The following is a 72089-nucleotide window of genomic DNA, read 5'->3' as shown; positions in this document are numbered from 1 at the left end:
GTTAAGGGTTTGATGCAGAAGATTCTAATTTCTGTTCAGTATTTAGCCCTGGGACGTGTTTTCAGTCCTAAGACTCAGTCACAAAACATATGAAGCAGTAATGAAGAGGGTGCAATTGAACACGTGTGGAGTTGCTTGCCTGCTGCAAAACCACAGTCATTTCCTGCATATCTGGGATTAGGAAAAACAGCTCCCAGTGTCGTGGGTGTACGATTTCCAAACACATTTCAGCTCCAGCACCCTTCATTTTAGAAGTTAAGCATTATTGCTCAAACCCTCTATCATACGTGGTGTTTTCCCCAAGACTTAAACTCCTAGTGAGTTTTGCCCCTGGGTGCAAAAGACAAGTTCTAACCCACTTCTCTGGAACACGTGCTTGGATTCTATGAAGTAGACTTTGTAAAGTTTGAATGGAGATACTTTAATGGGGATACAAAAAACTTAGTCTATTTCCACAGTAGCAGTGTGATCGTGCACTTCTGTACATCTCTACTTAGAAGTTTGCCCCATTTATTATTATTATTATTATTATTATTATTATTATTATTATTATTGTTATATTACTGCTTCTACTACTATCATCATCATTATTAAATGTATATACAGCCATTCATCTGAGGATCACAGCATGGTCTACAATACAAAAACAAAAAAAATACATCCCATAGTAGCCATAATAACAAACAAAAACTATAACACCTCCCCCCAGTTCAGAAGACCATCGATTGTTTAATTAGCCAAAGGCTGGGGAGAAGAGGAGTGTTTTTGTCTGGCATCTAAAGATATGTAATGAAGGCACCAGGCAAAGCTCCCTGGGGAAAGCATTCCACAAGTGGTGAGCCACTGCAGAGGCTTGTTCTCATGTTGCCACTCTCTGAACCTCTTGTGAAAGGGGCACACAAAGAAGGCCTTAGAGAATGAACGGTCACAGGGTCCAGATTGGTACATATGGGACAATGAAATTTACTCCTGGATAACTGAGTATAGGATTGTAGGCTTCGAGGGGAAGCTGACAAGCCAAAATAGACACAGCTTTTCAGGAATTCACAAATGTGCCTCATTGCTTGTGGTTATAGCTTACACCCTGACTTACTCCTTTTTCACGAATTCCAGACATCCATGCACCTTCTTTGGGTGGTTAAGAGCAGAGCTGTGTTATTCTTTGGGCTTCTGGAGGCAACAAAGTATTATCCTGCATGCGTGAAAAGTATGTGGTAATGTTATACATGAATACTGATGTATTATTTGCTTAGCTTAAATTTAAACCCCACCGGTCTACTACCCTTAGTATCGCAAGATTGTCATGAGAGCGCTTGCACTAAAATTGTCAACCAAAAGCTTTACTTTTCTGGTTTATTACCACAACAGTTATTAGCACTGGGCTTCAGTGCCTATATGATACCAAGCGACAGAATAATTTGGCCATGATAAGGAAATTTTGTCCATGGTATGATTATTTCCCACCTATTTTGACACGTTGACACCTACTACTATCCATACTCAACCATTGCTACTGTGTCCTTTTTTCTAGCAGATCAAGATAATCAGGTGACAGCAAAAACTGCAATTTTTAAGCAAGGGCAATTAGAATAAGATCTGTTATTTGAGTATTGATTTAAACCTCCAGAATATATTTTGTATAGTTAAGTTTTTGCCTCTATCTTCAGTACATTTTATTTTATTGCTATCGCTAGTGGCTGATGCAAATAAAGATTCTTCTTCTTCTATGTGGTAATGTTATACATGAATCTATAAATATTATTCTATTTCAAGTACAGTTGAAAGGAAATATTCCTTTGCACATTTTGACTTGCATTTAGAAAGTGATTGTGTGTATCATTATTGCACAATGCAAAGAAGTGCAAGTCCCCGGCCTCAACCTTTGAATGACCAAACATAGCAATCCTGTTTAGTCTTGCTGCAATCAGTTGCCAAGTGTATATTTTTAACCTTTTCTTTTTGAGGTGTTATGATTCTGAGATCAGTGTTTGTGTGCATATGAAGGTATGCACCTAAGACCCATTTTCTACATAATGGCCGTATCTTCCTAATAGCATAGGAGTCAGCCGTTTCTCTACCAAAGAGCTATGATTTCTCCCCTAAAAAGTGAGGTTTATCTCCTTAACCTGGACCTGAAAGAAGAAGCTAAGGTACTACTCCAATACTTTACCACATATAGAGTGTAGTTGGTAGGCTCACCAATATGCCGCACATCTGTAGATACACATAGAACTGTTAGAGTAAACTGGTAATTAGCTGGCTCCTGTGTGGATCAGATTGTGGAAATATTCTTACCTTGGTAAAGCTAGCAGGAGTTCACTGAGTCCTTTATCTAATTTAATAATGGGTCACTTATGAGTCTAGGAGATAGAACACTAAACTTGGAATCCAATGTTTGTGTTCTCTTCTTCTATTATTTTTTCTGAATTTTTAGCCAAATGATCATGGCTGTGGTCACGTAATAATAATAATAATAATAATAATAATAATAATAATAATAATTTATTTATACCCCAGCCACTCTGGGCGGCTTCCAACAGAATATTAATATACAATAGTCTGTCAAACATTAAAAGCTTCCCTAAACAGGGCTGCCTTCAGATGTCTTCTAAAAGTCTGGCATTCCACAGGGCAGGTGCCACTACCGAGAAGGCCCTCTGCCTGGTTCCCTGTAACTTGGCTTCTCGCAGCAACAGAACCGCCAGAAGGCCCTCGGCACTGGACCTCAGCCAAATCATGTTATTCCAGAATAAATGGCTGGAGAATTTAGACTGAAGTTTCCACAGTCCTCACATGAGTTCAGCACCCTGTTCCACAACAGCTAGGTTGGCAATTTCCTTACATTTGCCCATAGGAAGATGTCAAATTTTAAGAGTCAGCCAGGCATGTGTTTGCAAGGATCCTAGCACTGGTCTCTCCTTGCTGTTTCTTTATTTAAAACACCACTGTTGAATACTGTCATGCAGAAGAATAGCCTTTCCCTCCTTCCTGCTGTCTCTCTATTTAAGAAAGCCCAAGTCACCGTTTGTAGATATTAATAGTTTAACATGTAACCAGATAACTGGACAAAAAACAAATAGCATGTGGGCTGGTCTTCGTACAGAAGATGCTTTGATGCATCAGTTGCAGCCCTTATGCTTCTGCATGTCTGTCTCTCTGTCTGAGTCACCCCCCACCTGCACCCCCAACTCCTCCCCATCAATATACTGCTTGTTCAGCCTCACACAGATTATTCATTTCTTGGCATTGAAGCTTCTACTCCAAAGAATTAACATTTGGATTTTATTTACCGGCTAGCAGAGTGCCAGGGCTACAGCTGGGCGTCATTGCACAAGCTATTTTGATGGGGAAATCAATGACAAATTGAGAAAAGAGGAGGATCAAACAAAGAGCCCTATGCGATCACTGTTGGAAAACATCACATCAGTGATTCATTGACTTTTGACAAAGAAGGAGGTGGAAAGGGAGGGAAAGGTGAATCCCCTCTCCCAGTCTCACACATAACTACCCAATCCTTCCTAAGGTTGAAAGTCCTAGCAAACTGTAGCTAAACCCAGCTTCATTCCCCTCAGCACCAGCACCTCTGCCAAATGGGGAGGGCGGACACGCAAATGTTTATTGTTATTCTGATGAGATTTCACTCTGAGCAGGATTTGAAAATAAAATACATTTCCTGTTGGAGACCACGGGCTGTGAGCTGCGAGGGAAAGCACAGCCCTTGGCTTGATTCAGCTCTAAATAATCACTTATGTTCCAGGGAGCTATTCTTATTGGCGAGGTCTCCCCAGCACCTGCGGTTAGAAGAGCCCTAGGCAAGTCCAAGCACTTCATTTAGATGTCCCTTATTACAATCACTCAGACCCCATTCCTTGTAGCCACAGAAAATTCAATGCTTAGCCCGCATGCTTTACAAAATTAAAAACCCAGAAAGACAGACAGATTAAAAAAGGGGGGGGGAGAGGAATTGAGGGATACACAGGAGTACGAATGGTGTTGTCTATTTACAACAGCTTTTGCTGTACAGTGGTACCTCAGGTTACATACGCTTCAGGTTACACATGCTTCAGGTTACAAACTCCGCTAACCCAGAAATAGTGCTTCAGGTTAAGAACTTTGCTTCAGGATGAGAACAGAAATCGCGCTCCGGCGGCACGGCAGCAGCAGGAGGCCCCATTAGCTAAAGTGGTGCTTCAGGTTAAGAACAGTTTCAGGTTAAGAACAGACCTCCGGAACGAATTAAGTACTTAACCAGAGGTACCACTGTAGTTTCAGCCACCCATGGGTAAATGACTCAGTGACACGCCTTACATTAGCAAAGTTTCTTTGTGAATTTTAGTCAGTTCTGACAAAGGTGTTCTTTCTGGGCACTGTTTTTATTTTGTTTCTAATGTACTGCCTGAAATTATTATTTTTTAAAACTTCTATTGGGATTTCAAATTTAGATACAATGCTATGTATGTCCAATCAGAAATTCCATTAAGTAAAATGGAACTTTCTTCCAAGTGTGCATAGCAAAGATGGATAATTTCAGGCGCAGGGGCCAAATGTGGTCCTCTAGGCCTATCTGACTCTTGAAACTTCCCCCAAGCCATACACCCCTACCCCTCAGACTGCATCCCTCACTGGCCTTATTTCACACCCCAATGCTTTTGTGTTGCCTCCCCCTGCATTAGAATTAATAATATAACTTTATAAACCCCAAATTATGTTGCACCCAGACAGGAAAGTGTAATGCACATATGCCATAACACTAAGGGTATTTGATTGTTGTTTCTGTGATGATCAGGCTTCTGTTGACTACTACGATATCTAATTACTAGTTTTACTACTAGTTCAGTGAACAAAAGAGGGTGTGCTCTATAAGCAATAGGCAAAGGAGGGTAAGTGAGCATCTATTATTAAATTCTTTTGACTTTTGAACTACGCCAAGAATTTATTACAACCCCTGAGTTTTCAGGATGTAGTGTGGTATAACATTAGATAAATATACTTAGGATTTATGATTTCTATCAGAGAACAGTAGAGTTGTTGTTTGGAGAAGGAATCTTCACATTCTTGGCTCTTCATTTCCCCCTCCCCACCCCAAACCACATGATCATTGGGCTCAGTGAAACAGAGCAAAAATCCCAGCAACACAGAGAAGGCCAGAGACATAGGAGAAATGATCAGTTAGTTCTCTGAAAAGAAAGATCATGTACAAAAACATCCCTAACCATGCTTAGCAAGAGCTCAGATATCTTTTAAAGGCCTTCTGGTGCAAAAAGGGTGAGTCTCCCTTGACAGGCTTGCATTCAATCTTTTTTTTTCTGAGGTGGACCAACGGTGATTGTTTTCGCTGCTGGAATTTGATTCTTGTGTGTCTGTTTGTGATTCTTCCCTGTTTAGAAGAGAAAAACAAAAAAACAAAACCCCAGGATATACACTGGAATGTGTACCTCCAGGTCTGGTCTTTTAAGGCTTTGTTTAGGAGCTCTAAACCCGCCTTGGCTTGGACAGGTGTTGGAGTGTCTCTGTCAAAGAGTTCGGTGAAACATCTTTTCTTCTTTCTGATAAAAGAGAATATGATAGTTTCCTTTTTAGCAGAATGATCTAAGATCTTGCTTTTTTATGTTACATGAACACAGGTGCTCTTCTAAATGAGAGGAAGGTGGTTTGTTTGTTTTCGCTCTTTCTCTTAAAGTGCAGGACTTAACCCTCAGCTATTTGGACACAAGTAATATTACAGCAGGCTGTATTGCAGTATGAGGATGCCAACTTTTGATGCCTCGATATCAGCATTCACATTAAAAACCAACCATAGCACTTACCTGCACTGAGTATGGTTCTCACTGTAGTAGGCTGCTTTGGGCCATAATTTTTGGTGGAAAGGCAGCTACAAATAAAGGCATGATTATGGTGAACTCCCTTCTCTTAAACTTAAAAAGCCTCACCAACAACATCTTGACTGTCAGAAAGAGGTAGGAAGATGATATTGTTGGACACCACACCAACCTCCCAGCGGTGTGAGATCACAAGGGTTCTGGGTTCTTGCCCAGGGTTCGTGTTTCCTGTGGAGTCTTTATGATACAGTGGTACTTCAGGTTATACACTTCAGGTTACATACGCTTCAGGTTACAGACGCCGCCAACCCAGAAATAGTGCTTCAGGTTAAGAACTTTGCTTCAGGATGAGAACAGAAATTGGGCTCTGGCAGCACGGCGGCAGCAGGAGGCCCCATTAGCTAAAGTGGTGCTTCAGATTAAGAACAGTTTCAGGTTAAGTACAGACCTCCGGAACGAATTAAGTACTTAAACTGAGGTACCACTGTATCTGGTTTATTCACACATATATACAACCTGAGCCTATGATGGAGATGTTCACAGTATCAATACCCCCAAGAGGTCATGTTTTCCCCACAGCCACAGTCTTGGATTCAAACAAAGATCAGACATTGTTCTTTCTGAAGCTTGCTGCTTTTTCTTCTGGCCCACATACTGCGGCTCAACTCTGGCTTTTCCTTCTTACTTACCACGATTTGGGGGAGGGTCCCCCACACATTTGCTGTCTCACTCAGAGGCCCATTCCTTTGTTTCCCTTAATAGCCCATCACCCAGGCTATTACCAAAACAACAGGAAGCTATTCTCTTATATTTTAACACTTGCTGGGTCCAGGATCCCGCATACAGCCTACGACCTCCCCCTGTCCCCACCCCCAAAAACCTCAGTGTGCATCAATGCAGAGAGGGGGAGAGAGAGCTACTGGTGCTCTGTTGTTTGTGCTGAATTAAAGACAAATTAAAACAATTTATGGTCCAAGGTTACAGTGACCTAAAGAGTTATTTCTGAAGAACTTAAGTCATCCTAAATGGCAAAAGGCTGTTGTCAAAAGACCAGGAAACACCAATGGATAAAACGGGTTTTAGGAGGAGAATTTGGAACATTACTTTCTCTTTCTTTCTTTCTTTCTTTCTTTTATAAATGCAGACCATTTATTCAAGTTCTAATAAGAATAAGGTCCTGATTTGCCACTCATAAAGGGTTTGCTACTAAGCTCTGGGTTGTGGCTTTGGTACTGCCATAGAGCTGGTAGGCCGCCACAACAATCTTCCTTGCCCTAGAGATTTCAGCCAGGTTTCCATGAAGATTCGTTTTGGGAATCTTCATGCCTGGAATAGCCTTAATGTTTTATAAGAGGAGTGGGAAACTGTGGTTCTTCAGATAACTCCCGTTATCCCTTACCACTGGCTGGAGCTGAAGGGACTTGGAGTTCACCTGAGGGAAGGCACAGGTTCATCATCCCTGGTTTAAAGTATTCAAAAGGGATAGACCATGATCCTCTTGCTAACCTTACAAAAGGAAGTAGTTGTACTGCTGAAGTGTTGGGATTTTATATGCTCAGTGTGAATAAATCTGAGCAAGAAATGAGATTGCATCGCTTGAGACCGGGGGGGGGGGGGCAAGTATAAGAGTGTTCAGGTTAATTTATAGGAAAGGATGTGTGCAGAGCATATACAGTAAGGAACAGCTATGTACACCTTGTGTGGGCAATTTCTCTCTCTCTCTGGACTCAGCTATACAGCTGCAAATAAAACGTTTTAAGTGTGTTTTATGTTCAGTAGACACTAGATGGTGATGATGAGCCTTATGGAAAATTCAATGTATTTTTTTTTAAACATTTTCAGGACATTCTTTCTCTCTCTATCTCCTCTCCCCTCTCTCTCTCTCAGCTTATACAGACTGGAAAACCGATGCTTTCAGAGGCTGCAAGAAAATAGGTGTGCCAAAATAGAGAAATGCACATTTTACAAGTAAAAGTGTGCTACACAGCAGCGCTCTCCCAACATGTGTGCGTCCCCTGGCAACTGGTATTTAGAAGCATACTGCCTCGGATACTGGAATTAGTTAAACCACAGAGCCTATAGGGCTTGCCGATCAGAAGGTCGGTGGTTTGAATCCCCGCGACGGGGTGAGCTCCTGTTGCTCTGCCCCAGCTCCTGCCAACCTAGCAGTTCGAAAGCACATCAAAGTGCAAGTAGATAAATAGGTACCGCTCCGGCGGGAAGGTAAACGGTGTTTCCGTGTGCTGCTCTGGTTCACCAGAAGCGGCTTAGTCATGCTGGCCACATGACCCGGAAGCTGTACGCCGGCTCCCTCGGCCAGTAAAGCGAGATGAGCGCCGCAACCCCAGAGTCGGTCATGACTGGACCTAATGGTCAGGGGTCCCTTTACCTTTAGTCACTGATTTCAGTCACTTTAGTAGTCACTGATTGTCAGGGACTGACAGGATGTGGACGAACGTGCACCAGGGTAAAGGGGGCTAAAGTCTGACACGGGAGAGGGAGTCAGGGATTTGGAGAAAACTGCACCAGCCAAGAGGCAGAGTCAGAGGCCGGGGAGGCTTCAGAGCTGGAAGGTGGAGCACAGGATGGGTCAGAAGCAGGAAGAGGCAGGTCAGGTAATTGAAGGGCCAGGTGCTTCTCCTGCACCACTGTCTCCCAGAACCAGCAGGGGATTGAAAATGAATGAGCAGAGGAAGTTGCCACACAACTGCTCCATGGAGCGTGGACCTGGGAATTGCTGCCCCGATGCTAGAAAGTTATTGTTGGCTGAAGTTAGAGTAGAGCTTTTGAAAATCTAGAATGGGAGTGAGAAAAGAGTCTTGTCACCCAACAAAGTCAAGGTTCCGGTATACAGTGAAGTGATTGGGGACTACTACAACAGACTAAAAGGCTAATAGCACACAGTCTGAGGCACTTCAGGATACACTGCAGTAAAATAGGAGAGCAATCATACAGAATGTCACAGGAGATGTCATGAGTATTTGTGACAAGGATGAGCAGCATTCTCAGTGGCAAATAAGTACATTTCCTTGCCCTTGACCACCCTATTTTCAAACGATTTCCCATTTTACTTAAGTGCTTGTTATTGTTAGTTCTGCGTTTGTAAATAGCAAGACATTTCTTACACTTCATAGCCAAGTTGCACATTACAGTTACTTAAAATGCTTTCTTGCTACGTGTGAAATGTTTCTCGGGGAGGAGACTGTACTTGAATGACTGAGAGGTTTAAAAAGAGTTTTAAAATATTTCGACAGAGTCCCTGGAGGAATAAACTACACAGTCACCAACTAAGGAATTGCCAAAGCCTTGCTCCCCCACCCCACCCCCAGTGCTTTCATTACAGTTACTATTATGTTCTCTGCTCATGGATTTAGGATATAACAATGATTTATTCTAAATTAGTTCCTAGTCTGCTAAACTGCTGAAGAACATTCTCTTTTCCAGATAATGCATTAGCCAGCAAACAGTGTAGCTATGCCATACACTTTGGCTCTTTTGCCTGCCTTCCCAGAACACCTGCGATCAGGAAAACAAGGAAATTTGAGAAGAGAAGACAAACTGGTTATTGCCAAAACTTGTGCCAAATAATGCTGCTTCTCAAAAGCTATGGGCAATTTAGCTAAACCTCTCATAAGCATCTGTACTTGTGAGTCTTTATCCAGATAAAGCAAAAAGAATTGTGAGCTGTTCCATTTACTTGACTTCATAACACCTTTCAAGATTGATTATTCTAACGTTATTGCTATTCATATTGCAATGGGATGTTGCTGTTGCTGTTGTGTTTTTATACTGCAGACTGCCTTGTGATCTTCGGATGAAAGGCAGTATATAAAATTAATTAATTAATAATAACGATGATGATGATGATAGGGAAATTTGTGTTGGATACATTTTAATTCCCCAGCTAGCTATAATTCAAAAGCTGCCTGAACATTGCCATGGGAGGGTCTGCATGACTCACATTCTCAGAAATAAGCTCCCAGTTAAGTACCATTAAAGGACATGACTATCCTAATTGCTAGCTATTCCTTTCCTGCCATTTTTGTGCTTGGTAACAAACAAAATAACCAGAAGGATCCACTTGAAGTTTCTAACAACTGGTCCCAAACCAGCAAAAAAATATTTAGCCTTAGCACCCTAGTCTGATTAACCAAGAGTCCCAAAGAAAAATTCCGCTTTCAAAAACATCCTTTTGGGTAAGATAGTTTTTTACCTAATGAAGGTTATATGTGCCAGAAATCGTCAATCCTGGGAAACCATTGTCTGAGTTTCCTGATTTTCTATCCTCCAGGTGGTGCTCCAGGTGGATCACATTTGGTCAAAACTCTCCACTATGACCTGTCCATCTTGGATGGCCCTGCATGGCATAGCTCATAGATTCTCTGAGTTATTCAGGCCCCTTCATCACGACAAGGCAGTGATCCATGATTCATTATTTACCAATAAAAATATCCTTTTTTTGTTCCAATAACTCTGAACTGGTACAGTTCCTCCAGTTAAATAATATACCCTTGTGCCTAGGCCAAGGCTGGGGAATCTTTCTTAGCCCAAGGACCATGTTCCTAGGCTCTGTACACCAGTCGTGGACATAGCTCTCAACGTTTCCCTTTTTTTTAAGGGAAATTCCCTTATTCCGAATAGGATTCCTCGCAAGAAAAGGGAAAAGTTGACAGCTATGGTCGTGGGTGTGGCAAAATTGGGCGTAGAGAAGTGTCAGCAGCATTGCACTTACCCTGATAATGAATTGGGGTTCTTTGAGTAAGAAGAATTCCCTTTGCCCTTGCTCTCATTACTCACCTGGGTACTTAGGAGTACTCATTCTTAAGCATGTTTTTTAAGGCACAAAAACTATGGCTGCAATCCTGTGTATGCTTAACCTGGAATTGTTCTGCACATGAGCAGGCCGTATTTTTTCAAGAGGTTTCCAGCATTTTCTCTTGCAGATAAAATAAGTGAAATTAGCACTAGATGCACCATTTATGAAGATGCAGGAAACTGTCTGTGCTGGCCAGAAGAACTGCGCTGTGTGGTATAAAGCCATTGGCTACATGGCTAGATCTTTCCTGACTTCCCCACTGAGCTCTCTAAAAGAGACAACATATCCTGCAACAGCACTTTACTGCAACAACATGTTACAAAAGCTAATATTGCCTTTAGCGGCACATGCATTAGAAATATGATTGTTGATATGCTAAGTGATTTTTTAATAGACCTTGTTAAACACATTTGCTTCAGAGACCTCAAGCTATCTATCACCAGAGTGATTTTCTTTCTTTTCTCTTTTTTTAGGCTTAGTGAGGTGAAATACCTTTCCCCTGTAGACTTCCCCTACAAATTGCTTTTCAATAATCCAAGCATAGCCATGAGGATAACCTGCTCACAGCCCTCTTCTGCATGACAATGGGAATTCACAAATGTGTCACCTGCAATTATAACTTCAGCCTTGACATGAGATGGAACTAAAGATATGGTAGCTCAGCCTAATTAGAGACAGAGCTGAACTGGAGCAGGGACAGGCCATTCTCCAGCAGGATGAAATGAGAGATGCACAACTGAGAAAGAATAGAGAACTAGCTATTATTTGGGAAGAAACAGAAGATGCTAAGAAAATGCCAACCCAATTTACAATTTCATTGCAAACCAGAGGGGGGGGGAATCAGACAGGCCTCTCCCCTTCATGTTTACTGCAAGGAATGCCCCCTCCTATCATGAACTGCAGCTGCAAATTTCTGTGTAACTACATATTGCTGAGGTCATGTCTTAACGAAGACCAAACTTTATTGCAGTATGAAGTTTCACAAGCCTAAAATGCGTAACAGGACATCCTCTAATTCATTGTCAGTAAATGAAGCTGAGCTTAGATTTTATGTGAAAAAACACAAAAAGCAACCATTTACATCATGCGGCCAGTCTCTCTGTTCCCATCTAGTTTGCTACAGTCTATCTCGAGGAGGTTGTCCAAGTATATAATAGATACACAAAATATTGTTATGAGTTTGGGTGGGGAAAATGTATGCTATATGCTGGATCCTTCTAACCCCTGGATCCAGCAAGTGTTAAAATGTAAACCAGGCTAGCTTCCTGTGTTGAGGGGATTGCCTAGGTGATGGGCCATTAGAGAACAAAGGAAAAGGGGCTCTGTGCAAGATGGCAAATGGGTGGCAAATGGTCCCTCCTCAACTCAGAAATTCTTAGCACTGAAGGTAGTCTATCTGACTTTCCATTTGATCCTCACAAGTTGGCAAGATAGTTAGGCTGACAGGTGTTACAGAGGAAATCGGCCTTGTTCCCATTCTAAGTATCTCCCTAAGCATGTTTGTTATGACCAAAATACATCTCGGATTGTTTAGATATGGTTCTAATTAGTTGGCAGCCCTAATACAACAGAAACACCATGGCCAGCTTGTATATTTGGCAACCCAGTAAGTCAATGCATGTTTGGAACATTTATGTTTATGATGTAAGCTTTTAAAACACATACCACTGTATCAAACCTCTTCTTCTGTCCTTTTGTTGTTGTTTAGTCATTTAGTCGTGTCCAACTCTTCGTGACCCCATGGACCAGAGCACGCCAGGCACTCCTGTCTTCCATTGCCTCCTGCAGCTTGGTCAAGCTCACGTTGGTAGCTTTGAGAACACTGTCCAACCATCTCGTCCTCTCTCGTCCCCTTCTTCTTGTGCCCTCCATCTTTCCCAACATCAGGGTCTTTTCCAGGGACTCTTCTCTTCTCATGAGATGGCCAAAGTATTGGAGCCTCAGCTTCAGGATCTGTCCTTCCAGTAAGCACTCAGGGCTGATTTCCCTAAGAATGGATAGGCTTGATCTTCTTGCAGTCCATGGGACTCTCAAGAGTCTCCTCCAGCACCATAATTCAAAAGCATCAATTCTTCGGCGATCAGCCTTCTTTATGGTCCAGCTCTCACTTCCTTTCGCTTTAAAGTTTGTAACCCAGATAGACTGGAAATTTAGCATAATAACAAAGCCTTGCAGCTCACTGGCAGTAACCTTGAAAGATAATAGGGCAGCCAAGAAACAAATTCCTATAGCCAGCAAATGCATAGCAGAAATGTTGCTTTTAGTTAGAAAAGTGTGCAAGAGAGACTGTTTTACCTTACAGGGACTGAAATGGCACCTCCAATCTTGACTCACCATCTTGGAAAAAAATTGAGGTGTGAACAAGCTTGCATGTTGTGATGCCAGTAATCTAGACTTTGCTTCTTTAATATGCAGAGACTCTAGGCCTGTGTAATGCCTTATTTTCCCATGCATGTAAAGAGGACAATAGAGTTCCTGAAGAATACGGCCTCCCTGCAAGCCTCTATCCAAGAGATGTCTCACATTGCACAAAGCAGATAAGATCTGCAAGTGTTTCACTTCCCTCAAGAAAAGAGTGCGAACATGCTGGGACTGTGGGTTGGGAACTCTGTCCTGCCATGTGATACCCCAATTCCTCCTTACGAAGCTAGTATAAAATTAATTATATATTGTACAATTCTATGTCTCTATTTTACAATTAAAGGTGCATCCTTAGGTTGATTCTAGCGACTCAAATATTAGGAAATGCATTTCTACCATTCGTTTGATTTCCTAGTTCTCCATCTTCTCCAGCCCGGCACAATTCATGAGACATATTGCTCCCAAAACTGGGGGGAAGGCAAAGCAATTTTGGAGGAAATTGGATCAAATCACTCAGCACTTTTCTGGTTGATTGACTCAGCAAAGCTGGAGAACTTGATGTGCATACAATAAGTGTCTGTCCTGCAATAGCAGCTATTCGAACCATGTTAGAAATTGTAAACATTGTGTAACAACAACAACAAGTAAAATCATTCCCAATTTATCAGCCTAGACCAAAGCATTTGTTCTGTGGAACATGCAAAGGATGGACAGTGTGTAATAAGCCTTCATTTAACTGAGGAAGGAAACAGCATTTCAAATGTCAACGTTTCAATATGGAATACTGAAATTTCAGTTTAATTCTAATTATGATTAGTCCTGTATGATTGTTCTCTCAAAGCAGGCTGATCTTCCTCAAATATTGAAAATGGTTTTTCCACCATTCAACCTAGATACAGATCCAGTTTAAAAATAAAACATTATCTTCCCTATCAGATGACAGACTCTGCACTAGCAGAGATGACCCAATTCCTTGGTGCTAACCTAGGAAGTTGGACTCATTCAGGGTCCAGAATTTGATCTTTGCAAATTATTTTTAATGGGATGAATTATGACACGTAAAGAAGGAAATCAGGGCAGCAGGGGGGTCTAATTTGGGGTGGGGGGATCCAGCCCCTGCAATTTACTGGGGAGATGTATTGTCTTTGCCTCCCATTGTTTCTTTCTTGGAAGTTGCAAAGGTAAGGAAACAGAAGAGAGAGAAAACTCTTTTGCTGGAGAGGTGCTGACATATAATTAAGATAGCGCAAGGAGGCTGTTTGGTGCTTGTTCAAAATGATCCATCCCCGTTGACACAATGAGAGCTAATGAACTAAATCTGAAAGCATCAGCATACGATTTTGACAAATGTGGTGTTTTCCTATTGAGAGAGTGGGAAATGATTATAAATGGCCAGCTGGGCTTGTTTTTAGGCATGGACACTTCAGGAACAGTGGCATTATGGCCTCCGCTGGCTCTTGGCGATGTAAATTATTTCACACTTCTGCTTCTGAATCAATTGGGTGTTTCCTCCGCTTAAGCGCTGCTGAAATGGATTCTCTCCCACTCCAGAGTCAAGGCATGTCCTCAGCACTTCAGGGGGGGCTTCTGAAAATGGCTGGGTTTTGTATTTGAAAGCAAAGGGTCATTGAGGATTTAAAATACATTCTATTACTACTCAAATCTTCCTTTTCGCTTTAAAGAAAAGTGTTTTATTTTTTATTTATTTTTTAAAGTCTGGACATTCTTAAATGAGATGAAGAGTTTCAATGCACACCTAAATTATCCTATCTATATGTTTTTTAAAATATATATATATAATTTTTATTGGTTTTTACACGTTTTCCAAACAAAGCAGCCACTTCCTCTTTTCAGATTTCCCTTCTCCGAGACGCGCGATTTGATTTTTGCCTGATTTTTTTGCCATTTGGCTCCAGGGACCACACATTCGCTCAATAACACGCACAGACATTTCCCCTTCCTTTTTAGGAGAAAAAATCTGCGTGTTATAGAGGGAAAAATACGGTAATAGTTATTGCTATAAAATCCAAATCCTAAATAAACACCTTCTTAGTCCTCTTTTGCAATAATTCATATAGTTCTCCTTATAAAACTTCTTGTAACCCTACAAGCGATGTCAATTGATTACAATTGAATTTCAAATATATCGTGAATTTCTTCCAGTCCTTCACAAAAGTCTGGTCTTGCTGGTTCCGAATTTTCCCAGTTAATTTCGGCAGCTCTGGCCCTAAGATTCACCTCTGTGCATTTCTAAAATTTCCCACCTGATTTTGACTTGCACTGTCCAGTCTCCATTTTTATCTGCTGAGCAGCTCTGATGAAATGTAGTTTCATGTTCTCATATTCACTACAATCTAGAATTTTAAAAAATGGCTACAACTCTCCATCCTTTTGACCAAAGTAGATGAAATACATAGGCACTGGAGCCCCTCCATAGTTGATTAAGCCTGCCAAATGTGGACAGATAGGCACAGAGTCATTTTGTGGGTAACGTAAAAGGGATACACTTTCCTCCATGATATTTGTTTGGGGAGGGTGAGGGGCTATTTTTGTGTTTGCCTTTCCTTAAAACAATTAAGATGTGGCTGAGTGGAGTGTCTTCTTGCTTCTACATTAAAAAACAACAACAACAACCACTCCACAACTTGTCACAAGCTTTTCTTCCTGGTGGTTGTTTGTGTGCTCTGATAGTCTTTACAGACTACTGACAGGTCTTTATAGGTCTCTAATAGGTCTTATAGTGTGAGGCTGTCTAAAACACTGCCTGAAGTGTTCTGAAGGCTTTTTGTTGCAGTTGTTAATGCAGACCAATGTAGGATGAACATGATTTTCACATTCAGAATAGAGATGATCATATTTTTATTTCTATGTTCTGTGCAACCAATAGCCCCAAACTTATCAGGGGAATGGCATCTGATGAGTCACACATGGAGTCAAAAGATGCACATAGATTTCAAGATGCATCCAATACAGTGTTTGTGGATAGTGTAGATCACATGTTGTAGAAATTCTGCTAAAGATGAAACTCTGCCATGTGGAGCTGATCTAATATTGCTACAGCTTTAATCATTAAAGTCTTTCTTGCATGCATTTCCAAACTAGCAAATGACAATTTTAGCTATAGAACTCTCTCTCATTCAGCAGCTTCAGGTTTCTGTTACCTGGTCTTTTTACTGTCTAATAATGGTGATTCACAATACTTAGTACCCAGTCTTTCCCATCTCTCAACATAATTTTATCTAATTGTGGCCATCTGAATGCTCCGTTTACAGTCTTCTGCTTTATGTTTGCAATTATAAGATTCCTAAATGAATCCAAGTGCCCTGTCTTCCCACTCCATATCACTTTTTTCACATTAATGCTATATTAATCACACTCACCCACCCCAAATATAAGATGACCATCTTACTGCTATGCCAATCAAACTGATCAGTTGCTTTCATAGGCCTCTTCAGATCATCATCAGAGTTGCAGGTTACTGTGCAACCAAACAGTCAAGATCAAATGGTTGGTTACCACTGGCCTAGGATGTTCATTCATCAAGATATTTATAGCCAGATATACTTCCCCTTATCACATGTCAGGGTTCATAAGACGTATGCACCATTTCCTGTTTCCTGTTTCCTATCAACCCTAAAAAGGATGTGGATAATTCCTTGAGCCTTGTTATACAAGAACTCTGGAAGGCACCTGGCAAAAAACTAGAGACATTCCTAACCCCTGGGAGCATATTCCACACACCCAAGAAATTCTCAAACAGGAACACGCAAGAGTGTAAGCTGAGCTCATGGAGGTCTGTGATGGCCTCTGTTTAACCTCTCCCATATTACTTCCCTTACCCAGTCTGCCAGTCCATAACCTTTCTCATTAACGGAACTAATTGCATGAGAACAAATCAAGAGATGGCAGGAACATCTGGCTCGCATACTGTACATGCCACTGTAAGTTAACCTTTCACACTCTGTCAGAAACTATGTGAAAGTATGTCAGGGGTGCAGCTGTGTGTAGAGTTTCACATAGAGAGAGCTTCTGCGGACAGAGAAGAAGGAAGGAAAACAATGCCTAATATATATACACAAGAAAGAAAGAAAGAAAGAAAGAAAGAAAGAAAGAAAGAAAGAAAGAACTACTTTTTACTGAAAATGACTCTGGGCTTTTAACAGATATGAATGAGACATCCATAAGCAGTGAATTTTTAGCCTACAAAGAGTATTAAGGATGGGGGAAATGTCACCTATTGATTTCTGTCCAACAGCCCTATTTCACTATAGCTTCTAAAACTTAATTGGAATAATCCAGAAGAGTGTCCATTCCAACACTCCATACAAACAGCATACCTATCTGTAGTTATTCAGGTCCTGTGGTTTATTTGGGGAGTTCGTTCCATTGTCTAAAATCTCTTACTGTCAGAAAGTTCTTCCTAATGTTTTGCTGGAATCTCCTTTCTTGTAACTTTCTTGTCCTACCCTTTAGAGCAGGACAAAACAAACTTGCTCCATCTTCCATTTGACAGCCCTCTAGATATTGGAAGATGGCTATCATATCTCCTCTCAGTCTCCTCCTATTCAGGCTAAACACACCCAACTTCCTCAACTGTTCCTCTTAAGGCTTGGTTTCCAGATACTTGATCATCTTGGTCACCCTCCTCCACCCACCAATAGAGAGAATCATGGATGGAGAAGGAGCTCTATCCTCACACATGTCCCTTTTGCAAGCACAGGAACCATCACTGGCTTTGCAGCTCTGCCATCAGTGCTCCAATGGTGGCATCAGCAAAAGGGAAGGAGACAGGTGAGGCTATGTATTCTCCATGGGATATGGGAGAAAATATATTGGTCTGTAAGTGGGGAAACACGGGCCCATGAAAGAAGAAAAAACCCTGGAAAACACTACACCACCTTTCCCTCTTTTAGCACAAGCCCACTAGCACATTAGATTTAAGAGTCTCCCTCCTCCAGCCCTTCTGGATTGGCATTCATTTGCATTAATACTAAGGCTTTGGGGAGCAAAGTTCAGAAGGGGTTAAATCAGCAATTGCACTTAAAAGAACACATTGTGTATCAGTTCCTTTGCTTGCCTGAGTGGCATATTTATGCAATCAAAAAGGTTTTTAAAAAATCAAGATAGTAATTGGATAGGCAACTTCTTTGTAATTCGGTTTAACTGCCTTTACCATTTATAATACCAAAAGAAAGAAAATGAAATGAAATTAAGTAGATGTAGGATGTAGGTTTTCCCTGGTTCAGAGCTCTGGGGGTGGGGGATGATTACCCTGGCTAAATAGTGACAGTGCAAAAGTTCCAGCAAAAGCCAAAGGAAAATACTTGGGATGTCACTGATGAAACTTGCTCATGCTTCCAGTTGAGAAATAGGAGCTATGGCCCTGGCAGCTGGGAAGGCTAATGGAGCTTGGAAGTTGATTGTTTTTATTGGAGCTTGTGTCAATGCATTCATACCATCAGGGCCTGGATCTCTAAGCCTCAGTATGTGCATATATATCCAAGAGACTTCAACTTGCTGGTCTTCGTCCACACTGTGGTTTAGTAGCAAATGCCTGCAAGATGCTTGTTGTCTTTGTCCATGGAGTTTTCTTGGTAGGGATCCTGGAGTGGCTTGCCAGTTCCTGCTCCAGGTGGATCATGTTTAGTCAAAACTCTCCACTATGACCTGTCTGTCTTCGGTGGCCCTGCATGGCATAGCTCATAGCTCCTCTGAGTTATTTAAGCCCCTTTGCCATGACAAGGCAGTGATCCATGAAGTGATCCATGAAGGCTGATCGCCGAAGTTTTTGAATTACGGTGCTGGAGGAGACTCTTGAGACTGATCGCCGAAGAATTTATGGTTTTGAATTACGGTGCTGGAGGAGACTCTTGAGAGTCCCATGGACTGCAAGAAGATCAAACCTATCCATTCTGAAGGAAATCAGCCCTGAGTGCTCACTGGAATGACAGATCCTGAAGCTGAGGCTCCAATACTTTGGCCACCTCATGAGAAGAGAAGACTCCCTGGAAAAGTCCCTGATGTTGGGAAAGATTGAGAGCACAAGGAGAAGGGGATGACAGAGGACGAGATGGTTGGACACTGTTCTCGAAGCTACCAGCATGAGTTTGACCAAACTGCGGGAGGCAGTGGAAGACAGGAGTGCCTGGCGTGCTCTGGTCCATGGGGTCACGAAGAGTCAGACATGACTAAACGACTAAACAACAACAACCTGCAAGATATGCTAAACCTCTTCAACATCTCTTTCCAATGTTCTTAACATCTAAAATGAGATCCTCAATATTAGGCAACCTGATTTGTTCCCAGTACTTTCTTTATGAATTCCCATCTGCTACTCACAATGAACAGGCATCAGCCTTAGATAAAAACAAAAGAGGTCTGTTTCAGTGGGGAATGCAGCTTTGGAGATGTAAGGTCCAAGGGTAGAAGAATACGAACTTGCTGAATCAAGTTTTCTTGCAAACTGAACCAGACCCACATAATCAGCAAGCCTCTAGTTGACAGCAAGGGAATTAAAGGACTTGTAGGAGGAACTCAGCTGGGTGTCTCAGGAGGAAAGATTTGCTCGGGGGGGGGGGGAGAGGTTGGGGGTGAAGGAAAGGAAGGAAAACCACAGTGAAGTAGTGAAAGAGACACCTGTAGCTTAACTGTTCATTTTTCTTCCTTTCTGTCTTCTGGGCTTTCAGCAAAAGGAATGAATGAACGTTTACAGTGATATGATTCTTTCCAGAGGGAGAATTGAATGAAATTGGATGCTAAAGGTCCTGGTTTAGAAATAGAATTAATATGAATGTGTCCAGAATTAACTAGTGTAGAAGCAATCTCTAGCACTGGCTATTTGGATATAGTTCAGAAGATGTGGCTCTGAAGGAACATGCTGTATGAAGGTGGCCATATTGAATACCACCCAAATGATCCAAATGTTGGGTTTTAATATCCAGTTATCCAGTTCAGTCGGTTCCCTGACACATGCCTTTTGTACCATACGTTAAGGTTGCTCCAAAGTTCGTAAGCACAAATTCAACGACCTGTTCCTCTGAATTGTAGAATTCATCCAGTATTTCGTGTTCTGAGTGTTTCAAGTTTTTCTGATGGGGGCAACCCTGTCCATCTCTGCAAATGGCACTCACACAGGCAACTTCCCTACAGCAACTTCCCTGGGGCAACTTGCTCCTTAACAACTACCAAGTAAACTGCTCAAAGGCAAGTGCCAGTTTGCTCTGGGGTACTAAGATTCATTCTGTAAATACTTAGCCATTGCTATTCAGGTATCTATCTCTGGGGCAACCTTCCCATGTGTGTGAGGCCTAAGGCAGATACATAATCCTAGCATCACAGAAAAATTGAAGTCCATGGGTAAAAACATAGCTGACAGCTGCTCTCTGGGCTGAGTTCTCCTTTCCTAAGGGCCCCAAAGCTCAATTGGACTCTTTTTTTCCCCTGTGGGTGAAGTGAGTTATCTATCTATGTGGGGAGATGGAGAGTTAGCAAAAATGCTGTCAGCACCTATTTGCTAGACCAAGTATCACAAGCAGAAAGAGAACAGTGTCCCGATTTTTATATGAATGGTAGCCCTATATAAATATGCACAGTGAGCGCCCATCACGTGTGGAAATTAACAGGGCGACAGCTTACTGCAACACAAAGGAATCTCAGTGGGCACATACCTGGTGGGGACTTCTTTGTTGCTATGCTTCTAAATTACATCCGGTTCTATGACAAGGGAGGGAAAGGGGTTTTAGCCACTTTAGAGTGAGTGGCGGTGGGGGGGGGGGCAACAGATTGTAACAAAAGGCAGGCTTTCAGGCAGCAGTTAGGAAAAGTGATAGAACATCAGCACAATCATTTGTCCTCCAACCTGTGTTATTTTTTTTCTAGAAAAAGAGGAGCCGGAACTCACCATGAACGCCTCCCTTGTTCTCTTATAATGGCAATGGCGCCCACCTGAGAGGTGCTGGAACTGAGTTTCGATGAGCTCTGGCTGAAAAAGCCCTGCCTCCAACCATTTGTCTGCTTAAAACCACTCCCCGCCTCAGTTGCTTTTCCACCAGCAGAAGAAAAGATACAGACTCCCCGTCCCAAAAAATATTTTCCCTCACAGCAAGAAAAGCAGCATGAGGGTCAATGCTGTATGCACAAACAACTGGAAAGAAAAGGGTTCAATAGCGCACCTCCACACTTGATTGCCGGCTCCAAGACTGCTGTCTGTCTGTCTGTTTGTCTGTTTGTTTGTTTTTGTAACATTAAGCCATGGGGAGAAGACATGCAACTGCATGTAAAATCTCCTTTGGCCTCAAACTGTCAGCAGGAGGTTGGACTAGATGATCCTTGTGGTCCCTTCCAACTCTACAATTCTATGATTCTATGATTTGAGATGGATGGAAGGGTAGCACCTCTGGTGAAGGACACACTATGCTCCTTCTGGGGTAGTTTGTTCACTTTTGGTCCCCACCCTGTACTCAGCTCTCACCCGTGGCTCCTAGAATTTGTCAGCATGTAACAGCAGTCACACATTGGGAAAATAATAATAATAATAATAATAATAATAATAATAATAATAATAATGAAGTCCTGAGCCCACAGGTGCAAGATCAAGTTCTCAGAGCATCACTTGGTGGGGCTTTGTTTGTTTGTTTGTTTGTTTTTAAAAATACCAGAGATATTTTAATTCTCTTTTGAGTGAGCATCTCCGTATTAAAACTATTAGGAACAAATAAACAGTTCACTCTGGAGCATTCTTACATTCCTCGAATGCTGTTCGTTTTGTTTTTAGACCAGGAACAGAGCGGTTCTTCTGCTGGCTCCACATTCAGCGCAGGAAACGAGCAGGGGACAGGGAGAATGTTTGCAATTAGATTCTGTACTTAAGAGGGGAGGGAGAAGGAAAAGAAACGGGAGGGCAAGAAGGGTCATGGTGTTTCCAGGTTTGCTCCAATGAATTCTGCAGCTGTACCAGAAAACCTCAAACTTCTGCCTTATTCACTACCCATATGTACAATCCCACCGCCACCCCTTCACACCCACCCACACATACACTACTCGTTGCTGGTGAGGGGGTGTGTGGAATCCCTTGACATCAATCATTGCGAAACATATAGCATTTCATTTTCTTGTAGTTTCATTTAAAGAATTTTAATATAGGAAACTTGACATAAACAATGCCACCGGCTTTCCCTAAATAGCTCTAGGGGAAAGTTTAGTCGGTAATACGAACAGTAAATATTTATTATAAGGTAACACACAGGGTTGGTTCCCCCTCCCTTCTTCTCCTTTGCATTTGATGTGTGAGAGACACACACCAAATATTGTAAATATTTATAAAGTATTCAGATTTGATATTATTTGTTCAGGTACAAATGGCTCCAGTTACTAGACTTGTCACAAATAAGGAAAACCACAAGTACTGAATGAAAACACAGTGGAAACATGACATAACCACATCTGTGGACTGAAATAAACATTTTCTACCAAAGGGAACTAAAATGAGAGAGACACTTAAAAAAAGAGAGATCTATTTTAATTTTTTCCTGGGTGTTTTAGAAAAACCAGTTTAGTAGCAAATTATTTTTACTTCTGCGTTCTATTTTTAAAATAAATTGTTTACCTTTGGACTAAATTTAAACTATATTTGTGTGATGTGTCTCCACTGACTAGCCTCTTGCAATCCTCACAACCTCGGACTATGGCGGGTAATGTCAAGACTTCATCTGCCCTCAGCCAATGCTGTTTCATGGCAGGTTGAGCCATCTACAACCATTCTAGGAATTAATTCTGGAAAGGACTACTAATTATCAAAATTTGTCAAAATAAGTCCAGTTCTGCTCTATGCAGGAATCTGCTTCTCCAGTATGTTCCCTACAAGGGAACTGGCCAATCAGCACCAAGCAGGATTGAACTATGTGTTCACCAGCTGATGAGCAGAGGGTTCAATCCTGCTTTCTTCAGCAGTCTGCTTCACAAGTGCATTCCCCATAGGATTGAACCCCACACCCTGTCCATCAGCTTATACCACCAAGTGACAGTTGATTGATAGGGTGTAGTTTGGGAAATGGCCTCACTGGGTAAACTGGACCTCCTGGTGGAGCAGGATTGGTGTGTGGACCAGTGATTCCCTTGTTTGGCTTAAAGCAAAGTCACCGGGGGAGGGGGGCTTCTTTCCATAAAATGCAATTGCCGTGGCTGAAAGAGGGAAAACTTGAACCTCATAAGAAAATGAACTCTTGGTTAACTTAAGTGGCTCTTCCATCATAGGTGGACCTTGGGGTGTGAAATTTCAGTGGCGCCCTATGCATTGTCAAAATGTGGCACCCACCCACCTCTCACATTCCATTCTAAATAATAGTTGTGTCCCTGAGGCTCTGTGCCCAGCGCAACCAAACCAGTCACTCTCTCCTAAATCCTACTCAGCTTCCATTGCTCATAGCAAAGCCCATTGCACACAAATTCATGGGGCATGCACAGAGTTCTAGTTCAACTAAGCTATCCATTTACCACCAGGCAAGAGCCCAGTCTCATTTATCTGTTCCTACCATGCTCTTAATGGGACTCCGGTGGCGCTGTGGGTTTAAACCACAGAGCCTAGGACTTGCCGATCAGAAGGTTGGTGGTTTGAATCCCCGTGACGGGGTGAGCTCCTGTTGCTCGGTCCCTGCTCCTGCCAACCTAGCAGTTCAAAAGCACGTCAAAGTGCAAGTAGATAAATAGGTACCACTCTGGCGGGAAGGTAAACAACGTTTCCGTGTGCTGCTCTGGTTTGCCAGAAGCGGCTTAGTCATGCTGGCCACATGACCCAGAAGCTGTACGCTGGCTCCCTCGGCCAATAAAGCGAGATGAGTGCCGCAACCCCAGAGTCGGCCATGACTGGACCTAATGGTCAGGGGTCCCTTTACCTTTACCATGCTCTTTACCTTCTGTCACAAGTAACTTTTCAAACGTCAGGTTAAGATATTATTGCAAGCTTTTTAATCAAGAGTTATCTTCCTGTTCACAGTGCAGGGATTTCCTACAATGAAACACTTGGTACCGAACCCAGGAGTGGCCCCATTGAGCCTTAGCCATTAAGACAGTGTCAATTTCCTTTCAATGTTGCAATTTGATTAATCAGTTTGGTTAAAAAGCAAAGTTCAAAAGCATCCATTGTTTTTCCTGTTGGCAGCTTTCTGGTCCAATGGATGTGCTATTGTGTGTAGTTTTACATAAAGGCAAACCTGAAATCTGTGGAGGTCTTTAGTCATCTTTAGTCTATGGTTAGCGAGTTCTATGTGCTTACCTGCAGTAAGAATAATTGCCTGCTTTATTTAGACATCAGCTCAAAGCATGATTTTTTGTTGATTTACCTTTGAAGCCATTGTTCATGTTCTAGGGTGAATATAAGCAGATACTTCTCAGTAATTAATGCCTGGTGTCTGCGATGGTATGAGCCTATGCAAAAGACTCCATCTACCACATGAATTTTCCTGAATGCTTGGCTAAGCTACTAAAATGTGTTCAAGTCTTTGAATAGATAATGCAGGCAGATAATTAGGGCTCAGTAAACATGATTATGATAATTAATCTTCTTTGTTATCCTCAGGCTGCAGTCCTATGTATATTCAGTAAGACTGATTTCAGGCCATACATAATATCAGACTGTATGTGTCTTACTGCTATATAGTAGATGTCAGGAGTGCACGCAGGAGCCAGGCCCTGTGACTAGTAGGGCTTCGCAGGACTGGGGCCTTTCTAAGTTTGTTCTGGAGAGGCAAGGCGTGGCCACACAGGTGAGGCCACTTGGTAACTCACTGGACCTGGTGGCAAGAGCTGGGAAGGGATATAAGGTCAGCATTTTCCCTTTGGCTCTTTGCCACAGCAACACGTTCCCTGCCTTGCTGCGTTTGGTTCCTTAACTCCTTGCTTCTTGATCCTCGGACACCTGACTTCGTGACTCCTTACTTCCTGACCTTCGAACCCTTGGCTTCTTGAATCCCGGCTCTCTGACTCTCAAACTGTTGGCCTTCTGACTCCTGGCTTCTGGACTCCTGTTCCTGCCCCCAGCCCCGCCATTTCGCCCCCAGTCCCGACGTCCCCAGCCGGGACTTCGATCGCCTGTGAACCAGACCATGACAGTAAATGGTGATACTTACATGCCCTGAAATGCCCTCCTTGCACTCCACCACTAATAGGAGAGCTACTACAGCAAGCCCCATCACCACCAGTCGAGTTTTTCTCCACCAGCTGAGGTGATTCATTTATGCCCTATACCATCCAGTGCTATTTTTCGGGGGGGGGGGGAGGAGGTGCCGGACCTCACCATGAATGCATCCCTTGTTCTCTTATAATGGCAATGGTGCCCACCTGAGAGGTGCTGGAACTGAGTTCCGGCGAGTTCCGGCTGAAAAAGGCCCTGATCCCACCCACCCCATCATTAATACAGTGTGAGGGGCTAGGATTATGCTCCAAAGTGTGGAGATTTTTTTCATGTATTAGCTGAAAATCTAGCACAATCTATTATTATTCACAAATTGTTATTGTTCTTCAGCCCCCATCATTTTTCTTCATTAAAAACTCATCTGTTAAGTTTATTTTTTTAAGTTTGCTGCTTTTTAGTTTTGGCACAGACAGGTTATTTTTTAGCAATACCTCACTGAAACTAATGATAAGTGATCTTCACCTTTAAAAACTTTTGATTCATTACCACTTTTCTCAAGCCATTGGCTGGCTACTAAAAATAAAGTGAAATAATATTCAGGTGCTAAACAGATTATGGTTCACAGCTGGAGGCAAAGGAATTGCAACTCTATCCCAATTATTCTAATTTAATTGGGTGTTAAAACAACCTGGATTCCCAATAGGAGTGCTCAAAACAAGACTGCAGATGTCTAACCAGCGAAGGAGGGGAGCAGAGTCATCCTTACTTTTTAAAGGATTCTTTTAAACCACAAGAAATATTTCAGAGCCTTGGCTTATTTATTGTGAAACCAGTACACTTCAGTAAGATGCAGTGCACTTTTGTCATTGGGGAGAATAACCCGCATCCAGGGGTTTCTGCTTCTGCTGAAGGTAGAAACTCTAAAATAAGAACTAGACTGGCTCAAGTTACTGAGCTAAGTGGTTACCTACATCCTGGAGCTTACAAAATATTTTTCATGGGGGAATAAGGAATAGATGTAAAAACTCTACATAGTTAATATCCACCTGTGAAACGTATAGTCAAGGAATATATATGTGAGTGGTTGCAAAGTTTATAGACTTTAATAAGTCTGGAAAGGATCTGAAGGCCATCACATGCATGTATGGGTCTATTTCCCTAAATATCTTTGCATTATTCCATCTACTAGAATAATATAATTATGAAGATGACTATATGCCAAAGGTGCCTATAGGATAGGAGATCAGAACTACTGCAAACTACATTCAGATGCAAATGAACTGAACTGAAAGCTAGAAAAACTTCCATGGCATTATGATGATGACAATGACAACTAAGAATGAAAGAAATAGTTCCTGGATAAAATTGCCATCGGTGCCCACTACAAAAGAATCAGACTGAAATTTCTTATACAAAACCAGTCCTATAGCTAATAACATTGGTTTTATATGCAGCAAGACTCTTTGTTCCTTTTGACTAACCTAGGAATGCTATTCTAGAGTTGCAGTTTTCTTAGGAGTTTGAACTTTCAGTGGGTAGTTCTACTTACTTAAACATCTTTTGCAATTTTTTTGAAAGAAATATTAATTGAAAGTATTTTAATAAACAAAACTATGATTCTCTCTCTCTCTCTCTCTCTCTCTCTCTCTCTCTCCCACACAAAATATAGATACAATGAACATTCAATATGTACTCATCATTCCAGAAGGACAAGAAAGGTGGTTCTGAAATGAACACTGTCATTATGGCTCACATTCACCATCCAAAAGAAATGTCAGAGCCTCATCCAGAATAAGAACTGATTCGCAAATTGGAAATGCAAGACAAAGGGATTAGATTTATGTTGCTGCTTGATAACAAAAAACAGTTTTAAGGCATATAGTGCAGTTCTGCTGCTGAAGAAAAACAGATCTAGTCTTGGGGAGGCTATCTATGATGTCACACATAGGAACATATGTAGCTTCTTACACCTAGGTAGACCATTAGTCATAAGATCATAATAGCCCAGCTGGATCAGAACAAAGGCCTGACTAGTCCATCATCTTGTTCTCACAGTGGGGAATCGTCATTGAGGTAACTGTTCCTTAACCACTTTCTGGAATTCTCCTCTTATCCTATGACTGCTGAGCATACTGAGGAGTCTTCAATGAAAGACATTATCAAAGTTTTTTTTCAAAGTCTAGTGTTGTACCTCTGTCTAAGGTAAAAGGTAAAAAAGGTAAAGGACCCCTAGACGGTTAAGCTCAGTCAAAGGCGACTCTGGGGTGTGGTGCTCACCTCACTTTCAGGCCGAGGGAGCTGGCGTTTTTCCACAGGCAGCTTTCCAGGTCATGTGGCCAGCGTGACTAAACCGCTTCTGGCACAACGGAATACCGTGACGGAAACCAGAGTGCATGGAAAGGCCGTTTACCTTCCTGCCGCAGCAAGATTATTTATCTACTTGCACTGGTATGCTTTTGAACTGCTAGGTTGGCAGGGGCTGGGACAGAGCAACAGGGGCTCACCACATCGTGTGGATTTGAACCACCGATCTTCTGATCAGGAAGCCCAAAAGGCTCAGTGCTTTAGACCACAGCACAACCTTTACCTTATTAACACTCTGAAATAATTCACATTAGTGTTTAATGCCCCAAACAACTTAGACCCTAAATATCTGAAAGTCTGACTCCTTCCCCACAAACACTCATGGGTGTTAAGACTGTGAGGGTGCCATCTTGGGAGTTCCACTGCCCGCAGAAATTTCGGGGTGGTGACTTAGGAGAGAGCTTGCTATGTGGAGGCCCCTAAACTGTGGAATTTCCTCCCCCCCCCCAGTGTCACTGGCATCTTAATTATGTAGATTTTGTTGCATATTGAAGGCACACAACTTTATCTTGGCCTTTGACACCTGAGATAACTATATATATGGGCCCACACTATTTTCTTGACTGAAATTAGTTTTAACTGATTTTAATATTATATTTTTAAATGGTTGTAACTTGTCCTTAATAGTGCAAGGCAAATCAGAAATAATACTTATAATATCATAACTACACTGACCTAATTACACTTTGTAGAAGGAGCAGTATATAAGTGCAGTAAATGATAAACATTAACAAGATGAGGATATTTCCAATACATGCTTTTGAATTTCACTTGGTAGTGCTGGGGTTGCCGGAATCTATTTAGGTTTCTGTTGCACCCATTTTGTGTGTGTATTTATATTGCTTTTCCAACGTTCCAGATCTTTCCTCTTAATGTGGAAAATAGACAGAGTACTATAAATATATCCCAGAGTAATTTAGGCAGCTCACTAAAATGTATTCTAAAACCAAAGAGTGCAGTTAAATATGTCGCTCCGGTCACTAATGCTAAAAGGATATATAATATTATTATTTACTATCAGCACTCAAAGGACAGGAAATTTGGTCATCCACAGTCCTCTTTCTCACATGGCTTCAACTCACCTGCTCTGCCAACCTGTATAAATTACCAACCTATATGAATATATATGATTTTTTAAAAATGCAGTTAGTTAGAATAAATTAGAATATTTACACATATTTATGCAAAACGTTGGGTTTTCTAGTGCAGAACTGTAGACCCCCTGGGGATTTTCCAGGTGTTTCCTTGTTCTGATCAGAATGGTTGAAGAGTGCTAATGCTTTCCTGACATTCTTATTCATGAAGGGAGAATACCATTACAAATAAGAAGAAAGCAGATGAAGAATAACCAAAGAATGGGGTGATTGTTTCTTTGCAGTACACCTGCACTATTGATTTCAGAGGACAGCAGCCCACAACTCTACAACCGTATTCACAAATGAGCCAGCAGATAAGTTTTTATCACTTTGACAGAGTCCCTCATGATACCATTTTCCATTCAGCATTTCGCCAGTAAACACAAGAACAATTTTTCCACATCTTGAAAGCCTTCCTAGGAAAGATTGCATCCCATACAACTGCATCCCTCTAAAAAAAAAAGCATTAAAAGGCAGATTCTAATATTTTTCTCAATACACATACAGAACACAAATTAAAAGGAACCTGTTGTTGTTCAGTCGTGTCAGATTCTTTGTGACCCCATGGACCAGAGCACGCCAGGCACTCTTGTCTTCCACTGCCTCCCGCAGTTTGGTCAAACTCATGTTGGTAGCTTTGAGAACACTGTCCAACCGTCTCGTCCTCTGTCGTCCCCTTCTCCTTATGCCCTCAATCTTTCCCAACATCAGGGTCTTTTCCAGGGAGTCTTCTCTTCTCATGAGGTGGCCAAAGTATTGGAGCCTCAGCTTCAGGATCTGTCCTTCTTGTGAGCACTCGGGGCTGATTTCCTTAAGAATTGATAGGTTTGATCTTCTCGCAGTCCATGGGACTCTCAAGAGTCTCCTCCAGCACCATAATTCAAAAGCATCAATTCTTCGGCGATCAGCCTTCTTTATGGTTCAGCTCTCACTTCCATACATCACTACTGGGAAAACCATGGCTTTAACTATACGGACCTTTGTTGGCAAGGTGATGTCTCTGCTTTTTAAGATGCTGTCTAAGTTTGCCATCGCCTTTCTCCCAAGGAGCAGGCGTCTTTTAATTTTGTGACTACTGTCACCATCTGCAATGATCATAGAACCCAAGAAAGTAAAATCTCTCACTGCCTCCATTTCTTCCCCTTCTATTTGCCAGGAGGTAATGGGACGAAATCATAAGGAACCTACCAAATCATAAAATAAATAGTGCATATGAAAATGCACTATCAAACAAATAAAGCAGCTGCAAACAACAGAGCAGAGTAAACCATACTCTAGTCATAACACTTAGAATGGTTGGGCAAATAAATACGTCTCAGTGTGGTGCTGAAATGATAAATGTTGGAACCAGTCATACTTGTGAGGGGATGATATTCTACAAACTGGGTGCCACCACGGAAAAGGCTCTGTCCCACATCCTCAAAGAGCAAGCTTCTTTCAGTGGTAGAAAGTGGTAAAGGCCCTGCTCTGACTATCTGAAGACAAGGGTGAACTGGTAAAAGCAGAGGCACTCGTTCAGATTTATTTATTTTTTCCGGCTTGAAAGACTAGTTTCATGTGGATTTCAAACTTAAATTCATTTCTGAAAGAGAGCCTGATTAGTGATTGCTACAGTTGGCTGAGAATGACCTCCTGATGACACCATCAATGGGCCAAGTATGAGCAGCAGAATCAGATAGAGAGGCATCCTCCTTGGCGGCTGTTCCGCAGCTGTAGAACTCCCTTGCTCTGGAGCTTTGCCAGGGCTTGGGTCAGAGCATTTTCCAAAAGAAATGTCAGGCTTCTTTGGAAATCTGGCCAGCTGACAGTGCATAACTTTCTAAAAAGTTTGACTACTTAGGTACTTCCATTCACTCATCCTGCAAACCACTACGCATCCGATTTTAATTAATTCATTTTTAAATTATATTTTTAAAAGGTTGTCCGTGGTGATGTACAACAAAACATAAGCAGCAGTGAAATGCAATAGAGAGCAATAAAACCATCCAATAAACTGCAATAAATCAGCAGCGGCACCATTTTCCAAAGCAGAAAGCAAATTAAAAAATGTAGTGGGGGAAAGGTTGGTTCATGAGACTTCTTTGCATGCCTCCTAATTCCATAATGTCAGCACCACAAGGGAGGAAACTGCAGCCCTCAAACAGAAATGAGTTTCCCCTGCTGAGCTATCTCAGTGGAAGTTACGTAGTTGAAGGAGTTCCCCAAAATACTCCAGTCCTGGGCTGCGTAGTACTTTATAAGTAAGAAACAGCACCTTTAATTGTGTCCATAACAATACAGGAAGCCAATGCATGTTCACTCCAGTGAACAATAGAAGCAGTTTCAAGTGAGCTTTTCGTAGTTTAAATCTGGGATCATGATGCTGCAGTGCTGGTGCTGATGTCATCAGCATTAGGCATAGTAATCATCTCTTTGTTCACTTTTAATGGGACTTTGTGGCTTGTGAAGGCCAATATAACTGTGCACCACCCCTTCAAGAGAGAATATTTTCCCTAGAAGGGAGATATATGTGATCTGATATGTGTTTGTTTGTGTGTGTGCGCGCGCGCGAGGAGGGGGGTTTGAAAATACTAAAATGTGATACTAAATATATTATCACTCACTGCAGGATTCATTCATATTTAGGATATTTAATGCATAAAATTATTAAACCAAACAGAAATGAAATATCTCGGATGGTATTCAACAAAGTTTTACTCAGAGCAGACGTGTTGAAATTGATGAACATGACTAAGTTAGGTCCATTCATTTTAATGGGTCCACTCTGGGGAAAAACTTACAGCTACCATCCCTGGTTTTGTTTTGCTTTTTCCTTCTCAAATTCAGGTGCATTGTCCACAACAGTCGTGCCAAAGTTCTGTGTATGTTTTCAAGTTTATAACATAATACAATGTCCATTTGTAATCCCTTCAGAGAGTTCAGTCACTGTCTTTGCTATCTTGATCAAGGAATTCCCAAGAACGTAAGAAAAACTAGGGCTGGTTTTTTTCACTCTTTGAAATATGGCAACCCTAGAAAAACTTGCTGGATCAAGCCAATGGCCCACTCATCCACCTGTGTCCATTTAAGCCAGCATCCTATTCTTACAGCAGCCAACCAGGTGCCTCTGGGAACCCCACAAGTAGGGCCTGGGCACCAGCATAGACTTCTTTCTCATGGTTTCCAGCAATTCACCTGATGCATACTGCAGGCATGCCCAGTGCAGCTAGAGACTCACCTGGGGCATTCTTGGTTGTCATGACAGTGCCAGGTGAGGGTATCTATATTTGCTCAAGCATTTGCAGTAATAGTTATCTGATGCTGGTTTTTGGTGTCCTGCCTTTTCTGCTTCACTTCTTACACATTGATTTATTTTTTATCTTATTAAGGTGCTATTTTTGTTTATCAAATTAAGTAAGCTATGCTGGGATTTCTTTTATTTTTGTAGATGGGCTACATCTCACAGTAACCATGCCGGCAGGCCTATGCTGCTGTTTAAAGGTTATTTTGAAGGGCTAGTAGTCAATTTAATTCCTGTTTTGCACTGTTTTTAATGATACTTTCTTGCTGTGCACCACTCTGATACTGCAGTAGATAAGTGATGGCATATAAATACTTTCATAAATAAACCACTCTTCCCTTAGCTATTCTTGCTTCCTGGCACCGACAAAGATTTGATGGATGGATGAAAACCAGAGCAAAGTTTCACTAGTAGACGCAGAGTGCTTACCTTATAATCAGAAAGTAATTTTTGCAGCATAGTTTTGAAGCATCTATTGTGAAATGTCCACACACAAAAAAAACCCCCAACCCCCTCAAATGTTGCAGAGTGCAAGGAGAGTTCAGGTTTCAGTAAGACATACATAGAGCCTGATTTAAATTGAGTATATTAAAGCAAGACACACATTTCTTCTTTTCCATTTCTGCTTTCAATGAGCTTGTTAGCTGTAGGGCATTGAAACAGAAGGTGGCAGTAAAGTATAACCTAGAAGAAAGAGCTGGCTTGAAGATAGGCACTTGTGAAAAAGCCAAGTATGTCTATGTGGATAAAGTACAGCACTTAGCATTTGTTTATAATTCTTCAAGCCTACACTACATTGAACCATCTATAAATGTTTTGTGCATGCATGCATAAATTAATCCACCATTAAGAGGCAGCAAACTAGTATTAAAAATAAAACCTAGAAAGAGCAAATAATACAATATTAGAAGAGGGTTGTTGTTGTTTTTGCTCTTGAAAGAAGCATTTAATTGCTAGAAAGCAGAATTGTTTAAAACAGAAAGAGTCCTGATCTAACAATGTTTACTGTATAAGCAGAATATTTCTTTTGGATATTCCGTTCCATATAGTACATCTAATAAGGAGCAACAGACTCCCTATTTCTATACCACCAGAACACGTATTTTTAAAATTCAGTCCACACAGTGCTCACACTACGTTATGTTCAAAGTCTTGTTAGTTGCTTTTGTAAATAGCATTCTATTTTATTTTATTTTTTGCTTTTCATTCACGAGTAATGGAAAGAGCATACAACAGTTCTCTGAGTGAAGAAAACATTCTTGACCCATTGCTTGCTTCCTACTGTGAGCCAATTAAACACACTACTCGCCATGAAGAGTGTGATATTTTTATTAGTTTCTAATTTCAAAAAAACCCCACATCAGCTCTCATGATCACAACATTCCTCTCCTTAATAGCCAATAAACAACCATGTTTTTGCCTGAGATTTGGCATTCTGAAGGATTCAGGAATCATATAACCTGTTCCAAAAAACCCCCACAACCCTGTGTAATTGTAACCCCTTAAAACAACGCGTACAGCAAAAGATGTCATCTCTCCGCAATCCCCATTACTGATAATGCTGGTTTAGTAGTTCAGTGTTTTGTCTTTCCTGGGGAAAAGTTCCAACGGCCTTGAGAACCTCCCCCCATCCCTCTGCCCCGATAACAGCTGCTTCCTGGACCCACAGTTCAGCAACAGTTTAAAGCGGGGAGAGGGAAGGAACATCTGAACCCTGCTTGATTTGGTCTCAAGAATTGTTGATCTGAATTCCAACACTACTTCACAGTTTACTACAATGCTGAAAGATAAAAGAATTCTGGATCTTGACGGTTCACCACTTCTTGTAATGGAAGTTAAATCTCGCTTCGTATTAGAAGGCTTTCTGCTCATAGTTGTAGCCTCTAAAATCCTACTACTTTTAATAGGATATAGGCATTTGCTCCTAGGGACAGGGCTGAAGCCTATTAAAAATGTGATTCTTATTTAAAAGCTTGCTCTAAAACCATAATCTGCACCATGTCTTATTCACCCAATAACAATATTCTTGTTATTATTTGAATCGTCCCAGAAATAAATGTTGTTGTTTTAGAGTTCTCTCTGTATGAGGAGGCAGTGAAATATATGTAAGCTAAGTATGGATAAAGGAAAAAGTTCTGCAGTGTTCAAAAATAGCATTCTTGCAAGAGACAATACCAGAACATCTTTTCAGGACATCACAGTCTCATAAGCATAACTGTTATGTCCAGTTCATATTAGAACTTGAGCAAAAACAGAAGACCTCTAATTTTTGCTTTCAGAGTTCAGTTCTGTTAGTTGGGTAGTCTATTGCTGCATTTGATTCTTTAAAACATTCCAAGTTACAAAAGGCTGAAGATAACACCAAAAACAAAACAAAAACCGAGAAGGGGGGAAAGGAGAAAAAGCTAGAGCCTGCAATAAGTTCACATTCCTCTGTTTATCTATTTGATAATGAGACCAATGCCCTTGGCACTCCAGCTACATGAAATACTGAATATCTACAGTTAAAATTATAAACTACTTCAAATGCTATTGGCGTATCAGTCTTTAAGATTTTTTTTTTTTTTAAAGCTGTGTTTAAGAATTGTTGCTTTCTTACCTAACTCCCCCTCCCATAGATTTGAAACTAGCATTGTACCAAAAGCTTTCTAAAATATACTTTTTAAAAGCCAGTTTTCTAGCTTTTGTCAGGCTGGTGTTTATAAAAAATGATTTTTAAAAAAGGATTATAGCTAAATTGAGGACACTTTTAGCTTAAGTTCTCAACATGCTCTCCAAGTTCAATGCTAACTTGTGGAGAAAGTGATAGAAAAAGCTGAGTGTTTCTAATAAACAATCAGTGATTTGATTTTAAATGTATTTCCATATGTTTTTTAAATGAACAATAAAAACCCAATCCCCCACTCTCTGCTTATTTTGCCATATGACACAACTCTTATCATATGATTTAAAATAAAACAATATAATTATCATTTGGCAGCCCGCATTTAAAGTCGGAGTGACTATTTCTTCAGACATTATTTAGACTGCATTTAAAAATATGAACTGAACCTATAGATTTCTTGTCAGGCAGTCATTTTGACATTCAGTCATTTTAATGTTTTTCAGTACCTTTAAATTGATTCTCCCAGCAATATGTTAAGAAAAAATGATTTCAGAATTTTTGAAAAGCAAGGCTCTTGGCAGAGGAATACTTGTACAAATACCACTGCACCTATGAAGGCATTCATTTTTAAAATTAATGTTCATATTCTTCATTATTTAGTTTGTTTCCAGTTGTGACTACATGGACCACAAAATCCAAAGCTTGATTGCTGGCCACTGGGAATAGCTAAATTCAATTCAGTGTGTTTTATAGTTTCTAAAATTAACACCAACAGCCATAAAAATTGCTCTGATTCCAGTCATCTGGTTTCTTTGTATCTGTTTTATGACCAGATTCTACCCCACTTCCTTTTTGCATACACAGGAATTAATTAAACTAGCTGTTATCATCTACTGCTGGCTATGACCAATTTATGTGGGATTATAAATATGCTAGATTATTATTATTTAACTCACTGGAACTGGAAAAAAGATTAGCAGGATAGACATGTTTCTTCTTTTTGCAGTTGTCTCATTCTAAAGCTCAATATACAAGAAAACAAATGACATTTATTTCTTGAATCTAATAAACCTAAATGGATTGAGGCTTAAAAAAAAATCTGCATGAATTAGAAAACTGATTTCCAGCCAGATGTTTGCAATAGTTTCTTCAGTGCATGTTTAAATCATCAGTTCTCTCCCTAATAAAGGGTCATTTGATTCCTTCGATTCTGTGGTTTTTTTTAAAAAATAATTGCTGTGATTCTAGGGAATTTTCAGATGTGTTTTGCCATTTAAATTTGAAGACAGTACAGAAAAACAGATTCAGATATAAGAAAGCAACAGCAATCCATCACAAGTTAAATTATTATCCTTTCCCCAGTACCTGTTACTGCATATTGCAGGTTTAATAACGTATTTTTCAAAATGAAACTATATTGTTCATAATGCTCCTCTCAGATGTTAATTTAGGACGTGCTATCATTGTCCACTTGTTATCACCATACAAGCTTCCTAGCAAAGCCTTAACAAAAATATTCCTGCATACCAGCGCTGCAAAGCCACAAGACATTATTAGAATTCTATCTGGTTTTGTGTCATTAAAATGTCTGTGGTTCTTTCCCATTACTGTGTTTTCTCTGAAGATTTGTAAACTATTGTCTTTTGCAACTATTGCATATTAGGATTAAAAAAAACTTTTCATAGTGCTTGTAAATAAAACATTCCAAATATTTTTAAGCACATTGAACACATCACACTGAAATGTTGGTCACTGGCACTCTGCAGGTCTTCACGTAATTGTTTCAATCATGGATAACATTATTCTTACGGAAACATTAAAATTCTTAAAATGTGCCTGGTGATGTAATTTGCACATTAGCCTATGTAACAGATAAACATGGCAAGGTACTCCATCTTCTACTAAGATAATAGATGGCACCATTGGGGCAGTGACTGGGAGAGAGAAAAACTTCTTGATCAAGCACAATTCAGTATCAAACCATTATGACACTGTAGTTGTTCTGGGAACCACATATGTGCAAACCCTGTGCCCTCTTCTGCTTACATGCACCCACATGCATCGGCACTTCAGTTGTCTTCAGTTAGTTCAATCTGTCACCTACCCTAAATCTGTGGCAGGGCAGGTTTTCATCTCTCTGGAGCAATATTAGACGGTCTATCCCCCCCCCCCGTTCCCCATTTTCACTGATGAGACATTACCTCCTCATCCAGCCCCTTAGCTTGATGGTTGTGTGAAAAATAACGTAGGGAGGGAGTCAATGAAGATTTTGTTATACCTTTCCCTTCCTTTAAATGCCTGTGTGTGTTTGCACAGGGGTAAAATATCTAGTGAAGCCTGTTCAAAAATGTAACCTGTTACCTAAGACTATTTTATGACCAAAGTCGGAGAGAAGTACTTTAAGGCCTGTTTGCCAAATTCAGGTTCTCCTGAGCAAAATTGTTATTTTTTTATATCTCAACTTTTTCTCCAAGAAGGTCTGGGCGGTGTGCTTGGTTCTGCCCATCCTCAGTTAATCCCCACATCAACCCTGTGAGGTAGGTTAGGCTGAGACATGGTCAGGGTCACTCTGTGAGATTCATGGCAAGTGGGAATTTGAACTCTGGTGCCCCAAGTCCTAGTGCAATGCTCTCACCCCTACACTAAGCTGGGTCTTTTAAGGAAGTGTATAACCAAGAAGATCAAACCTATCCATTCTGAAGGAAATCAGCCCCGATTGCTCACTGGAAGGACAGATCCTGAAACTGAGGCTCCAGTACTTTGGCCACCTCATGAGAAGAGAAGACTCCCTGGAAAAGACCCTGATGTTGGGAAAGATGGAGGGCACAAGGAGAAGGGGATGACAGAGGACGAGATGGTTGGACAGTGTTCTCGAAGCTACCAGCATGAGTTTGACCAAACTGCGGGAGGCAGTGGAAGACAGGAGTGTCTGGTGTGCTCTGGTCCATGGGGTCACAAAGAGTCGGACATGACTAAATGACTAAACAACAACAACATCTGCCTGGGACTGATGGGAGTTGTAGTCCAAAACATCTGGAGGGTACGAAGTTGATGCAAGCTGATGTAGAGAACCAAACAGTCTGTTGATGATACTTCACATGGAAACACACCAGTAGAAAACTTGCAGGTATATGAATATGTGTACAGTAAGGTCAAATTCAAGCGACTAAATGACTAAACAACAACAACATAACCAAGCAATCTAAGCTGCAAACCTGACAGTCTTGAAACTCTTATTAAATAACATATTTTATTGTAGAGAAGAAGCTGGAAAATGAAGTAGTATAAAAACGGGCTTAGGTTATACATTTTGTTGCTGCTTGCCTAGGGTGTAATTACCAAACATGGATTTAAGAATGCTTATGTTTCTAGCGTCAAGACCCTTTGAAAGTTGAAAAATGGCACTGCCTAGAAAAGGTATTTGTTTTTGACTACTCAGTTATCCACCGTGTTATATCAAATCATTTGAACTCTGGTAAGGAGCATATCCGATGAGCCTAATATATATGTCAAGGTGAGTTATTTGGTGGCTATTTGGGGATGAAGATAAAGAGAGTTGTTATTTTGCCTACAGTGCACTGTTGAACTGGGACAGTACTTTTGAGCATTTTGGGGGAAAGCATTGGAAAGCACCCACGGTCAACTTGAATTTAAAAATCCACATTGGATGCCTCTCAGGTAAACTTTACAAACTTCCACATGCACACAGCTTCTACCTGCACTATGCAGCTGGTAGCTGGAAGGTAAATACATTTGTGTTTAGCTTTTGCGTATCATAAGGATATTTGCCCTTGTTATCCGAATTGCAGAAGCTGCTAGGGCCTACTACCTACTACCCTAGAATTCAAAGGTGATGTCAAATTGACTAGACCGTATTGTAACCAGCTTTGGGTCTACTCAATTTCACCTCCAAGAAGGGAACATTTTGTACTTTTTTCTTTCTTTCTACAGGTTACATATGAATATATTGACACCCTTTGCGCTTGCCAAAAAATAATGTACTTTCTCCCAAACCTTTTGAAAGCTAGTCTTCCAGGCATTACACATGGGAATGGGGGTGTTGTATTTGTGATGGGTACACCCCAGTAGGCATCACGGCACATACAATAAGAAATTCACCCAGGTACTGAAGCTTGTCATACTGCTGAGGGTTTCTTGTGGCATAGCTTGAAGCAACTGGAAATCTAGAAAAAAGTCAGTTTGACCAGAGCCACAAAAATGAGTGAATAGGTAATGACAGCTCTACAATACGAACTCTACCTATCTCTGAAAAGCTATAGCCCGTTAACAACCCAAGCCTCAGGATAGTGCAATTCTAAGCCTCTAGAAGAGAATGTATATCAGTGCACTGGGCTATAAAAGGGTTACAACCATTCTTTGTTTCAGTAACTCTTTCACTTCTTGCCTGCAGCACATTGTGCTGATTTAAAGTCTCTCTGGAGGTGTAGAACTGCATGCACTTCCTGCCTCTTTCTGCCAGCAAAATGCTGGCACAAGTAGAACTTCTTTCGACATGCTCTGTGGATCAGGCTGTCTGGCTGCGACCTCAAGTGCAGTTAAGTGGCTAATCGCAAAATGCTTACAGCAAAGTTACACTGCTGAAGTCAGTGGCACTATTCCCAGTGTAATTGAGCTGAGGACCACACTGAGGACTGCCTAGATGCCTGCAACAACCAAATCTCAAATCAGGAAGCAATTTAGAGACATACATTTCCATCTATAATGAATAGGGGTTGTCCATTTTTATGTATCCAGTTCTGCCAAATTTCCAAAGTCTGGGTGTTTTCATATATTTGGAAGTGCAGCTTTAAATTAACATAATTAAGAGCAAAAATTGTAAACACATGGAGCCTTGATTTTTCATTGTGGGTGTGCCTAAGTAAAGGGAAAAGGAAAAGAGAAGCATCATTTTATCCAAAGCAAAACCATTCTGCACCAGCTGTAGTTTCCAAACTGGGGAACCACCTCATGGAACATAATGGCAGCAATATTTTTTTATGTGAAGATGCCCTAAGGCTTTTTCTAGGAAAAGGTGTCTGTCAAAGAAATGCAAAAAACTAAACAAGTCTTATCAAGAGGTTACCAGAGCTGACCTGAGTCCAGGAATGGCCATAGTTGATAAACTAGCTGGAACTGGGCGTAAGCAACCCTTGCCCCTTTGTCTCAAGGGACAGAGATAACTGCAGGAACACACCCAAGCCATGAAGCTGCTGCTCCAGGAAGGATGCAAGTCCATCTACAATAGGCCATCTTCTCAACTCCTAGACCCAGGAGCTACTCACCAGCAGAACCTCTATCTTCCTAGGATTCAGCTCAGTTGGCTTTTATACAGCATATTGCTGCCTCCAGGCATTGGTCCAGCACCTGAATGGCCTCTCCGGATTTATATGTCATCATCATACTATTCCAAATCTCCCAGATGACGGCTCCAAATGGATATAGATATTAAAGGGTATCAGATATAGAATGGTGCCTTGCAGTATCTCCAGATGCTAATCTCTGTTATGGGTCCTGCAGGTAACAATGAAATTGTCCCATAGAGCTAATCCAGGAGGATTCACTGGCCAGTGGTATCCAAGGCCACAGAGAGATCATGGAGAACTAGCAGAGTTGACTCCATCCCTCTTCCAATAAAGGTCATCAATCAGGGCAACTAAGGCCACTTCAATGAATTCAGTTTGAAGTGGGTCTAGATAACTATACAGATGCACTTGGAGCTGGTCAGCCATCATCTCCACCTTGCCGCTCCAAAGGGACCAGTTTAATCCAGGCAATAGTTGTATAGTTGTTGGCATACGTCTGCCTCAGGAGACAACAGAGAAGTGTGCCTTTGGGGGCAAAGTCAAATCATTGGAGAGCTACAGCACCTGCTGTGGCTGTAGAGACCGATATGGGAGACACATGTTTTATTGCAGCTGGGACAGATGAAAGTGTCCCGTTTTGCTGTTAAAGTACATCATGGTGTTTTTCTCATCCCAGCAGATTCCTTCTCTGGCCACTGCTGTGGATGCACAACCTGACTGTCTTGTCTCTAGGCACTGCAATCACCTGCAAGGAATTCCCATACAGCGTTGTTAATGTTGCCAGACTTCATGTTATGTTTGCAGACATCTTTGTACCACAGCGTTAGTCTGCCATTAGGCCTGGTGCCCAAAGCCAGCTCCCAGTAGACCACATCCTTTGAGATCCTGCCATATTCCATTCTGTGTACACGACCAAGCCAGCATAGACATCGCTGAGAGAGAAATGCGGACATGCTGGGAATGTGGGAGAGCACATCTTTGTTTTGTCCTGCCATGTGATGCCCCAAATCTTCCTGACACAGCACATATGGAAGGCATTGAGGCTTCACTCCTGGCAAGTGTAAGTTCCTTATGACTCACTTCATGAAGCAGCATGCTCAATGCGCAAGCCTGGTAGACCTTTTGAGAAGGGGCCTCGCCTACCTAAATACCAAGGCATCAACTATTCCTTGGACCCACTCTGCTAGCTCATCTTGGGACATGAATCTGTGTACATGGTGAAGATAATCACTCCAGAAGTTGTGGGGCAAAATTGAAGCAACTTTGATCAAAAAGACTCTGGTTTTAAGGAGGTCGAAATGTCTGTGTAAAGGGCAGAAATGTCTGTCTGCCTGGACCCTGCTGGAATGTGAGAAACAGAAGGCTTGGCAAAGCTTTAGTCAAGCTGAGATCATATTCCACAGTGAAGAAGATACAAGGCTCATTAGCAGTTCCGAGTGACCTTCGTGAGATTCCCTGTACCCAGATAAGGCGTGAGATCAGTCTTTATGGAAAACTGTTTCTGGGGTGTTTTGTCCTTTGATCTGCTATTCACCAATACAGAACAAATTTTATTTGTGACTAAAGTGGGAATTAAAGGAATAAATCAGCAATCATGAAAAGGTTTCTGGAATGTTGGGGAACAGAAAGAAGTGATTGTTTCTTCTCTGAACTTCATCTTTGCTTCTCTTCTTTTTCTGTACAGTTTTTTCAGATTTGTGTACGTGTGTGTGTGTGTGTGTACATGCTGTAACTTATCTCTTCTCTGGAACACACATACAGAGAAAACTTTGCTTTTGGATTCCATTCTTACCGCATGTAATATTTTTACACTGGGTTAAGTTTTTCTGTATTGAGGTGGAGGTTTTTTGGTACAGCTCTAGTTATTTTTCTCCTGGGTCAGGTTCAGGCTTCACTATATTATTTTTATTTATTTATTTCCATTTTTCACCTGGACTAATTTTCTGTTGGGATTTTCCTGGATCCTATACCCTGGATACCAGACTGACCTCTAGTAACATGCATTTAAGACAGCAGGAGCCTGATTCTTGGATTTTCACTCTGGATTGGTACTTATGTTTTTCTCTTAGACTGAAAAGGCCATGTAGTAAGGAATGCTGGAATGATGTAGAGCTCTGGTAGAGTTTAAGTGGGTTGGTGTAAATTTCAGCAATGGTTACCGTAAGTTATAGCTCACTTTAATTTTCAATACTGTAGCATTTGATTGTAGCATCCCATTTATATTGCTTCCTTCCCCAAGGTTTATCCACATATAATGTCCTGTTGATTCTCCTTAATAAAATTATATCCTTCATAAACTGAAATACATTTGCTAATTCATTTACAATAAATATTTCCAGGTGTATTTTAGCTTCTCTGGTGTAGTTTTGTCCTCATCCTTTTGGCCACTGGGGCATATTAAGTACCTCATTTTTGGCTAGCTTTTATTAGCTTTGACTAGGGAATGGGGAAGAAATTTGTTTCAGTTCTCATTTAAAGTAAACCTACCTGATTCACACTTTTTGAAAGAATAAGAGAACTGAAAAACAGCCATCCTTTGAAATCTGCACTCCTCTGAATTTTGTAATGCAGTTCTCCAGGCATGTAATGTGCACATGAATGCATGAATGTAAAGTGTGTATAAAAATGCATATAAATGTTGAAAATAACATACATAAATGCATTATCTTGAGAAAAAAAATCCTCTGCAAAGTTGTGTATATTGGGCAAAATTACATTCAAAAATATGTTTGTTAGGAAAAATCCACCCCCAAATCTTGATGATTTCCATGAGAACTTTAAGAAACAAACAAACAAATTTCAAAATGATGTGGAAATGTCGAAAACTGAAAATCTGGAGACTGAGCAAATGAGAGAAATCAGGTCACAACAACTGAAACTGATCCCCAAAATCAGGACCAGACAGTGCTCTGGACACCTCTACTACCCTTGCCTAAAATATTCCCAGGCTAAGGTTTCAGCGAATTACTAGAAACACACATGAAATGCACTCATGTCTTCACTTATCCATATATTATTACTTTGCTTTGGTTTTTCCCTAGTCTATTAATAAAATAATATTTCTTAGAGAAATAATACTTTTAAAACTAGATGTTACTGAACCTCAGAATGAAACAATTGGATGACATGTGAGGCTTTGGAGGTCTAAAAACTTTGAGAAATATTCTGATCATGTTTCTTTTGTGGTTAATGATTCCAAAGAGCACTTATTCCAAGCTCTACCTTTCAAGCCCTTAGGCCAGATGAACCTCTGAATGTGGAGGTCAACCCTCTAGCTACTAGGAGTCTTTAACCAATTGGGTTTACCTTGAAGCTTAATATTGTAAAATGACCCTAATGTCCCATTTTGTGCAAGAAATGCACACCTTAGAGCACAGGTACAAAAGGAGAGATTAGACACTGAGCCCAGACACAGAGTTGCCAGAGTTTAAGGTATCAGTTCTTATAAACTTCCCTCTTAATTAGATTAAGCCATGCCACTAATTGTTTCAAAAATTAACTGCTGCTTAGTGCAATAGACTAAAATAGCCATTCTTAAAAAGTAGCAACTGAGAGTCAGGGCTCTGAAATAACATAAGCCAGAATCCTTGTAGGCTATTTCCCCCTCCCACCAGATGGAAGTGACAATTGGGTGTGAAGGAGCCATACATACCACAGCCATGTGGGAATGCAGCAAAAGATGCATCTTTCATGGAGCTCTCTCTGTGTGTAAAAGGGTCCAGAATATTCTAAGATGGATGAATCAAAAGTAGCAGAGATTGATAGTGTGCCCTGGTCCACCCTGCACATGTTAACATCTGCTGAACATACATGGCTTCCAGTGCCACCACTATCTGACATGAAAGCTTTCAACACCAGAAATTGTGTGTGTGTGTGTGTGAGAGAGAGAGAGAGAGAGATTGTACCTGCATTCTAGAACTCCTTTCCCAATGGAGACTTGATCGGGTCCTCCCTTAAAGAGAGCATGTATTGTGGTGAGACCTGGAAACCAACACCCTGTGTTGTGGGTGGGTACGATTGGTCAGCCACAACACCCGATTGGTAGGTCCCTCAAAGCTGGGTGCAATCTGGCCAATAGGATGAGTCCAAACGGTTCGAGTGACCTATTTATGCCCATGCACATGACCCAGAGTTTCCTCTTTTGGCGCATGCATTCGGAAAACCCGCCCACCTCTCCCTACTTTTAGTGGTTTGCACTTGACCATGCTATGCCGTCGTGTGTTGTCTGTCTTTGGGACAGGGGCACGGCAGGAATTTTCCCCACATGGCTGATTGGCTGTTGCCATTTGGGTTTCGCCTACCGCATAGCAAATCATCACAACTTGTAAGGTTGCGGAGAGGCTCTGGTTCAGGTGATAGGGATGGGAGAACGCTCTCGCCATCCCTATGTGAAGGGTATTCCTTTAAAGGAATCCAGGGACTCGATGGTTTGGTGAACCCCTGAGAGGGGGTTGTGCCCGTGCCAGAGTCCAGGGAAACATTTGGGTGGCAGAGATAGCCTGTTCCCGACTTTCCGCTTATCCAGGTGTTCACCCTTGGCTGACCTATGCTGGAACCCTGGGTCAGTGCTACCTGCATGGCAGGGAGCTAGTCGAATCAGAGGCTATGCAACCAGTCACTTTCTGTAATCAATAAAGTTGTGGCCTAAATTCTGCCAAAAACCAAAACCAAAATTTGATTCAAGTGCAAATTTATTTGGGGGGGGGGGGCTGAAAGGTTTGAACATGCAATTAGGCTCTTTCTACTGAGATGTTTAGGAGATTAGTGAGAGTTCATCTATTTCACTAGGCCATTCCAAGTTCTGGATCTTAGGAGAAATTTTGCTGCTGAATTTTCATGACGGCTTAAAAAATAAATAAATCAGAACTGATATGACAGTGAAGAGAACTGAAGTTTAGACTGGAGAGATCAGAAATGGAGCGAAAATGAAATTGACAGATTCCGCTATTCCCTAAGGGCTGGAACCATCTTCATTCCACCATATGTCAGAGGCGCTGCAGCCAGCTCCCTCGGCATGTCCCCTTTCAGGGCTGGGTCTATAAAATTTGAAAAATGAAATGAAAATAATTCTGGTGGGTTCCAGATTTGCCCTACTCTGTTGGATGCCAGACTTGACAGATATCTTCCCTCCTTTCCATGGGTAGAAAATTAAGTTACATGGCACAAAGTAGAAGAAATCAGTCGTAAGAAAAGAGCTGTTGATAATTTTAGGCCAAAACGTATTATTTAGCGAAGACAGCTTTATTGTATAGAAACAAACACAGCTGTTTATAAAGGGGAAACAACCTTGGAATGCCCAACCAGCAAAATAGCAGTGAAATTTTTTAACCTTTCAACTGTTGCAATCCCCATGATGGCATTATAAAGCACAAGGCTACTGAAGTGCTAAATGTTCATTCTCTTTTTGGAACATATTATGATAGCCCAACCCACCTCAAAAGGAAGCAAATCAGAACTAGTAAATATTCAATGAAGAGTTTTATTTTAGCTCTTATAAAGGGAATATCCACAGCTTTCTTCAGGCTGATTTAAATCAGGCAGAAACTAGAGCGATGGGCATAAAATGAAATAATGGATACATTATTTCTAGTGGGATTTACATCACCATTCAGCCTAATTCTTGATACTCCATACTTCATATTAGAAATTTCTTCAGGGGAAAGAAATAACAGTTTGTCTTCTTGAGAACAAAGAACAAAGTGTCTCTGAGCTCTCAAGAACCTCAGCTATCATTATGAAGAGAAAGAATCTGTCCATTATCAAAAAGGTCCCATAAGAAAACTAGAATCTCTCACCAAGTCATTCTTCAGCAAGCTAAAAATGCTTCTGAATGTAAGAACAGAAACTCTAGTTTCGCACAGCAAAACCCTTTTTAATCCTATAAAGAGTTAGAAGGTATAATTCTGCTGGTTTTCTACCACCTGGTTTTCTACCACCCCAACTACTTACTACTGCGCTTATAACCAGTCCTACATAAGATATGTTTTAAGTCATTAAATTAGCTATACAACACATCATTATTCAAAGCAGTTTTGTGACAAAGTCAGATTGGACGTTGTACTCCAAAAGTGTGCTATAAATGAACATTTCTGTAAACTGCCCTAGATTACTTTGGGAAAGATTGGGTAGTAATGATAGTAATGATAAAAACAATATCACATAATATGTGTGTGATGTATGTGTGTATTCTGTGTTTGGTTTTTCTTCTTTTTACTGCTGTTTTACTTTATTGCCAAACAAATGAAATTTACTACCATTGCTACTGCTACTATTACTACCATTACTAAAATATCTCCCAGTGCCAATGTAGCCCTATATAAATATTCTAATCTATCTAAATGTCTAATAATCTGAATGTTTTACATTTCCTCCAAAGGGGGGGGGAATTCTGCTAAAAGAAAGACTTTGCATTAGCCATTCCAAATTTAACATGTGCATTTCATTTGGAACCAACTTTTCTGTAAGCCGGTTAAGAACTGGTCTGAAATCACGCCATCTTTCTGCCTTTGTTCACAATCTCGTGTTAAGAGCATCTCACTTCTCTGCTTTGTTGCCTCAGAACAAAACAGTTAAGCTATATACTATAATGGAAGGCCAGTTTGCCACCCAATCGGGTTTCTTGTCCCAGCATGAGAGGTGCATGCTGGATGGAAACACTGAAGAATGGGTGCCGCCTGGCTATTATTTAAAAACTATGGTGATGAAAAAGGGCATCTCCCAGCATCATAGTCTGTAGCCTGCCAGTTAGCTTCCAGGCCCAATTCAAAGTGTTGTCTTTGACCTATGAAGCCTTAAATGGTTCAGGACCGCAATACCTCAAGGACTGCCTCTCCCTATATAAACTGACCCAGACCCTGTATTCATCATCATGACGCAGCGGTTCCCATGAGACTTTTTCAGAGCAGGGAGCCAGGTAGGTGCTTCAGAGTGCTAGAGAAATGTTTGCTGCAGTGCCCTCAACCACCTCACAATGATAAGTTCAAAACGCTGCACTGACAAACTCTAAAGAAATTCTCAAGTACCCTTTGGATGAGCCCTCTTTCACACACAAAATTGAGAAACTGGAAGACAGATTTTGGCACTGCATTTGCTAGAGCTGTAGATGAAGCATGAACACAAAAAGTGACGTATCAGTCATCACTATTACCTATAGACGTGATATCTGTGGTAAGCTGTGTGGATCCATAATCAGTTTATTTGGTCACCACAGGAAACACAATTTAAACTAATTATAACATCTGAAGGGATGTGAAGCATCCTTCATCATATATAGCTGGATGGGTGCTAACTATTACTCCTTTGCTGCCGGTCAACCAGCCCCTGGCATCACTTGTATACAGAAGCTTCAGAAGATTACCTCAGGCCATCTCTGTAGTTCTCCCTTGGTTTCCTTGTTCTGTTTCCCAAGTTTCCCCTTAAACATTCTCTCTCTCTCTCTCTCTCTCTCTCTCTCTCTCTCTCTCTCTCCCTGTTCCTCACTGTATCTTATATTACTGTATCTGTGTCACAGTTTAAGATTATTCCCTCCCTGTCCACACATCTTCCTTTATCTGCTGCTGCTTCTCTCCTGGATCCTGTCCTACTTCTGCCATGCTCCTGACCTCTTCCTTTTTGCCCACTACTTTTAACTCTACACCACAGCATTTGCCTCAGTATTATTTCAAAGAGTACATGTTCCCCTTCAGTTCAAATGAAATCTGTCCTACCCCTTACTGGGCTCTTCCAAAATAAACCTTAATTGTCCAGTCCAACTAAAGCCCTCCTCTCTAAGAAGCTTAATCAAAGTCCCTGGGAATCAGTAAAAGCCTCTGGACTTATATGCTTGATTTGACCTGTACACACTTTCATACACCTGCAAGTTTTCTACTGGTGTGTTTCCATGTGAAGTATCATCAGCAGACTGTTTGGTTCTCTACATCAGCTTGCATCAACTTGGTACCCTCCAGATGTTTTGGACTACAACTCCCATCAGCCCCAGCCAGATGAAGGCTACTCTAAATTAATGGAGCAATGCAATGAGAGTAGCGAAGGAATAATAGAATTGCTGAATACCCTATTCTTCTTCTACAGCCATCATACCACTGACGGTGCAGCAGGGATAGACATGGATATTTTCCTGGCTGCAACAAGGAAGTTTCCACGAATAGACCTTCTACTCTGCCTGTGAAAAGGGAGATCTGCAAAATCCTCTGTCCCCAAGGCACATTCTCCTAGGGATAAAGAACCTAGATTAGACTAGTGGGTTTTGGATTACACTGTTGTACATGACAAAAGTTAGAGACAGAAGTAAGTCTATTGGCTAACCCTGTGTATCCTTCTTTATCAATTTAGGCTGGAAGACAATCACTGGATAAATTAGATAGTTGTGTATACAGAGAAGTGTGCCAGAAACTCATAGCAAAGCATCAGTGCCCAAGCTTTGGGAAATGGAAAATTCTACCTGAACATTCTTAAAAGCATTACCACACCTGTATTTAGCTGTAGCTCTATCATGTTCTTGAGCCCTTTATTTCAGCCTGTTACTTCATAAAATGCTAGACGTCTATTGAGTCTCGGCTCACACAATGCCCAAACTAAAAACTGAAGAGTCTACTGTTCTGGAGTCCGCATATGACTTGGAACACAGTTCTGGTGCATTCATCCATCATCACACCATTTCTAATCCATAAAGTATAACATGCCACAGCCCTCTTCATTGATTCCTGCCATATTGAAGTAGGAGGAGGTAGAGTTAGGGACTAAAGTGATCAAAACCATGGAGCTTTATCAGCTGTGGCTCAAGCTACAAGACACTGGTAACATTTTGTATCCTAGTGGTTGAATCCAAGTAAGTCCTACTCAGAGTAGGCATATTGAAATCAATGGACATGAATAACTTAAACCCATTGATTTCAATGGGTGGACTCTGAGGACTTAGCTGAACTCAACCTTAGGCCGGTTACCAAATGTAACATTTCAAATCCTGCAGATTCTTATCTACTTAAACACTATTCTCATACATGCTTATATATAATTCTGAATTTAGAACATCCAGCATACTTCTAACAGAACTGTTACAAATACTGCTGAGTGATAGTTATCCAGTACTGCAAATTTCAGAATATGAAACAAATGAGAGAAATTATGAGTTTCAGAAAGAAAAAAGGCAAAACATTGTATTTCTTTTTCTCTGATCTCCCTTTTAACCTTTATTTTCTTTCTAACTATCTAAGAGTTCCTCCATTCCTAAGGTTGATATGTTTTCTCTCTCTCTCTTGTGTTTTTCAGCAATAGGCCCCTTTATTCCACCAAGTCTTCTTTGATATCAATAAGGACATCTACTGAAAAATTAATATGGTGTGATAAGGCCCAAGGTATTTAAATTAATGAGATGTTAAATACTATGTAGCTTTATCTGTAATTAGATGACATAGATCAAATTTGATCCCAAGAGCACTTCACAATTTTTGATATCTTATATTTAGAGCTCAATCCTGAGATAAAGTAAGTACAGCAGTAGGATTTTCTTAATTTACTTCTAATGGGACATGATCCACTGATTCCACTCCTACTACAGATAGATCATGCTCTGTAGAGCCCTTTCCTCCGGCCACATGCAAACATGGATACATGTATAATTATGAGACTGAGTCTCTCCCATTTCCCCATGAAGCCTTTTCTCCTGACTTTGAAAGACGTTTATTGCACTTGGGGTAGGAATAACTTGCATGGAGGTGGGATGAGGAGGAAGAGAGTGATATGTGGGATATGACAGGATTTAAACTAGCAGCAAAAAAATATTCCAGGATTCAAATTATGTTGTGAAACATCCCAAATTTCACCTCCCTGACTAATGTGCAGATCAGAACATACCCATTATCCACCAGCTTTTGCACTTCCAGCATAGCCCCCAAAAATGTAACAAAAGGCATTTAGGAATGTGTATTCTAAGAAAGAAAAATATGTTTGAAACATACATGAAATACATAGGATTATGGTCAATTCTGCCCATGTACAAGCCAGAGATCCACCAGATTTGGGGGACAAATGGGGGGGGGAACACTGCAGGGGATTGGAGGACAGGAAGGTGGCTTTTTGTTGCATGAGATTCCACCATGTTTTAAATCCAAATTTTTGTGTGGATTTAAAAGCAAATCCACAGATGAATGTTGAAATGGGGCTGAATAGTTGCACATCCACTGAATCAGCCTCATAGGCACGATCTGTATTTTACGATGTGTGATCTTCACTAGAATGGCAAGCTGATTTACTTTTGACTTAATTAGGACAACTTTCCAGTCCAATGCCTAAGACATAAAGAGATACATGTTTACATGTTTTGCTTTGTGATTAGGACAAGGTGAAAACAAATATAATGATCCCCTAGAGTAACACTTGTTAATTTAGTACTAGAAGTCCAAAACATTACTATTTTATAGCTATCAGACTGACCACAGGTTACTTGAAGATTAAAAACACTAGGATACTTATTTTCTCTTTTGTGTACTTCAATGCCATTCTTGAATAAGAGCACCAGAAAACTCTTTTTTTGGGGGGTGGAATAACCTTGGTTTTTTAAAATAACCAAACAAAATATTCCATGCACAACGTTGTGATGGTCATCGGTGTTTACTGTAATACATCTGCTAGTTATAAACACATTATAGTTTCCCCCCATTTGAACTGTTGGTCTTAAAACAATTCCCCCAAACTTGGTGCAATTTGAATAACCAAGGCACTGACGGGAATGAAACATGAGCAGGGCAATCCTATGAACGTTTCTTCAGAAGTAGGTCCCACCAAATTTGGTGGGGCTAAGTCCCTGGCAAGTGTCTGTGGAACTACACTATATCATATAAATTAGAGGGGGGGAGGTAGTTCATAGGGGAATTATTCCCCTTATATTATTCCCATCACATTCAATTTGTAATTATTATTTTTCTTTTGCATCCTCACACACCATAGTGTTCAAAGGAATAGGTACTTCGTGGACAGGAAAATGAACCACAAAACTGGCACTAATCACACTATCTCATTCAAGAACTTACAACGCTTATAATGTTAATAGATGGCACAATTTAACCATTACCTTTCTCATTTTAGTTTCTTAAAAGGGGCAAAGAAACCAAGAAATAATAAAGCAGGACTTCCTTATTTGGTTGAAATAATGGCCGATGTACCTGAACTTCAAACAAACCCCTTTGACTTTTTACATCTGTACTCACTTATCTTGATCTCATCTTATCTCTCAAATGGATCTCCTTAACACAAAGTGATCATGTATTTAGGTCTGATGATGTCTTGTCTGAAATAATTTATATTCTTGGAAAAGTGGGTAAATATAGGCAAAGGCTTTCAGCACCCATCACAAGTGGCTTTCTCCCACAAAGTCAGAAAAATGAATATGTAAACTGACTACTGTTTACAATGAAGAAGGAAATAGGAAAGGGCTAATAATCACATACTCCTCTCTAACAACGTCTCAATTTAGTAACATTGACCCTTGATTATATTTTAGACCAAATTGTGTTCTTTCATGGAGATACCATATGGTGAAATAACAATCGCTTTTTCCTCAAAGTAGTTGCATGTAGTGAAGCAAGAATTAAAATGAGTATTAAAGGAGATTATAAATTACAATGAAAGTTGGCACTGTTGAAGTAGTACTGAGCGCATAAATTTCAACCCTACTTCCTAAAGAGATAAAAGAAAAGCTTCACTTACCTCCTCTTCTAGCATGACAGGTCAATAGAGAGTTCAAACACCTGATTCCAGCAGGTTTCTGGTAGAATTCTGGAAACAGGTTTCTGTCTAGAAGGGCCCCAAAGGTTCATGGTACCAATTGGGACCATTGATGCAAATCACTACAGAGGCAACTGTTTGCACCATATTTTGTTACAGCGAAGCAATGTAAACATTGGTTGCTTTCATACATAATGGTGAGCCATTCAATGTGGTGTACTAAACCATATGGCGCATGGGTCAGATGTTGGGACATGTGGCCTGAACACTCCCACTTTGATTTAACAGGAAAACAAATGATGATGTGGTTGGCTTAGCACTGAATCCAAATCCATGCTCATTCTTTGTTTTGCCCAACCAAACCACAGCTGAGAAGCCAACAGCAAACCATGATTTCCTAATAATGAGGTTTTATGGGGGTTTTGAACAAAACAAACCACAATCACAGGTTTGGATGCAATACTTAAGGCCAATGCTTCACAATTTGCATTCTTGCTTGAGTAAGAGAGGATCAGAGCAGGAGCTCTTGGCCTGCATGCACTAGAACAAAGCTTCTGCACAAGATAACTGCCATAGTTAGTGGAAGCTGAGAAGAACTTCATCGCCTCTTTATAACCTCTTTCAAACAAGAATGGAACAGTAACAGGAAATTCTCCCAGTTGTACAGTAATTAACTTCAGTGTCACCTAGTAACTAAACTATAGCAACCTTCTCTAAAATTTGAAACGTTTCACTTAGCTATATTTCTCATGATACAATATCTAAGTTTGTAAAATGCCAAATGTAGTTACATATAGATGGATTTTTTTAAAAAAAAAGAAAGCGCATAAATGACATTGGAAATGAAGAAGATTCTGCCTAAAACAAAATTAGAAATTCCATCAAATATCTTCAGAATCCTTCCTTTAACTTTCTTTTCCTTCTTTCTTCAACTTCCCTGACTAAAGGGCATATTTCTTTCAAGTCTATGAAGGTAGGATGTTTTTGCCTACCACAAGGAGACTAAGCTGTTAGCGACTTTGTTAGAGAAGCTCTGTTATTCCAGCACTTCCATAGAATTACCCGCTCTTTCTCGCTGCTTCTTTTAAATCTCTTCCCAGTTCAAGCTGCTGCATGCCCCTGCTAATAACGTCTTGTCATGCAGTGACAGAATTATGCTCTCACACTGGTTTCACATGTCACAAATAATTGCTCTCATTGCTCATCATATTGAAGTTGTCAGGACTCTCTTACGCCTGTAATTTGTGCGAGTTGATCATACTTTGGTAAATCAACAGGTCACGGCCTCTGGCCTCTGGCCCCAGTGACTGGTTGAGACCGACCTACAAATCTTATGACAGGGACAACAGAGAGGGTATGAACTATTCAAGGGATTGTGTCTATCAACTGCTGTCTGGAAAACTCATTCTTTTCTCCTTCGGTCATGTTTAAAGTCTTCTACCTCAAGTGTAGAACTGTATCTGCCATTTCTTCCCATCTGTTCTTTGTGGGGGGTGGGGTGAGATTTGTGTAGGGTGTGTATATATTTGCACGTGCACTGAAGCAATTGTGTGTGCGCATTATGGTACTCTGGAATGTTTTTGTTAAACCACATACATCTATGCCAAATGCTTGCATACTCCATACGTTTCAAATGAAAGACCCCAGAGCAGGAGATTAAAAAAAGAGAACCACTCTTCATCCAGCACAAATGAATTGCATTCATCGTTGTGATATACCCCGGTTAAACTTCCTTGGCAGTTTTATGAGTTACTTTTATAAAACTTTATTGACGAACACAGGCTGAAGTATGGCCGTAGTCTCAAATACTGTTTTCATCAAGGCACAAGATATACAATTGAGTTTCATTTTGAATGCCTCAGAAAGAAATAAAAAACGAGGCATGTTATTTTTGACTGAGACTTTTATTGTGAATGAGAGGCCAATCCAGGCATCATTTGTTACTCGAGGTCTTCAATAGCTCAGCAGCTCTATACACCTGAGGAAGAGGAGACCTATGAACCTGTGCACGAGGAATACTGCACAGATCAGCTGGAGGGAGGTCAGAAATGAATTGTTTTTAACTTAGATGCTTTAACAGCAAGTTGTCAAAAGCAGCGTGCCCTGAAGAAACATGTATCTGAACACAGAGAAGGATTCGCCATCAATTCCAAGCCTAGTTGCAAAACATCACCGGCGGTTCAAATGTTTACTTCTCGGGGAAAGTTTTTTAGTGCCATCGTTTTAAGCACAATGAACAGAAGCATCCTTTGTGGCTGAATCCCTCCAAATGTCTGCCTGAACGTTACCTCCCTCTGCTTTCATGAGAGATACAAATGGCGAGAGGAAAGGATTGGTATCACGTACTTATTATTCCAATTGCAAAGGCAACAGCTGGCTCTGGGTCCTTTGATTGCCAGGTGTTTGTCTGATGCCACATGTTCATTTGAGGGCCTTTTGTAAATACACTGAATAAATGAAAGCAAAAAGACTCCCAACATTTCCAGTTTTTTAAAAAAAATTCAAATGCAGTGACAAAATGCAGCAACAAAAGTGATAAGCTTCCCTTTTAGGGACATAAAGCCCCAGTGATTAGTGATGCACAGAAAGGAGGCTTGTTATAAAGAAATGGGTTTATTGGGAAAACATTCATAAAACTTTCCCCCATCTAGAAGCAATTTGTCTATTCACTGGCACAGCAAGGGAAATAAATTAGGAGGATGCGGCTCCTCGGTGTTTCTGTGCCTTTTAAAGGTCCAACACAATTCCCCACATTTTCCCCCAAACTCCCCAAATTGTAAGCCCAAACTGCAGCTCTCATTACCCCCAACCATTGGTCCTGCTGGCTGGGGTTTTTGGGAGTTGTAGCCTGAAAAATATCTAGAGGGCTGCAGGTTCCTCATTCCTGGATAATTAACAAATGAAGCTTTTTGTTTTATTTTCAGTTTCAAAAATCTGCTTCTTTCTTTGTGTTACTACAACCCTTTTTACAGATATGAAAAATGGTGACGAAACACCTGCAAACAGGAACAATGGAGACTTTTAAAAATGCATTTGACTTGTTAAAAAAAAAGTAAACATCTGAAGATTTAAAACCCTTTCTCTGAGTTTTTAAATGACTTCTAGTTTTCTTTGAATATTAAGACAAGCTCAGTCATGAACCCTTCCCCCAGATCTGAAGTAAAGTAGCTGGGCAAAACACAGCCTTTCCTCTGTGAGATCAATTGCATGAATGGAAAAGATGTGGTCCTCATCTCACTTCATGGTACATTCACTTGACACCCTGATGCTGTCATGGGACGTTCCCTATTACTGTCCAGTGACAGCGAGCATGATCTGTAATATAATGGAACAGACAGCTGTCCTGATCTAGAGAAGCGTCATACACTACTATTCATGCACTGTCCGCTACTTCTTCACACACACACACACACACACACACACACACACACACTCCCTGTTGCTAAAAAGGTGATCAATGCTGACAGTTTTGATAGTGCTGATTGCCTGTGCCTACCAGAATACATGTTTCCTCCTGATTAACCCTCTAAAAAATTTCCTGGGCTTAATTCCCCAACCTTTTTATTTTTATAATGGGGTTGGAGAGAGTTAAAGGGCATGAGTTCTGCAGTTCAGCGTCTGAGAGGAAAACTCTGAGGGAAAAGTGTTTTGCATGCCCCCGCGGGATTGTGGTCCTGGGAAAACCAGGTTGTATTTTGAAAGCTCACGAGAAGAGACATGACAGCTTGAAAAGGGAACAAAAGAAAGGGTGTCCCTTATACTGAGGAACATTTGAGAGTTCTGCCTAGAGGACAATAAACGGGAAAGGATGATTTACAAGGAAAAGGGAGTTTAATTTGAAAACAAGTCTGAATCTAAATATAACTGGAACATTGCCAAGTGGTACACGGGTAGAAGTGAACCACAAATCTTGGAGGCAGTTTTGTACTGTACGAGAGGAAAAGCTAAGAACTTTGAAGAAATGTGGGCTTTGTTCTCAGAGTTATATGATTAAGCATGAGACATGTTTCAAAATGTTTATTCTTTTATTTGTAATTCCCAAGAGCAATTCAGCATAACTTGGTTTAATGATGGCTCCAGTTTGAGTTGCAATACATCCAGCTATATGCTTTTGGTTTCTTCTCTTACCCAACCACATTCACTGATTCCAGCAATGAAATACAAGTATGCAAAATGAGAAAGAACTTTGTACACCATGCTTCCCGGTGACTTTCTGGACAACAACCAAGGCAGCTAATAATGTTCTTGAAGAATCTGAATCTGTGGCAGACAGAGATCAGTAGAAGGACAATTTCAGAAGCAAGGTATCATGGATCATCTCATCTTTGACCTTTCTCCTCCTTCTTCCCCACATCAGTTGAGAAACAACACTCTTCTTGTCTCACATTCTCTTCTCCATCCCTGCTTTCCTCCCACCATACATGAGAAGCAGTAGCTGCCTGACAGCTGATGAAACAAAACTTGTTACATCCCAAGTGAGCTATTTTTGTCTCCTAAAATTTCTCTCCTTGTTGAAGGCCTGACCTGGCTTTTTTTAAAAAAAAGTTTACCAGGTGGGCCGGGCAAACCAATTAAGCATTGTTAGGAAAGAAATGGACTGACTGTGGAACGTGTGGAGTGAAACACAAGATACCTGGATTGAATTCTTTCTTTTTCCACAGATTTCTATTCATCGGTACAACAGTTCACCTCAGTGCAGTGATGGAAAAAGAAGAGGAATAAGTGAGAGAAAAAGACCTTCGCTGCTGCTTCATACCTATCAAGTACTCATTGTTGTTAGAGGCATCCTATCTTGGTTGACACTGTCCCCCTACCATCCATATGGTTTGGGACAGAGAGTGTTGAGAGGAATCAAAAGGGCGGATTTTAAGAGGGTGAAGAATGCTGGATAGAAAATGAGTTGAATACAAAATGAAACACCATGTGAGGCATTGTGAGATGTCTTTTTGAAAGAGTCTGCCAAAATCTGAGTGTAAAGTCCTCCATTTTGGGTGGATTCTACATTTTCTTACTTGGTTCCAGGACTTTGTCTTACTCACATATAAAATCGAATAAATCATCACTATCCTGTATTCAATTTTATTATTGGTGCTGCAATAATACATTGACATATTCAGGAAGCTTGCGATGTAGTTACAGTACTGTAACCTTAAACCCCCCCTTTCAGTTTAACAATGTTCACTTACTCAGCAGAAAATCTCTTGGCAGTTTACAAAAGGTATTAATTAAAAAATACCTATAAAACCAAACATGGAAAAAAACAACAACCATGAGATAATTTTAGGCCCCCTTAGCCGCATTAACAAACCACAACAGTAGCAGCCCCCCTGCCCAGAACGTATTGTTTAAGGACCCCTAGGGCAACCCCTAGAGCGAGGCAGGGAGGGTGGAGCTGGGGGTGGAAAGCCTTGCTGTCATGGCTAAAGCAGAAGTGTGGTGGGAGAGCGGGATGCTTATCACAAATAGGACAAGGAATAGCGGTGGTGGAGGAAGATGAAGAGGGGACAGCAGCTCAGATGGTACAATCTCTTACACCAGCCATGGGAAATTTGTAATTTTTAAAAAGCATTTTAAAGACCTGCGTATACTACAGGACCAGGGACGCGGGTGGCACAGAGCCTAGGACTTGCCGATCAGGTCAGCAGTTCGAATCCCCGCAATGGAGTGAGCTCCTGTTGCTCGGTCCCTGCTCCTGCCAACCTAGCAGTTCAAAAGCATGTCAAAGTGCAAGTATATAAATAGGTACCGCTCTGGCGGGAAGGTAAATGGTGTTTCCGTGCTCTGCTCTGGTTTCACCAGAAGCAGCTTAGTCATGCCGGCCACATAACCCGGAAGCTGTATGGCGGCTCCCTCGGCCAATAAAGCGAGATGAGCACCGCAACCCCAGAGTCGGCCACGACTGGACCTAATGGTCAGGGGTCCCCTTACCTTTATACTACAGGACCACCCAGTTTTCATTCTGAAAGAATCTTCATTGCAAACGTTTGTAGAATCCATATTGTTTCCTCTTCCAGCAAAGTGTGTGCTACCACGTTGCCATGATGTACGTCTCAAGGCAGATCTTTCTTAAAATCTCTTGCAGCCATTATGCAAATCGGTTGGGGCTCACTTTTCTTTTAGATTTCTCCAAGCTGCCATAAAGACTCTGAACTTTTAAAACAGATACATGTTAAATGCGGCAATAAAGAATGAAGGTGTTGGAGCTCAACCTGGGGAAAGCTGCAAACTGCAACCGTAGCAAATATAATGTAGCATTCTATCAGGCATATGATTTGTTTGTTATATGACCTTCTATGTACCACTTTATACATAAAATGGCTTTTCAAAGGCTGTCGGTGGGCCATGGAGGCTGTGATGTAAGTGGACTGTGATTCATCAGTCGGGCTTAGTTCATGGTCCATTCAGTTATTCAATATGCAAGCTTTTCATTTGTGTGCTCAGTTGTAAAGTGAGGACAATGCAAATGGCTAATTTCAAGGCCATGTAAAATGCCATAAACATCCTCTGTAATCCGACACTAAATGAGTGTCCCAAAGTCAAGATGATGAGAATTCTCCATTCACTAAGAAGTTAATGGACATGTTTTGTTTCTAAAATACCAGCAGTCAGGCAATGGGAAAGGTGGCCCATGTTGTTGTGAGGAATATTCCTGGGAAGCAATGTAACTCCAAAGCTTTACAAACTGAATTAGGTGTAATCCTTATGGGATCACTAACAGCTCATAAATAACTTTTAATGAGTTTTCCAGCCAGCACAACATTTCCACGTGGGGGAAAGTCGGAGATGAGATGAGAGAGAACTGGAGTTTGCTTTATAAAATAAAAGAGAAACTTTAAAGAAAGGAATATTTCTATACAGAAAGATTAGTACCTAAAATATTTAATTATGTGACAAAGCTAGGCAAAGTCTAGGAATAAGTCATTGCAAATACATAGACATTGACCACTAATCTATGGGAACATATAGATCTACATCGCAAGCATGTTCCAGAGTTAAGCAGGGATATAAATCAAGGTTTGCAAATGTCATTTAAGTTTTCACCTGTCCCAAGATTCAGAATTATTGGCTTCCCAATGAAAAGCATATGTTGCTTCTCTAGTCTGGGGAATAGTAATGAAGTGAGGCAGACACTCTCCAGTTCTCCACTACCATCTCTTCCCCTCTTTATTTCCCATCGAGTCAAAATAATTACTGAATCCTTGAGGGAGCATTTCTTTCACTCTGCCGATAACTGCTGCCATGTTGCCCCTTCATGAGCTGCTCTTCTTCCTTGTGGGACTGTGATTTGATTTATGAGAAAATAGTGGGCAAATTGCGATGTCCATGTTGATGGATGACATCATTTGGGCCATTTTGCTGATCATGTATGACTAACATTTTTTTCGTAGTCTTCTTGCAATTGATCAACTGCAGCACAGCAGCTGAGTTAAAAAAAAAGAGAGAGGAGGTGACAATTGCCTTTGCCATGTAGGAACTGCAATAGAACTTGCATAGCAGAAACTTCTCCTCTGGTTAGAAGTGCAACGATGAGAATGTGCACTCTTCATACTTTGATATAAAGAAAGGAGAATATACATTTCATAGACTGCAAATTGTGTGACATAAATATGACAAAGGGGGCAAATTTAAGCACTCTAGCTATCACAGTAAAACACAGAAGGGAGGGTATGCTGTTGAAACTTTCAATGATGCCTTAGATATGATTCTGATCATACTCTTTAATTAGTTATGTTTATATATACTTTTCCAAGCAGAAAATTAAATATAGCAAAACATAGACGCTCAGGATGTGTCTTAAAATCAGCAAGATTACATTGCTTTATAGATGTTTTGGACTACAACCCCCTGCTATTATTTTAATGTTGTTGATGTTTGATGTGTCCCCCCCCCCTCTGTATTTTGTTGGAAGCCACCCAGAGTGGCTGGGAAACACAGATAGATGGGGGGGTATAAGAAATTATTATTATTATTATTATTAATCGGCCATGCTAGGTGGGACAGATGGAATTAGAGTCTAATGACATATGTAAGGAACAGGGGTTGGGGAAGCACGACGTGGTTTCCTTAAACTCAGGCTAGTGTTCTCTGCACCACTGATATTAAAACTCAAAACTCAAAGTCTTATGTTTATATGGTTTGTAAGTGAAATCTGAATTTTATCATCAAAATTAAATAACTGAAACTTGATTTCAAGACCAGAAGGATTGTCGTGTTAGTCTGCTGTAGCAAATCCAACATCTAACACTGGTTCTGACCCGACTGCACTGGCAGCCAATTTGTTTCAAAGCCCAATACAAAGTGCTGGTTTTGACATCAAAAGCTTATGGAGCCTTTTCTCATCTGAACCTACCCAGACCCTCAGATCATAATTTCTCTGTGCTACCTCTGAGGGAGATCCAGAAGCTGGTGAGGAAGGAACACACCTTTCTTACAGTAGCTCAGCTCTCAGTCTATGGAATGCTATCCCCAGGGAGGTCTGCCTAACAACAACTTGGTTATGGTTGTGGCACTAGGCACAGGTGTTACTGTTTTCCTGAAACTTAAATCTGAGCATCACATTTCTTTTCATTTGTCCTTGCCTGCCAAGCAGTTTGCCAGGTTATCCAGGAAGTGAACTGTCTTGGTTCAAGTAGAGCTGAGCCTAAAGGATTGAACTCCAACTTTGCCAGTCTGTTGATAACATGTATAATTTCTTTTGGATGGGGGGGTATGATTTCAATGCTTTGGGGCATGCAAGGTCAAAGAGGTGAAGTGTGGGACAAATGAATCAGTTGTGGTATTTGCACTCCTTGGTGCTGGTGGGAGCTGTTTTTGTTAAACAACAACAACAACGACATCCTCATAGTGATGAAGACTCTTCATGAAGCCAAAGCAGAGTCAACACCAGACCATGAGATTAGTGTCAGCAGTATCAAATAAATTATATCTGAGACATTTGCCTTGCACCCAGCGTCCCTGCCAGATTTCTACAGTTGTTCTTCATGCACCAGACATTCATTCTATAGTAGCCTGATCCAGGTCCTTTAGTAGCTCTTTGGAACAGACCTGGGGGGACACATGGCTATCTAAGAATAGACTGGATGAAATATTCTATGCACTTCGCAAAATGCCTAAAACCTTCCTTTTCCTGGCTTATTCAGATAGCTGAGCTATTCATTGACTGTACTCTGATGATAGTTTTCTGATGGTTTTTTAAAGTGGAAACAGTGTTTTCTTTGTTTTACTTAATTCTGCCTTGGATATAGCTATGATATTACATATTAAAGTAAATGAATTTTTATTTTATTTTTGTAAAACCTCCCAGCCCCATGTACCAGAATACATACTTAAAAAAAAAAAAAGAATTTATGGGCCAGTCCTAGTTTACAGTGGGGGTTTTCCTTTCAGTCTCGCTTTTCATCTTTGCCTGTGGTGCACTGCCTTTCCTGCCTTAGTTAGGTTGGGCTTTACCACCACTGAGTTTGGAACGCTGCCATTGTTTCACAGGCTGAGCCATAATTTTAATCTGCATACTAGCTATAATTCTTCTTCTGGTCTGCAATCTCAAGTTTTAATGTAGGGTAGCTTTTTTTGAATACTGTGACATTCATGGCCTGTCCTGACATCCCTGCTGAACTTCATATTGATCCTAGCAATCAGTATTGCGACTGGTGTCCTTGTGGTAATAGATGAGGCTGCTGCCCACCTATAAGACAAGCTGGTCTTTCTCCCAATGTCACAGAATTAAGCTCTGCCTCAAAAGCCAGGTGCATTTCAATAGGGTCATTATCCGGAGATATCCCCACTGCTATCTTTCCCACAACTCACAAGCAGCGACATAAAACCCTTGGCAGATGTGCACATGAGCAAAGCAACAAGTCTTACTTTAGCTATGGTTGTTGCCACTGCTGGAGAAATAAGCCAGTACTGCAATGTGATTTGAGGAAAATTACTGGCTTTGCCATTAGCCTTTGGTGAACCATAGAGTAACTTCATTAGCATTATGTAAGTGCATGGCTGCTGACTTGTTAGCCACTCTTACTGATGTCAACCTTGTCAACAAAGGTCCGTATAGTTAAAGCTATGGTTTTCCCAGTAGGGATGTATGGAAGTGAGAGCTGGACCATAAAGAAGGCTGATCACCGAAGAATTGATGCTTTTGAATTATGGTGCTGGAAGAGACTCTTGAGAGTCCCATGGACTGCAAGAAGATCAAACGTATCCATTCTTAAGGAAATCAGCCCTGAGTGCTCACTGGAAGGACAGATCGTGAAGCTGAGACTCCAATACTTTGGCCACCTCATGAGAAGAGAAGACTCCCTGGAAAAGACCCTGATGTTGGGAAAGATGGAGGGCACAAGGAGAAGGGGACGAGAGAGGACGAGACGGTTGGACAGTGTTCTCGAAGCTACCAGCATGAGGTTGACCAAACTGCGGGAGGCAGTGGAAGACAGGGTGCCTGGCGTGCTCTGGTCCATGGGGTCACAAAGAGTTGGACACGACTAAACGACTAAACAACAACAACTGATGTCAGCAGCACCCAGTAAGTGCGTGCTTTGCCCAGTGTTCATTGAGACCTTTTCTGCCTCTGTCACTGAAATATACTCGAAGTTCTGTAGTGATTTCATGCTCTTTATTGCAGCTTGTAAAACAGTGATTGAATTGCCCCCCAAACCTCAGGCTTTTATATGCATTATTTACACAATGAGTCCTGTCTGATTGGCTGATTCTGCTTCCCTCCTGGAGCCTGATTGGTCTTGTCCTGCAGGCCAGTCAGTTGTTGCATTCTACTATCCTACCAGCCTAATAGGCTGATTAACCTCTTCCTGGAGCCTGATTGGTCTTCTCTTGCAAGCCAATCAGCTGTTGCATTCTAGGATCTTACTTGCCTATTGTTCTAGGATCCAAGGTTAGTACATAACAGCCACCATGGCTTGTTCTACCCCCATGGCCTGATGACTATTGGTAAGGAATTGCCTTGCAGAGGCAGGCAGCCATTCTCAACAGCAAACTATTTCATCTGTGACAGATCTTTTCTTGGGGTCTCAAATTTCAGTGGCACCCTGTGTGATGCCAAATTTCAGCACCCACCCACCCCTCTCACCATTAATCAGTGCTGGATTTACGTAGAAGCTAAACAAGCTATAGCTTAGGGCCCCACTATCTTAGGGGCCCCAAAAAATTTTTAAGGGGAAAAAACTGGATGTTCATTTCCAAAATATAAGATAAAAAACAAATAAAATGAAAACCTACATGCAGCAACAGTGTTTTGTGTTGTATAGGCTCCTATGATGTAAGTAATGGGCCCCGCCTGCTAGCCTGCTCCCTAAAATATCACTGGTTTGCTCATTTCTATATATAGGGTGCCTACATTCTGCATGGACTGGTTGTATGGCAACATGTAGCATGCAGCTGCAGACTGCATTGCAGCACAGTTGAATGTAGGTCAAGCTGTTGTACCTGTTATCTTGTAGACTGATGATTGGGCAGCATAGACTAAGGGTATGAGTTTTATGCCTACTGATTGATTTGTGTAATACATAATTTATTTATTTATTTTGAGGCCATTATGGCTTTAGATACCTATTAGGTCCATAATTTACCATATAGCATATATTCAACACAAAAATCAGTGACAATTTGTTGTTGACAAAGGACAAATGGACATATAAAGGGCCCCATTACCCCATTAGTACCTTAGGGGCTCATCAAACCTAAATCCGGCCCTATGCTGCCTCCTAGTTGTGGTGCCCAGTGCAACTGAACTGGTTGCACCCCCCCATTGGCCTCTGCCTTCATGAACCCACAACCAGGTCTTGATGTATTTGTCTAGCAGTAGAAAGGACTGCTGGAGCACTGGTGGTATGAGTGAGCCCCAGAACCACAAAACTAATCCCTCTTGACCAAGCCTGATACAGTGCCCCATGGAAACAAAGAATTGCTCTGTATTATTGGGCTGCAGAAAAACAAACATTATTTATTATTTCCACCAATATAGTTTTCAAAAAGTGAGAAGGGAGGGAGGGAGGAAGAGAGAGATGGGGTCAGCGATGAGCTCACTAAGGAAAGAGCTTAAGAATGGTTTTATCAAACAGTGATAAAACATGAGAGGGAGGAAAATATGACCAGATGTTTCTAAATCCCTCTTTTTATATGGATGTGTATTTTAACCAATTATTTTTATATGTATATTATTTGCAAAATATCCATTTATTTGTAGACACATTTCCCTCCCTTCTACCCTATTTTTCATATTTTACTGGAAGAAGCAATACATGAAATTTTAGAAGGCTTAGGTTTTCTCCACGTTTCCGAAATGCAGGGATCTGTTTTTCTCATTTGCTGCATGCTGGAATGATAGAATCTCCTCACTTGGTAAAACACTTGACACTCATTTCAGCATCTCATTGCTTTATTGCAGCGTCAAAGCCATTGAAGGTGCTTTTTAATGGGGACGTGATTTTTCCTCTGGTGCTGCACTCCTTCAGCCAGTTTTGCCACACTGAGCGTTTAATTTTCCAAGGAATTTACTTTTCATCCTTCCTCCAAGGCAAAATATAAAGTGCACAGCTTTATTGCCCTGAACATACTCAAAAATCTATTGCTCTTTATGCTATTATTTATATAGCTAGTTCCACAAAAGTGAAATAAACAGGGTCAAAAAGAAGGATTCATACTAACATTGGGGTTTCAGAGTCAGGGCAGATCTTCCTATAAAGTCAAAAGGAATTGATAACCTGTAGCTCCCTTGATTTTTTGAGACTTGAGGATATAGGGCGGTATACAAATTTAATTAATAATAATAGTAAAAATAATAATTTCTTGTGTATACTTTAATTGGTCCAGAAACATAGGATTTGCACCTGGTATTTTTTTTATTTCAATGTCCTATCCCACAAGGTTGTTTTTAAACTCTGAAGATAGTCTTTTATGCCCACTATCCTGATCAAAATAATGGCAAAATCCTGTCTTTTCAGAGAGGAGATTTTGTCTTTCCAGCATCTCTTTTAAAGACTTTAATAAATGTCATGCTCTTATCCTATTCCTTAGCCCCATACCTGAACAAACCACAGGTATGAAGGGGAATCTTCCCCCCCCCCTCTATCCATAGGGTGCATTCATATTTCCACCTTAGTGAACAGTGAAGTTGTGTGTTTTTCTGGTGCTTTCCACAGCTGCCCCCTGCCCCACCACCACTGCCAAACCAGAATTTCCCTTATGCAGAGGACCAATCCATTGGTATTAAATGCAGCTTTTCTTCAAGTGCACGCCAAAAGCATGGGTGTTGGGGGCAGAGGCATGTCAGGGACTGGGCCAGTGTCCCAGAGCCCCTCTCACATGACCCAAGTCTGTGGAGGGGTCACCTAAACCCCCATTTTGGAAGGCTCCATTGGGAAAAGCTTGCTTGACAATATGTGAGAATGCCAGACAGCAATTATCTTCCTGTTTAGCACAAGCTTGGGCTTCCTAAACTGCAGTATTTCCCCACACATTCTTTCCAATTCCTCAGAAACAGATGCTGTGATGTTCAGGTCAGTGTTCTGAATCTGATGTGCTGTTTACAAGTGTCAATAGAAAAACTGTGTGATTGCCCTTTTTTAACTAGTACAAATGCTCCCTGCTGTTTCACAGGGAATAAAATTCACTGAACTCTCTGCTTAGCTTTCTGAAGGCACTTGCACTTAGCCATTCAGAGTAGTTTAAGGACCAGCTTGCCACTATAAGGAGCACATCTTGACCTGCAGCAGTGTGTAATCATTCAATTTGCAATGACACAAATGGTCTCATATAAACAGTGTATCCTTCTCCTATAGAGATCTGCTAGGCTTCACATTAACTATGACACTACCTTATGTATCCAGACCCAGTTCCTATTTTCCAGGCACATCCCTGATTTCGAGAAGCTGTCCTAGTTTCGGATTTGATCCTGGAATGTCCCACTTTTCTTTAGGATGTCCCTATTTTAATTGGAGAAATGTTGGAGGGTATGGAGTTATCCAACTCCTGAGCTGTCTGAAGCCAATCCTGTACAGGGAAGTTTTTTTAATGTTTAATGATTTTATCTGTGTTGGAAGCTGCCCAGAGTGGCTGGGGCAACCCAGTAAGATGTGTGGGGTATAAATAGTAAAATTAGCATTATGGAACAGGATGTCCCTATTTTCATCAGAGAAATGTTGGAGGGTTTGCAAGATACGTCCCGCAAAAAAAGTCACAAAGCTATGCATCTTTAGAAAGTCAATTAAAACCTTAATTCAGTCCATCTTTATGAATTTTCTAGCTTTGAAATGAAACTAATGATATTTTCACTTTAAAATGTCAAGTGCTTGGAGCATTGATTTTAAAAGGAGATTCTTTGGCCACACTTTTAAAAAGAACAAGTGAAGTTAGACTTTTGCATTTCTATTTGCACTTTTGAATTCTTTCCTGGGTTTTATGCAGCTTAAGAAAAGTACAGATCTGGATTTTTCAAGCCCTTTCCTTAGCACTGAAATAGTTTACTAAAAAGCTTACAAAACTATGTGATGATTCCAGGCATCTGAATTAGATCCCAGCCAATATTCCTTCCAAACCAAAACAAAGCTATACCATGTGTTACGGGTGTGGTTTGATTAGCTGGCAAAGTTGTTCCTGTGCCAACCTCTTGTGTGTAATGAACTGGTCTCCCTCCAGGATGACAGGGAGGTCCCATTGTACAGTGGTACCTCAGGTTAAGAATTTAATTTGTTCTGGAGGTCCGTTCTTAACCTAAAACTGTTCTTAACCTGAGGTACCACTTCAGCTAATGGGGCCTTCCGCTGCCGCCGCGCGATTTCTGTTCTCAACCTGAAGCAAAGTTCTTAACCCAAGGTACAATTTCTGGATTAGCGGAGTCTGTAACCTGAAACGTCTATAACCTGAGGTACCACTGTATATGCAGAGTACACTATGATTCCTGCTTAAAGTCTGTTTCTGTCTAAAATGCAAGAAGTTAAGTGGTAAATTCAGCATTCTTTGTTTGATCAAAATGGGGAAAATGAACTTACAATCAACTCATGATGGGAAGCAACTCACAGTCAGGCAAATTGCCATATAGTGATTTGGTTTTAGGTACAGCGAAGAACAGGTTGAGGCTGTATTTAGGTAGCACTGAATGCTAAATCATGGGGCTGAAATTACTAGTGCCTTTTCAAATTCCTAAATCATCATCATCATTGAAAAATATTTTTTTAAAAAACCAAAAACCTGTGGGGAGAGATGCCCTCAAACAGTGTGGTGAGGACTGAATACTTCTGTGACTGCTCACAGAGTACTGCGTACTGACTGTTGAGATGAGGAATAGAAAAGTTCAGGGAATGGAACACAGTGAGCGTGCCGCACTGCAACATTTTGTTGCTGCTCCCACTAAAAAAACATTGCTTTCTCTCTGTTCCGGCGCCATCAACTCCAAGCCTTGGATTTCAGCTCTAACTAGCTAGTTTTGGGGTCATTTTCTTCTAACTTCTCAGGATGTCGACTCTGACTGCGTTGCTTTCCAGCGCTTCCCACTTCTTTCCACAGTGCTTATGCAGGCGGTTTGACCTCTGGCCCTTGCAATATGAAGGACAGCAACAGTGGAACAAGTCCCAAAAAGTTCACAGTAAGGACTTGGAACCATGGATTTTATTCTCAGTCCCTATCCATTAACTGCTCCATTGTTGTTCTCTGCTGTTATATGCAGCTAATGAAATTCCCGTGATCCCAATGAGGAAAAACCTGTTTTTATAGGCACCGAGTGCCGTATATGATTTTTCTATAGAGAAAAGAAAAGAAAACAACCACAATGATCATGAGGTTCACACATTGTAACAGATATTTATTTTGTTTGGAGAGCATACCTCGCCTCGCAATGTATCTGGATGAAAAAGAAACTCATTTAATTATGTATAGGGCCTCGACTCCCAAAAGAAATGGGTTATGTAAAAACTGATGCTTGTTTATGTGTTCAATGCATTCAATTGCAAAAGAACAGCTCCCCACCAAGCTATCATTACCTATGTCTATGCATTTTTATTTGAATTTTATTTGGCTTCTATTGGAAGCTGGTTCCTTTGATACCAAAAATCTATACTCCTTCTATCAGATGAGTTTTGTTGTTGATGTTGCTGTGCAGTCAAAATGCAACATTACACAGACACTGCCTGATTTCCCTAGGAATTTTTCATGTGGATCAAATTTGTGCTTGATTCCAATGCAAAGTGAAAAGTGGGGGGGGGGGTAGATATTCCGGAAGTACAATTGTTATTTTTAAAGGCTGTTTCTTCTCTTTTCCCCTGTATGTTGATGAGAAGGAGAACAAGACCAATTTGATCAAACGCCTTTCCTGCTGCAAATTACATATAAAATAATACAAGCAATACATATAAAATAATATTTCCATAAGGCTTGATTATAAAAAAAACCATGAACTGTATTGAAACCCCTAAAATGGGGGCAAACTAAATAAATCCACAGAAGTATGCAGATTCAGGCATGAATATTGATAAGGGTAAAGTTGGGGGCTGGAGAAGAAAAGTTGTGTTGTGGAGCAATTAAATGCTGTTCTTATTGTTTGCGTTAATGAATGATTATTTTTTTAAAAACACTTTAATATACATATCTTGTTTGCATGGATGAACTTTGAACATCCTAATCTTCTGACAAATAGTCACTCATATTGCTGGATCATCTTCATTAATGAGGGCCATTTTTCATCGTGTTTGGTTTTCAGTACAAAAAAAAAAATCATTTCAAAGGGTGCAAAATTCTATGCAGGGAAGGCTGTCTTTCTGTCTTACAAAATGTTTTGCAGTTTTGTTCCATTGCTCTGTTCCACAACAGCACCTTAAAAATACACAGAGACCTTAAAAAGACCTTGCCATCACTCTTAATTCCTTCTGCTCCTTTTATTCACTCTTTTAAAAAGAAGGGGGGAAATCCAGAAAATTACAAGCCCATTAGCTTAATGTCTGTTCCAGCAATATTAAAGATTAAATTACCAAGTATACAAAAGTCTTGCTGAAGAGAAATCAACATGGCTTCTACAAAGGCCATCCCTTCTGTAATAAACTTTCAGCATTCTTTGAGTGTCAGTAAGCATGTAAAAAAAGTGATCCAGCAGAAATGGTGTACAGTGGTACCTCAGGTTACATACACTTCAGGTTAGATACTCCGCTAACCTAGAAATATTACCTCGGGTTAAGAACTTTGCTTCAGAAATCGTGCTCCGGCGGCACGGTGGCAGCAGGAGGCCCCATTAGCTAAAGTGGTGCTTCAGGTTAAGAACAGTTTCAGGTTAAGAACGGACCTCCGGAATGAATTAAGTACTTAACCCGCGGTACAACTGTACTTTGGCCTTCGAAAAGACTTCCTGACTGGCAACTCCAGAGTAGGGATGGCGGAGAATTCCAACCGAAATAAAAATGGGTATGGAAATTGCTACTGTTTGCATATTTGCTCATTGTCAGCTGAGTAAGTTTAGCAGTCATGGGGTGGATCCTCTTATGGAATGGTAACAGGTTAAATGACAGCAAGCAAAGAACAGGAGTAAATGGCCATTTCTCACAATGGAGGAATGTAAGAGTGCTGCCAGCTCCCAAAGATCGGCATTGGGACCGATGCTCTTTAATCTGTCCATAAGTGATCAAGAGTTAAGAGTGAGAAGGCCAAGTCTGGGGTGGTAAGAACAAAGAAGGGATTGCATAGAGTTCCAAAAGGATCTTTGCAAAATGGGTGAATGAACGACAAAATGGCAAAATTTATGTAAGTGTAAGATGGTTCATGGGGTGAGAGTGGCATTGTCACATATAAACCGAGCAGGTTTGAGCCCACATTCTTGGGTTCATGCTGGGTAGTGCAATGAGAACATTAACCTGGTATGTGGAAGCTTTGAAGAAAGTTGATTTTATGATAGGGATCACTAGGAAATGGATGGAAGTAAAACTGCCAGTATCATAATACTTGAAATGCCGGGTACAATTCTGGTTAAAGGTAAGGGACCCTTGACCATTACTGACACTCAAAGAAGGCTGGGATCCCTCAGGTTCAGCATCTGAGTCCGAATCCCAGGCCACCACAGGCAGGGGCACTTATGTGACCTCCATCTCTGGCATCAGAGAGGCAAGGGGGCAGTGAGGCTGGTGCAGTGCAAACACACCAGCAGGAGTGCTGAATTAGGTCTGGTAGTAGATTTGCACTGTACCAACTTCATTGCCCCCTGGCCTCTTGGTAATCTGTGGGGGTGACAGTGAGAGGAGGTCAAGTAAGCACTGTCAGCTGCTACTGCATATGGAATTTTTTAGTCTAGAAAGAAAGGCAAGGAAGGGAGGGATGTTGGAGGCATATACAATTGTGCAGCAAGTGGAAAAAGTAGATGGTGGGAGATTCAGGACAGACAAAATCAAGTATTATTATTTTTTTTACATAGCACCCTGTTAAACTGTAGATATTGCTGCCACAAGATTTAATGCCCATCATTAACATAGGTAACTTTAAAAAAGAGGATTGGACAAAATTCATGGAGGGAGGATGAGACTATAAATGGCTCAGTGATGATGGTTATAGGCTCCCTTCGGTATTATGCTTCCTCCTTGTCTCGTTGCATTTAAAGGGAAGTGGAGAATGGGCTTGGGGAAACGAGTTGCAGCTGGAAGACAGGAAGGAGGGTTGAGGCTGGGGCTGGGTGTAGTGTGGATCCATGTGTTTTTAGGAACATTAAATTGTCATTGGCTGGGAAATGAACAGAACTGTCTCCCTATTTCCAGTGCAAGCAGACGAAAACTTGAATAGCACTATCCATGACGATGACATAGGTGAAAGCAACGTCCTTCCCCCCTTGTAAGGCCTTAATTGGGGTGGTCCCATGTATCTTCTGTACATGTCTGAGTAACACTGTTTAGTGTGCATGCACACGAAAGCTCATACCAGTAACAAGCTTAGTTGGTCTCTAAGGTGCTACTGGAAGGAATTTTTTTATACTGTTTCTATACCATTATAGCACTGTGTATGTGAGTGGTGATATTAGTGCTAGTTTCTCAGTCCCTCTGATTATTAATTTTTTAAAAAAATAAAAAATGTGTATGCATTAAAACTGTAATGCCTTTCAGGCAGCAAAAATAATCTTACGCTGGTTTTGTTTTTAAATAGTTCCAGAAAGCAAGCAATGGTGGTTTAACTTCAGGATACATAAAATGTGAATATTACAGATTGTTATATATGGAATTTGTTTCCTTACTGACGGAATTCTCATCCTTCAAAAATACTTATGCTTGGCCTAATATATGTGTGTACACACACTCACACTGCATGAAATCAAATCAGTTTCCAGCATGGGAACATATAGTTAGAAACACAGCGGTCCATTAGGTGGCATAATTGTAACAATCGAAGTCTAACAAAATAAACAATGCCAAAAGCATTTTTTGTCAACTGTTCTCTTTCGATCCCTACATTTTAAAAGAGAAACAAAGGAAAGGAAATCTAGATGGCATATCTTGTTAAAGATTGGACCGATATTTAAAATAATCAGTCAGATGATCACAGGCATTTTATATCTGTGTTCAGGATTGAATTACCTGGATCTAACACAGTTTTAAGCAAAATATATCTCTTCCTGAGGCTGCCTCAACCCACACGTCTGCCCTGCCACAATCCCTATGTTTGTAAGGCATTCAAAAGTCATGCTATATTCCAAATGACCTTATGCCTTAAAAATACGTCAGATTAAAGTCACCGAACATCTCAAAGCCGTAAGATATTTGAAATCAGAACTGAAACTGAACTGTTGTATATATTCCCTTTCTGAGAGCCAAGTATAAAAAACAGGGGGAGGTAGTGTGACCCCATGCACTGATTGAAACACTTGCCATTAATACTTCTATCTCGTGAATTATATGGAACAGCCTGAATTAAGCAAAAATCTAAAATTAACAATTAGGATTAGGTAAAAGGCAATAGATTTCCTCCAGGCTCACATTATAAAGATATGTTTTTATAGACAAAAAAAAGGTCAGTTACCACTATTAAACTTGTGTATTGTTTTATTCTAAGCCCTTCCAGTGGCCTCTCTAAGGGACTGTTTAGTTTGTATTACACTCTAATAAATTCCAGGTGCAGAGGACAAACTGAATAATAAGAACCTGATGGACCAGGCCAGTTAAAAATAATGTGGTACATTCTTGGTTCTCTGTATTTAATTTATTGTTAATCATTGTTATTACTAACATTTATTGGGTAGTTTTTCTAGATTTATTAGGCACTACATTTAACAGTGTTATCGCTTGTAACTGACTATCAGTGGAATAGAAAACATATTTTCTTAAAGAGTCTCACCCTAATTAGTGGGTTGCTTCTCTATTGAAACAAAACAGACCTTGGGAGGCTTTTAAAAAATAGGTTCAGTGTAAAGGTTCTGCGAGGAAACTCTTTTTTCCAGGCCACCTGTTGGAAGAGATAAAGCATCAGAATCGCTTTGTCCTGCTTGGTGCTGAATTTAGTTAAAAGCTGAAAGGAAGGGTGGCAGGGGGAGGAAATCAAAGTTAAAAAGGAAGAGTGAAATCTTCCCCAACAGTTTAACAACCTGAAC

Source organism: Podarcis filfolensis, assembly GCF_964270895.1.
Source record: "Podarcis filfolensis genome assembly, chromosome: 5".
Classification (NCBI taxonomy): Eukaryota; Metazoa; Chordata; class Lepidosauria; order Squamata; family Lacertidae; genus Podarcis; species Podarcis filfolensis.
Note: the sequence above shows the minus strand (reverse complement) of the source record.